Consider the following 72,089-nt stretch of genomic DNA (forward strand, 5'->3'; position numbering starts at 1 on the left):
GTGGCCTAGTGGTTAGAGTGGTGGACTTTGGTGCTGAGGAACTGAGTTCGATTCCCACTTCAGGTACAGGCAGCTCCTTGTGACTCTGGGCAAGTCACTTAACCCTCCATTGCCGCATTGAGCCTGCCATGAGTGGGAAAGCGCAGGGTACAAATGTAACAAAAAAAAAAAAGCTGTGTTAAGCAGCTACTGCTGTTTTTATTAATTTTTTTAGCACACACTAAAAGTTAGCGTGAGCCTGATTTTTCTTCTAAAATGTTGTTCCTCATATGAAAGAAAACAGAACAATTAAAAAAAAAAAATCATTTGTCAATCATTGGAGGTTTTTTAGACCAATGATTAGAACATAAAGCCTTTTTGCATATTTTGGGATTAGGAGGCTTTGGGGGTTGTTCTCCTCCAAAATTTACAAATCTGAAAATTGTTAAAATGTTTAAAAAAAAAAAAACCCCTAATAATTAAAGGTTATAGAAATGAAGGGATAGATATTCAAAAGGGTTTAAGGCTCCTGCCCCTTAAACTAGGATTAGCGGGCCGGGAGGGGATATTCAGTGGTACTTAACTGGGCTCAGACCGTCATAGTTACTACCTGGTTAGTCCCGAGATGGTTGGTGGATGGAGTCAAACTGGATGCAGAAGGTAAGCGGACTCCAGACTTATTCAGTCCTATCTTTGCTTGGTTAGGTATACAGGTACTCAGTGGCGTTCCTAGGCTGCCTGACACCCAGGGCGGATCGCCGATGCGCCCCCCCCCCCTTGGGTGCAGCATGGCCCCCTGGCGAAATTTTCCCTCACGGGCTAAATTACACCCTCCCCCTGGGTGCATTTTTACCTGCTGGGGGGGGGGGAGGGGGTGCCGCGCGCCTGTTGGCCGAGTCCACTCGTTCCCTCCCTGCTGCTCCCTCTGCGCGGAACAGGTTACTTCCTGGCGTGCACCCGGGGCGGACTGCCTCCCCCCTTGGTACGCCACTGCAGGTACCCACCTAATGTCTGGGTCCACTGATAAGCCAGAAATTCATTGTCAGTGCCCAGACATGGTCTACTATTGAAGATCCAGGACTGTTTCAGCCTGTGGTGTCAGCAGCTTTATAACCACCATGTGCTGAGCATCTCCTGGGAAAATTACGAATAAAATACACATAAGGGCCAATAGTCAGACCGCTGGAGGGAGCCCGGCAAACTCCCGCGGTGAGTGGTCAGCCCGGATATTCAATGCGGTGCAGTTTCCGGTGACCGGCATTGAATATCCGGTTTATTTTTGGCTGATTTAATGTTAACCAGCTAAGTTGATATTCGGAGATAGCCGGTTAAGTTTAAACTGGCCAGAGATATTCCAGCTATTACTTATTTTTAGTATATTCCTGAGTATGCCCAGCATCTTGACTTTGCCACCCGTATCAAATCTCTAACTGGGAAAATTTGCGGGATATAAGAAATGATGTAATGCAATGTTTATGGATTGTTTTGGTGTATCACCTGGGAGCTGGTCACCTCGGTTTGTGTTTTGATGTTCTGTTATTATTCCTTCAATTTACTGCATTTTATTTGGGCGATATTTTGGAGCTTCTACAGTTACATTTTAATGATGCGTAGAGCAGCATCGCCCAAATTCCTCTTCTTCCATGTTCTCGGTTTCTGTCTTTGTGTGACATGCCAGACAACCTGCATGGGTGTATTGTGTACTGCAAGTCCGACTGCATGTCAACAAATATAAACAAACCACTTTATTTCAAAGAGGCAACCCAGATTCTAGGGTAAAGCAGGTATTTAACTGCCACCCCTCACTTCTTCAGGGAGAATTATCATGAAGTGACATGCAACTGTTTTGAGAACAAGGCAATGCATTTAAATCTTACAAATTTCACTTTTCTTGATCTGTATCACTGCTTATAAATCATACAGATTAGATACATCCATTTCTTGTATGTTATTACATTTGACTGACTTTTTTTTTAACAAGGGGGCTCTTTTACTAAAAAGCACAAAAAAATGACCGTTAAGGTTGACAATTATAAAATCTTGGTTCTTACTCATAAGATTTGTAATTCTGACCAACCCCTGTATCTCTCACATCCCTACACGATCTCTCGGTCACCACAACAGAATCATGTAATGATCCAGTTGCATAGGAAGGGGGGGGGGGGGGCAGGAGGGGCGGTCCGCCCCGGGTGCACGCGCTCGGGGGGGTGCCGGCTAGGGTTACCATATGGCTCCAGAAAAAGGAGGACGGATTGAGCCAGCCGGGTTTTACTTCCATTGCTTTCCAAGCAATGGAAGTAAAACCCGGCTGGCTCAATTACTTCCATTGAAATCAATGTAAATAAAACCCGGCTTGCTCAATCCGTCCTCCTTTTTCTGGAGCCATATGGTAACCCTAGTGCCGGCCCCGCTGGTTCCCTGCTCCAGGTTACTTCCTGTTCCGGGGCAGAGAGAGCAGGGAACCAGCGGGGCCGACGCAGCTCCGAGTGACGTGCACTCGGGGCGGATCGGCCTTCCCGCAGGTAAAAATTGCGGTCTGGGGGTGTGCGCCGCAGAGCGGGGGGGGGGGGGGGGGGTGTCGCACCGTGCTGCACCCGGGGTTCGCAGCAGCGATCCGCCCCGAGTGCCATTAGCCCTCGCTACGGCACTGTAATGATCCCCTCTTTTCGGTTTATAAGACCTGATACTATTCGTTCTCGGGGTTTTTTTTTTTAGCGTAACAGCACCTACCTTATGGAATTATCTACCCCTGTCCCTAAGATTAGAGCCTTCTCACTCCTTATTTAAATCGGCCTTAAAACATTTCTATTCCAGGATGCTTTCTCTACTTGAGTTGAGAGATGCGGTAGCTGTGTTAGTCCACTTTTAAAGGTAATCAATAGAAATAGAATAAAATAAAACATGGAAAAGAAAATAAGATGATACCTTTTTTATTGGACTAACAATACATTTTTTGATTAGCTTTCAAAGGTAGCCCTTCTTTGTCAGATCGGAAATAAGCAAATGTTGATAGATGACAGTATATATATATAAGTGAAACATCAAAGCATTTCAGTGACAGTCTTAACAGGATGAGGGTGAGTTTGGTGAGAGACAGGGAAGCATCATCTTAATTTCTTTTCCATGTTTTATTTTATTCTATTTCTATTGATTACCTCTACTTGAGTTGGGAAGAGGATAACTGCTTTCTCTGTCTGCGATGGGCTCCCTCCTTCCCTCCTCCTCAGGATTGGGCAGTAACCACCAGTAGTCTGTTTTAACATATCTCTTTCCTCCCACACTTTCCTCTCTCCCTGATTCTTTTCTATCAACACTTGTAGTTCCTTTCATATTCTCTTCTTTTTAAAAATTTTATTACACTGAACCACCCAGATGGTACATCTCAGGGCGGTATATCAAGAATGAAATAAACTTGAAACTTGATAAGCACTCAAAAGTGGTGTTGTGCTAACAGTAAAATTAGCATGCCAGAGCGAAGATGCATTGCCAGCATGTTGGCTAAGAAAGCCAGCAGATCAATATAACATCAGAAAGATTTTATTGAAGATACCGTATATAAACAAATTGCCCGACACAGGCCGTGTTTCGCCCACCAAGGGCTGCGTCAGGGGCTAATTTGAAACCTTCTGAAAGGAACAATTGTAGTGCATAATAGACGAAAAAAACCCAGCTCATACAGCAGATCCTGTGATTCCTAACACCCACCAACGGATACACTGCTGTTGAAGCTGGAAAAACACCAGCGGTGTATCCATTGGTGGGTGTTAGGAATCACAGGATCTGCTGTATGAGCTGGTTTTTTCTCGTCTATTATGCACTACAATTGTTCCTTTCAGAAGGTTTCAAATTAGCTCCCGACGCAGCCCTTGGTGGGCGAAACTACTACTACTACTACTATTATTTAGCATTTCTATAGCGCTACAAGGCGTACGCAGCGCTGCACAAACATAGAAGAAAGACAGTCCCTGCTCAAAGAGCTTACAATCTAATAGACAAAAATAAAGCAAGCAAATCAAATCAATTAATGTGTACAGGAAGGAGGAGAGGAGGGTAGGTGGAGGCGAGTGGTTACAAGTGGTTATGAGTCAAAAGCAATGTTAAAGAGGTGGGCTTTCAGTCTAGATTTAAAGGTGGCCAAGGATGGGGCAAGACGTAGGGGCTCAGGAAGTTTATTCCAGGCGTAGGGTGCAGCGAGACAGAAGGCACGAAATCTAGAGTTGGCAGTAGTGGAGAAGGGAACAGATAAGAAGGATTTGTCCATGGAGCGGAGTGCACGGGAAGGGGTGTAGGCAGGGGTGTGCTGGTAAATTTTTAACAACAGGCTCTTTCTCCGGACGTAGTCAGCTCTGCAGTTGGAAGGGCCAGTGGTGGCCGGAGGGGTGGGGGAGAAGTCCCAGCCTGCTGCCCAGAGCTGGAAACAAGGAGTGGGGAGCAGCCGCAGTCTATTTACTTGGCTGGCAGGGCTCAGCATCCCCACCAGCAAAGTAAAAGAGAATTCAGCAGGGGGCCCAAGCCCACATTTTGGGAGCCAGTTGTTAAAGTAGCCATGGAGGGCCCTACTTTAACAACCGGCTCCCAAAATTCTTAAAAGCTTAACAACCGGCTCTTGCGAGCCTGTGAGAGCCTGCTCCAGCACACCACTGGGTGTAGGGAAGGACGAGTGTGGAGAGATACTGCAAACCTGCTCCTGCTTCTGTATTCAATGCCAGAATCAGATTTCTACCCAGTGGCAGCTGTGAAGAAAAGACCTTGGCTTTGCTCGCTCAGGAAGTGGGGCAAAATTCCCACTTTAGTTTAGAGCCAGATGTGTAGACGTGTTGTTGTTTGATATAGACCCCTGACACAGGCGCTGTGCGCCAAAACATGGACGGCGTCGGGTCCATTCAAGAAACACGGCCTGTGTCGGGCAATTTGTTTATATACGGTATCTTCAATAAAATCTTTCTGATGTTATATTGATCTGCTGGTTTTCTTTCCCATATTGGATTTTGCAGATCGCTTGCCTTGTTGTTTTTTGGGGCCCAGCATGTTGGTTAGTCATTTGCACATCGCAATTAGCAGTTAACCATTAGCGCCTGGTTCGTGCGAATGCGGGTTGCACCCTCCTATTTAGGATGCACTTAGGGCCGGATTCAGTAAACGTCCCCCAAATTTAGATGCCGGGGAAAATTTACCATAAGCACTATTTTATAAAGAGCGCTGTGGGCTGAGCGCCTTTTCTAGAATAGCTCTTCGAGCGGATTCCTTCACCCAGCTGAAACCTGGCGCAAATCCCGGTGTACAGATATGGCAGGTAACTCTGTTATTCTGTAACACTGCATCAAAATATTTGGAATGCCTCTGACCTGCTCACGCCCCTCCTATGACCAAGCCCCCTTTTGGGTTGCACGTGAGACACGTTGTGCATCCAACATTATAAGAATAGTGCATAGGCAGAAGCGGGCGTAAATCCAGGTTAGTACCAATTAAGTGCCTATTAACTCTAGTTAACCTTGATAATTGGTTGTTAGCACCCAATTGACTAATTATATTTATGCATGCAAAAAAAATAGGACATCCAGGATCTATACCATATTCTCAGGAGTGGGCTATAAAGAAAAAAATGTCAAAGAAAACTAAAATATACCTGGATTGCCTCACGATCATTCATGCCTATGCCCTTCCAGTTTATGCACTGGATTGCTCCATAATAAAAGTAATTGGCAGTGTTCAAAGAGAAGGAGGCAGGAACGCCAAGGCTCTGTATGGATGACAAGGATTATAGACTGATTCACTAATCCAAAATGTTGACTGTTTGCTGAACTGTTGGGTGTGCTTGAAAACCCTGCAAGTTGACGTTGCCTTAGGCCGATTGTACAACTGGTGCTTACATGGCAGATCATCCAAGCTGACACTTCTGTGGCAACATTACAAGGGCCAGTGCTTTTGCAAGGATGAACTGTGTCTGAGCAATGACTGCTATGCATTAAGCAGAAACATGCTTAAACATCAGACATGCATGCTTTCTTGTTCTGCCTGTTTTTCTCTTGAGCAAGCATATTTGTGGTGGCTAGTGAAAAAAAAAAAAGAAAAAAGAAACTCACCCTCCTTTATAACACAGAATTTTTCCGCATCTCCAGGGACTGATTCATTACAGGGTTTACTTTACAGCTTATGCACTTTTGCTGGACTTTTCCTCCCCCCCCCCCAACTAGAACACCTGGTGTATTTATCAGCCATCTGTACCAGCAATTCCAACCTTTGGGAACCAGAGGGTTTTAATCTTTGCATGTAGGGATCAAGAATTTTCCTCATAGCAAATCTTCCAGGAATGTGTGTGGTAGGGAGGGAGGAAGGGAGAGGGTTTGTTCTTCTGATGAGAAATGTCATGCAATTCAGAAAATCCTCATTAAAACTTGTAGATGTCTTTCATGTGCTCTGCAAATAAGGAATTCTCCCTGTTTATATTTGTCCATGCATGAATATTATGGGGTCACAACAAAAGAGGGAAAACACCAAGAATAAACATCAAGGCAAAAAAACAGAGCAAACAAAAAATAAACCAAAAAGAAACCACAAGGAATATGGCTTGGGACCAACTGGGTGAACCACAGGAAACACATTGAAGATTGAAGAAATTTATATTATAGCTGGCAAAGTTGCAGTTTTTCTATGTTTTCTCATACAATTTTATTATTCTGTTGTTTTTATATTTGTTTTTGTTCAATTGTCCACATTTTAAAACATTAGTTTTTGTAAATATGTTTTTTTTATTATTTCATTGTTCTAATTCTCATATAAATACTTTGTTTTAATGTTTGTATATTTTTTCATTTTATATGCTTAGCCAAAATACGGTTTGTGTCAGGTCAGCACAAATTTCTTCGATCTTCAGTGTGTTTCCTGTGGTTCATCCTGTGTTTTCTTGTCTTGAATATTATACGACCTGTTTACTAAACTGCAGTACAGGTTTTCTGCAACCATTGCTGCACGGTAATTGTGAAAATCAGTGCACGGTAACTGCAAAGTCTCGTATTAACTGTTGCGAGCATTCCCAGCATCTTCCCGTACAGTTAGCATAGAGATAGCTTTATTACCAAGCATTAAGTATTAGATTCAAGTAAATGGCGCTCAAATTTGGATGTCAAGAAAAACTCTGCACGGAACGCTATTCTATAAACAGCGATCTGAGTTGCATGCCGTTTATAGAATAGCACTTAGAACCAATTTCCATGCCAAACTTTGGGCACAAGGATTTACAACTGAAACTTGGTGTAAATCCTGGCACGTAAGTTAGGCACAGATTCACAGTATTCAGTAATATTGGGCACATCATTAGTGAACACAAGGGAATCCTGTTTAGAAGGAATGGTTCCGCAGAATCTTAGCGGAGATTGGGTGGCGACGCCGGTAATTGGGAAACAAAACGGGAGCTGGGCAGACTTCTACGGTCTATGACCTGATCGTGACTGAATAGATATGGATGGGCTGGAGTGTAAACTTTAAGGGGCTTCGACGTTAGCTCCAGATCTTAGTACAAGAACAGTGCTGGGTCGACTTCTACAGTCTGTGCCCTGAGAATGGCAAGGACAAATCGGGTATACATATAAAGTATCACATACCGGGCAAGATGGTGGAGGCTATTATTAAGAATAAAATTGCAGAGCATATACAAAAACATGGACTGATGAGACAAAGTCAGCACGGATTTAGTGAAGGGAAGTCTTGCCTCACCAATCTAATGCATTTTTTTGAGGGGGTAAGCAAACATGTGGACAATGGGGAGCCGGTTGATATTGTATATCTGGATTTTCAGAAGGCGTTTGACAAAGTGCCGCACGAAAGACTCCTGAAGAAATTGCAGAGTCATGGAATCGGAGGTAGAGTATTATTATGGATTAAGAACTGGTTGAAAGATAGGAAGCAGAGAGTAGGATTGCGTGGCCAGTATTCTCAGTGGAGGAGGGTAGTTAGTGGGGTCCCGCAGGGGTCTGTGCTGGGTCCGTTGCTTTTTAATGTATTTATAATGACCTAGAGATGGGAATAACTAGTGAGGTAATTAAATTCGCCGATGACACAAAATTATTCAGGGTCGTCAAGTCGCAGGAGGAATGTGAACGATTACAGGAGGACCTTGCGAGACTGGGAGAATGGGCGTGCAAGTGGCAGATGAAGTTCAATGTTGACAAGTGCAAAGTGATGCATGTGGGTAAGAGAAACCCGAATTATAGCTACGTCTTGCAAGGTTCCGCGTTAGGAGTTACGGATCAAGAAAGGGATCTGGGTGTCGTCGTCGATGATACGCTGAAACCTTCTGCTCAGTGTGCTGCTGCGGCTAGGAAAGCGAATAGAATGTTGGGTGTTATTAGGAAGGGTATGGAGTCCAGGTGTGCGGATGTTATAATGCCATTGTATCGCTCCATGGTGCGACCGCACCTGGAGTATTGTGTTCAGTACTGGTCTCCGTATCTCAAAAAAGATATAGTAGAATTGGAAAAGGTACAGCGAAGGGCGACGAAAATGATAGTGGGGATGGGACGACTTTCCTATGAAGAGAGGCTGAGAAGGCTAGGGCTTTTCAGCTTGGAGAAGAGACGGCTGAGGGGAGATATGATAGAAGTGTATAAAATAATGAGTGGAATGGATCGGGTGGATGTGAAGCGACTGTTCACGCTATCCAAAAATACTAGGACTAGAGGGCATGAGTTGAAGCTACAGTGTGGTAAATTTAAAACGAATCGGAGAAAACTTTTCTTCACCCAACGTGTAATTAGACTCTGGAATTCGTTGCCGGAGAACGTGGTACGGGCGGTTAGCTTGACGGAGTTTAAAAAGGGGTTAGATAGATTCCTAAAGGACAAGTCCATAGACCGCTATTAAATGGACTTGGAAAAATTCCGCATTTTTAGGTATAACTTGTCTGGAATGTTTTTACGTTTGGGGAGCGTGCCAGGTGCCCTTGACCTGGATTGGCCACTGTCGGTGACAGGATGCTGGGCTAGATGGACCTTTGGTCTTTCCCAGTATGGCACTACTTATGTACTTATATAAAATGAGTTTATCTTGTTGAGCAGACTGGATGGACCGTTCAGGTCTTTATCTGCCATCATTTACTATGTTACTGTATTACTCTTTGGGGTTCTACATGGAATGTTCCTACTAATTGGGATTCCGGAATCTTGTAACTCTTTAGGATTCCAGAATCTTCAGAACTTAGTACAAGAACGGTGCTGGGCAGACTTCTACCGTCTGTGCCCTGAGAATGGCAAGGACAAATCAAACTCGGATATACATATAAAATATCACATACCATGTAAAATGAGTTTATCTTGTTGGGCAGACTGGATGGACCGTAAAGGTCTTTATCTGCCGTTATTTACTATGTTACTATGAATGCATGTGTGGCTTTAGAGGCATTCATAGGGGGCACTTCCATAAAGAGCGCCAAACGTTAGGCACCAATTTATGATGCGTTAAGCAAAATCTGTAATAGCATCTGGGCACTCAGGTTCCGTTATAGAATCTAATATAATAATTTGCACCTCCAACGTTCTGAAGCTGACTCCCCATGGCAGTGAAGCTGTGTAGTGTTTGTAGGGTTCGTAATCGCCCCGCCCTCGAGGGAACTCTGTATAGTTGCCAGGGAAAGAACGTGACGTCAGAAGAAGGGACCAACCACAGGCCTCACACTCGCTTTCAGTGCCCCGCCCTCGGAGGGAAGGGAAGGCGGCATATAATATTCACCCACCAGAAGTTCGTTCCCTCCCTCTGAGTTCCAGGGTCATTGTCCCTCCCTCCCTTCCAGTTCCAGAGGGTCTGTTTTATTAAGGGTTTTGTCCCATGCTGCTTCTGTGAGGGGAAGGAGGATGGTTTAGTTAATTAATTCTTGTTCCTCAAAAATCAACATACTACTACTACTACTACTTATCTGCTCAGCTTTTCTTTTAATATAATCACTTTTTATGTATTTCAAGATCATGAACTTTTTTTAAAAGTCCTGTTTGTCTCCAGTTTTATTAAGGTCTTTGTGTGTGACTTCTGTTCTTCTGACTGCAGTTATCAGGATGGAAGGAGGTACACAGCCCCATTTTAGATAGCTTTGTAGAAGTCGCAATTGAGATGCACTGCGGATCAGTTCAGCTCAAGTGTCATCAGTATTTTAGAACAGAATCTTCTGACATAGACCCCCCAGGGCCACCGAGAGGACAAGAAGGACAAAATTCCCCAGACCCGGCCTCTAAGGAGGGTCCAGCGTCGGCCATAGAAATCCTAGATGTGCCCTCCACGTCTGATATCACTGCTATCCTTCAGCATCTTCCATCATTTCTGCAGGCTGCAGGCTACTGGGAGCATCAATAAGGAGAGCAAACTGCCTCTGGCTGGCCCTGGAAGTGTTCCTTCTGCCGTGTCCTGCCTCCTCTGACACAACTTCCTGTGTTTGCGTAGTTGAGCCACAGCAGATGAAACTCTTCCAGGGCCAGCCAGAGACAGCTTTCTCTCTTTATTTATGCTGCCGGCAGCTTGCAGAAACGATGGAGGACTGCTGAAGGGGAGGAGGGAAGGATGACAGTGATAATGGAGCGGGCGGAGGAGAAGGGTAAAACATGTCAGCCTGTATGCAGGGAAGGAAAGAGATGTCGTCCGTAAGCAGACAAGGGGGAGAGGGACAGAGATGGCAGACCATGGGGTGGGGGTGGGGGCAGTGGCAGGGCCTTTAAGATTCTTTGCTCTGGGCCCTCGGCAGCCCTGATAGACCCTGCTCTAAAATACAGTAGGAATGGACATCTAGGCGCTGGGTGCCTACAGTATAAACATCCGCTCTCAAGACAAATCCCTCCTTTCAGTACCCTTCTCCACCACCGCCAACTCTAGGCTCCGCCCTTTCTGCCTCGTCTCACCCCATGCTTGGAATAAACTCCCTGAGCCCATTCACCAGGCCCCCTCCCTGCCCATCTTCAAATCCTTGCTCAAAGCTCACCTCTTCAATGTCGCCTTCTGCACTTAACCACTAAACCTCTATTCAGGAAATCTAGACTGCCCCAACTTGACATTTCATCCTTTAGATTGTAAGCTCCTTTGAGCAGGGACTGTCCTTTGTTAAACTGTACAGCGCTGCGTAACCCTAGTAGCGCTCTAGAAATGTTAAGTAGTAGTAGTAGTAATTTGAGTAAAATAAATGTAGAAAATGGCAACAGGTTCAAAGGCAGCACATACACAGGTATGTTGCACAATGGCAACGTAGAAGGCATATATCCGTTTATCGTTACAACTTTGGAAACTTCATTGTGTATTATCCTGATGCTGTCACAGAGCTCGGTTTCCCCTGCTAGTCTGGCATTTGGGGGAGGAGGGGGGCAAAAACCACTGGGGGATTAAGGGGTCAACCTCCCTTAATCCTTCCAGTGGAGTCATGCTGTTTACCAAGTCCTAAAGTTGCTTGATAGCAGTTGTAACTCTCAAGGCTTCCAATCTTTTAGGACATGGAGATTTAGTCCCCTCCTGAAATGGGGAGTAAACATGTATTTACCCGCAAGGCCTTTGTCCCATCAAAATACTTGGAATTCAGATGTCCATATTTCAGCTTTGCAAACTGGGTACTTAGACATTTATGCAAGATAAACATTTAAGAGCCAATTTTATGCACGTCTCAAGTGCAAACTAGGGCTTGTAAAATGAGTCAGAGGGAGAAACACTGTGAGGGGCATCAGCCTCGCAGGCCAGTCTGTTCTTCTCTCCTTAGCTCCTCCAGCTCTGCTCTTTTTGACACCCGAAGGACAAGGAGGAGGAGAGCCCAGCCTGAGGCTGAGTGAAAGGGCAACTCAGAAGCCTGACCTGCTTCTGGGAGGACTGCCAGGAAGAAGTATGGGACGCTGTAGCCTCCAGGAAAGAAAGGCCTAGCGCTACAGCAGCCTCAGATAATGAAACAGGAGCTACAGCAGCCAGAAGTGGCACACAGAAGGACAGAAAGGTCCAGGAGCACTGCTGGGATCTCACTCTATCTTCATAGTAACATAGTAATGTAGTAGATGACGGCAGAAAAAGACCTGCACGGTCCATCCAGTCTGCCCAACAAGATAATCTCATATGTGCTACTTTTTGTGTATACCTTACCTTGATTTGTACCTGCCTTTTTCAGGGCACAGACCGTGTAAGTCTGCCCAGCATTATCCCCGCCTCCCAACCACCAGCCCCGCTTCCCACCACTGGCTCTGTCACAGACCGTATATGTCTGCCCAGCACTATCCCCGCCTCCCACCACCGGCTCTGTCACAGACCGTATAAGTCTGCCCAGCACTATCCCCGCCTCCCAACCACCAGCCCTGCCTCCCTCCACCGGCTCTGGCACAGACCATATAAGTCTGCCCAGCACTATCCCCACCTCCCAACCACCAGTCCCGCCTCCCACCACCGGCTTTGTCACAGACCGTATATGTCTGCCCAGCACTATCCCCGCCTCCCACCACCGGCTCTGTCACAGACCGTATAAGTCTGCCCAGCACTATCCCCGCCTCCCAACCACCAGCCCTGCCTCCCTCCACCGGCTCTGGCACAGACCATATAAGTCTGCCCAGCACTATCCCCACCTCCCAACCACCAGTCCCGCCTCCCACCACCGGCTCTGGCACAGACCGTATAAGTCTGCCCAGCATTATCCCTGCCTCCCAACCACCAGTCCCGCCTCCCAACCACCGGCTGTGGCACAGACCGTATAAGTCTGCCCAGCACTATCCCCGCCTCCCAACCACCAGCCCCGCCTCCCACCACCGGCTCTGGCACAGACCGTATAAGTCTGCCCAGCACTATCCCCGCCTCCCATTTTTCCATACTGATGGCTACAGTAGTACAGAACTTGATGTCTGGAACATGCTGGGACCATGGAAGAAAACCAAAAAGGAGCCAGACGATTTTAAAGTTCATGAGTTTAAGCATAAATAGCGTAAAATGAGCTGCACTCCGCAAGAAATGACGAACAGGTATTCTGAAAACTGGAACTCTATTGAGGAATAACAAAGGATGAGGGTACTTCTGTTTTACACCGTCTCAAGTTGAGATGTGGGCATTGCGCGGTCATACTAAATTTCAAACCTTTTTCTGTTTGCGTAGCATTCATACACTGCTACAGCCTAATGTATTTTTTATCAGCTACTTAGCTGCCTGACCTGCTCCTGCCAGGGAAGTGGGAAACAATTTACTCTGTCCAATAACTTTCAGCAGGGCCTGCTGCGGGGCTGCCAGCATGGAATCCCAAGAACAGTATGCGCTTCTTGACCTGTTCACCAGAGAAAATCAAACAGCGAGAGTTGGCTTGCAAGACTAAAATGGAGGGTTCCCCCCCCCCTTTGTAGTAGTTAACCATCGACATTTGTCATCGGCGGTAGTTTTACACTTTGATCAGACGTTCCAAAGTTCTCTCATTTCACTGGAATCTCCAGAAACTGGACGCTTTCTTCCAGTCCGCTCCAGGTTACTTCCAGCAAAAGATTAATTTTCCTCTCCTTCTATAATTCCAGTTTTTTTTTCTAATCGTTATGCTCTTAGTGCTGTTCTGTAAGCTGCATTGGTTCTGGATAAAACTGAAGTCTTCTAAGGCTGAAATACAATTTAAAGAACCAACCAATTGTTTAGAGTTAATGTAGGCATATTTATTTATTTAGATTTTGCTCACACCTTTTTCAGTATTAGCTCAAGATGAGTTACATTCAGGTACTCTGGATATTTCTCTGTCCCAGGAGGGCTCACAATCTAAGTTTGTACCTGAGGCAATGGAGGGTTAAGTGACTTGCCCAAGATCACAAGGGGCAGTAGTGGGATTGCAAAACCGGTGCTCTAACCACTATTAGGCCACTCCTCCACTAGCAACATTCCTGTAGAATCTCAAATAGTAGCAACAGAATCTCATATAGTACCAACATTCCATGTAGAATCTCAAATAGTAGCAACATTCCATGTAGAATCTCAAATATTTATTTATTTATTTAGATTTTGCTCACACCTTTTTCAGTAGTAGCTCAAGGTGAGTTACATTCAGGTACTCTGGATATTTCTCTGTCCCAGGAGGGCTCACAATCTAAGTTTGTACCTGAGGCAATGGAGGGTTAAGTGACTTGCCCAAGATCACAAGGGCAGCAGTGGGATTGCAAAACCGGTGCTCTAACCACTATTAGGCCACTCCTCCACTAGCAACATTCCTGTAGAATCTCAAATAGTAGCAACAGAATCTCATATAGTAGCAACATTCCATGTAGAATCTCAAATAGTAGCTACATTCTGTGTAGAATCTCAAATAGTAGCAAAAGAATCTCATATAGTACCAACATTCCATGTAGAATCTCAAATAATAGCAACATTCCATGTAGAATCTCAAATATTTATTTATTTATTTAGATTTTGCTCACACCTTTTTCAGTAGTAGCTCAAGGTGAGTTACATTCAGGTACTCTGGATATTTCTCTGTCCCAGGAGGGCTCACAATCTAAGTTTGTACCTGAGGCAATGGAGGGTTGAGTGACTTGCCCAGGATCACAATGAGCAGCAGTGGGATTTGAGCCAGCCACCTCTGGATTGCAAGATTGGTGCTCTAACCACTAGGCCACTTGGCCTTAGACAGAAAGTAGAGTGTGAAAAAAAGGTTAAGGAGGAGTATTTTTGTATTGTTTTGTTTCTACCAAGCAGCGGTAAAAAGATGCCTTGGTGCGCCCTTACATGGGTCTTTCTTGCATGCTAAGTCCCTTTTTACCGCTGGATAAAATGTCTGAATTTTCTATTGTTTGTATTAACGGCCATGCGCTAATTTTCCCATTAGCATGAGGTCGTTAGTGCTTGAACCCCGTACTGCCATCTATGTTGTAGGTGGTAGGGATTCAAGCACTAATGCCCTAAATCTGCGGTAATCCTGTGGTAAATCTGTGGTAATCGGTTAGTGTGCGGCAATGCCCACATGCTAACCAAATAGCGCACAACATGCCCTCAGACCCACACCCAGCGCTCTCTGTGAGGGGGGGGGGGGGGGGTTTGGCCGGCGGCCACTGGACCACCGGATCTCCAGCCCTCCCTAAACCTGGGGGGAGGGATCGTCAGGGGGACCGGAAGTCCGCCGGACCTCCAGCCTCCGTTGCTCGGGGCAGGGGTAGTCAGGGCCTGTTGGTCCCATGGACCTCCAGCCCCTGTGTTTGACAGGTTTGGGCTTTTGACAGCCCAGACCTGTCAAACAAGTGCGGGAGGATTGTGCTGAGTGCATGCTCAGGCACAATTTGCCCGCACTTCTACCCCATGATCAGAGATAATTGCGCTGCTTAAATTTGCATGCATTATCTCTGATCATAGGTCTACTAGCGCCCCATGCTGTTCCAGTGCTATTTTACAGCGCTGTTCAGAACAGCGCGTGGCTTTTGATCATCTGCCTGTCAATGCACAGCATCGAGACACCTAAATGGAGGTGCCCACCTATTAAATTGCCCCTTTAGTGTAACTGAATGAAAGCTGCAAGAAATTAGGAATCAATTCCACAACCAGTCTATAAGACTGGGCGAGTGCTATTCCCAAGAGCGGATCTCTGAAATTAGGTACATCTATTACGTTATGAGTATTCAACTAGTATTTCAAGTTGTACAGCGCTGCGTATGTCTAGTAGTGCTATAGAAATGATAAGTAGTAGTAGTAGTATTTCTATGCAGTTGAGTACATCAGTTCTGTGAGTATTTCTCTGCAGTTGGGTACATCAACTACACTGTGTGTATTCAGCTTGTGTTGCTCTTGTCTTGTCTAGAAAGAGGGTGAGCCCTTAGGTCCCGCAAGGCCCCGAAGGACCTCAGAGGACAGCCGTGCAACCCCAAGACTTCACCCGCGGCGACCGCCGTTCACCGGGGGTTGAGTCCCCAGCTGCAGGCGGCCAACGGGACTTCCGGAACCGCGGGGTTGACGAACTGACCCAGTACCGGAACCGGGAGCGGGAAGGGCAAGTGGAAATCGGAGAAGTCCAGAGACAGGCACCAGGTCAGGGCAGGCAGCTCACAGCATCGTCCAAAAACAGGCAACAGGTCAGGGCAGGCAGCTCACAGCGTCGTCCAAATACAGGCAACAGGTCAGGGCAGGCGGCTAGCAGAGTTATCCAAAAACAGTCCCAAGGTCAAACCAGGAGAACAAGGGAACGTACTGAAAACTAGAACACACAAAGACTGGCCTAGGGAAACAGAACCTGAAGCAACGTCCTGTTTCAGCCCCGCTCCTTAAATACTGTCAGCAATCAACCGCCCAGCCCCAACCGACATGGCCGGCCAATCGGAACCCGGCTACTAAAGAAATCCCTCTGGTTGGTTCTGTCCGGCTTCCCAGGCGGGGCTACAGCACCGGCATCCCAATCTGGTTCCCCTGAGGCGGAGCTTCGGGCTCCCGCGCCCGAATGTGGGGAAGACGCCGGCCATCGCGTCTCGGCGCCATCCTCCCCGCTGGCACAAGCACGGAGCCCATAGCCGGCGACCGAGAGCCCGGAAGCCGTGATCGCCGGCCCACGGGCTCGGCCCCGGACAGGGCGGCCATCGCCGCGGCGAGCCCCGGCTCTCAGCCGCGGCCTCAAGAAGGCCGGCCATCGCCGCAATGGACACCGGCTCGGCCCCGACTGCACCCGAAACAGGTGCCCATCCGGGAGACCGCCGGGTAAGCCCTCTCTGGCTGCGGGTCCTTCCTCCCGGCCCTTGCTACCCGCAGAGGAGCAGCCGGAGGGAGCGACGGATGTGACAGCTCTGCAGTTGGTTTTATAAGTTACACCGTCTGTATTTTGGCTTGGATTCCTTTTGCTGTCACCTATAAGCGTAGTTGCCAGGCTTAAATACCAAACTGAATATGCGTACCTGCATCCTGAATCCTGCACTCTCTTTGCAGATATACATATGCATATAATACTAAGGTCTAAAAATCAATAGGAAGGCAATTGGGGGAACGAACGTCAGGTCAGAAGATGAAATCACAGCGTGTCGCTATAATTCTTATTGATTGATTCAATATTGAAGTGTATGAGGTTAATAACATGGGCAGGGGTGACACAGAATAGAAACACAACTTACTAAGGCAAGCCCTCTCTTCCTTTACCTTGTTAACACACTTCGTCGGCTTAAGAGCTTTGTGTTTTGACTGTAGATGAACATGATGTAAAATTCAGCAACTTGGCAGAAGGACATCTCGAACAGAACTTTTTTTTTCTTTCTGTATGTACGTTTGCAAGGTTGCCAGTTGCTTTCATGTGGTTGTTTCTGGATTGTGCAAGAACCATCATACAGCCTCTTTGCAAACCCCACCAGCCTTGCTGCAACATAAATGAGACGGTAGTTATGGCTTCTGCAGAGTTCAGTTGGCATTTGAAGTTGGATGTCCACCTCCCTAAATCGCTAGCATTAGACAGTGGTACAGTCAGAGATTTTAAGTCAGTGCTGGATTTCTAACAACTCTATCCCGATGCCTTCTGGGACCTGCAGCACTGATTTCATTGGACGGAAATGGACACCGCAAATACCACATTACTTCTGGGTGTAAATTCAGGACTGGCCAAAACGTCTTCTGCCTGGAACTAGGTAGCTCAGTGTTGTGTTTCCGACAGTGGCCAATCTAAATCGCAAGTATCTGGTAACATTCTGTTTGCTTTAATAGCTTCTGCCGCACACTTAGCAGAGGGTTTCAAGGTATCATCAACGATAACACCTAGATGCCTTTCCTGGTCGGTGACTTCTAACGTGGAGCCTTGCATCACGCAAGTATAGTTCGGGTTCCTCTTTCCCACATGCATCACTTTGCACGTTCTCACGTTAAACATCACCTGCCATTTGGATGCCCAGTCTACCAGTCTTGTAAGATCCTCTTTGAGAACTGATGCAAGAACCGCAAATATGTGGGAACCCTTCTGTCTTAAGGACAGATGAACAGACGTCCTCTCTAAAGACGCTATCAATCCAACGGACAGTCACCCCAATGTAAAATTTTCCATGGGATGACCAGCAGTCTGTTCTGGTAGAGACATATGTCTGTTCCTCAAGAATTGCTAAAACCTTCAGCTTCATCTCCGCTTTAAAGTGACCCAATTCACCACTGTTCTATTTGGCTGGAGACCAGTAACCAGTTCAACAAACACCGGGAACTCCACTGTTTTCATAGGTTGTGTTCCCTGAACAGCAAATATTTAAGATGAGATGATTCACTGTTTTGAGTGACGAGGTTAGCAATAGCAAAATCTTGTTCCTGGTTTTGGTGTTTCATTTGGTTTATTGTGGAATCATCATTTACATCTCGCTTCTGCTTGTTCTTTTTGTTGCAAGCATCAGATGTAACTGAGTCTCTGATTCACTGGCACTGTGTGCTAAGAGGTCACCACATGCATGCTCCAGTAGGTCAGGTGACATCTGTTGCTTGTACCTGTGTCAGAGATGAGGTCTGCGCCTCAACCCGGGAGCAGAGAGGATTAATAGTAACATAGTAAGTGACAGCAGATAAAAACCCGAACGGTCCATCCAGTCTGCCCAATAGTCACACTCATTATCAATTCATGATCAAATCAACAATGAATGTGATATTATATACTTGATTATGGTCTTTCTTTGGCATTTCTGGATCATAGAAGTCCGCCCGGCCCTATCCTTATGTTCCAACTGCTGGAGTTGCTGTCGAAGCCCACTCCAGCTTATTCGTCATTTGCGGGACATAGACCATAAAAGTCTGTTCAACACTGTCCTCATGTTCCAGCCACTAAAGTTGCTGTCTAAGCCCTTTCCAGCCCATCCTAAACCAGATTGCCATATATGAGACACAAATCATACAAGTCTGCCTGGTATCGGCCCTAGTTCATCAATGCTGGAGTCACCATCTGTCACTCGACACATCCACACACATGTAGCCATTTAAGTTTAGGTTTTTCATAACTTCCATTTTTTAATTAGAGATCCTCTGTGTTCATCCCACGTCTTTTTGAATTCCGACACCATTTGTGTCTCCACCACCTCCTTAATGGAAATTTTCTGCAGCTATGCTGCTAAAGCGAGGAGGAGGAGACAGCACTCAAAGAACTTGGTACTCGGTAGGTGAGATGCTGGCACAAGTGCAGCATACACTTCCTTGGGAACCCCGCGGGAATTGTTTTCGTCCCCTCTGGAAACCTGCAGGAATTGTTGCTGTCCCCAAGGGATCCCCACAGGAACTGTTTCCGTCCCCATGGGATTCCCGCAAGAACTGCTTCCGTCCCCATGGGATCCCCGCAGGAACTGTTTCCATCCCCATGGGATCCCTGCAAGAACTGCTTCCGTCCCCATGGGATCCCCGCAAGAACTGTTTCCATCCCTAAAGGATCCCCTCAAGAACTGCTTCCGTCCCCATGGGATCCCCGCAGGAACTGCTTCCGTCCCCACGGGATCCTTGCAGAACTGCTTCCATCCCCATAGGAACCACGGGAACCCAGTGAACCCATTCCCATGCGGGTCTCTGTTATAAAACGCTGCTCCTCACCCTTAAGAATAATCCCTCAGATAGCCTGAGCCACCTTAAGATCACTATTTGTTTTAAAAGTATTTCCATGTAATTTCCTTTGAATTTCCATATCTATTTTTTCTTTATTTTACATAAAAAAAGAAAATAAAGTCTAGAATATGATGATTTTTGAGTATTTCCTTGTTAATGGGATCCAGGAGGCTGTAGCACGTATGATGTGAAAACAAGACGGAGTTGGCGTCTTCTCTAAACTGTAGGCAAAGAAGCTTGGTCAAAAAGCTGAACCTGAATTTTTCATTGGCGTTTCTCTTTTATTACACTTTGTTCTAATTTAATGCCACGAAAGAGTTTGTAGGTCTCAGAGGGAGGATTCCTTTTCACTTTCCCTGAAGCATTCATGTAACACATTTTATCACTGATGCAGACCTGCTTTCACTCGACTGTTCTATCAGTGATTGTAAAATGGCCTCCTGAATGTTAGAATAAAAAATTAGACTTCCATTCAGCTGAGACTGAACCAGCAGAGCATTTGATACTTTTTCTAAACCAATAGGGAGAATGTATTAATGATTTCATACAGTTTGGCTCTTTTTTTTAAAAATCCGTCTGGAAAAGTTTCCAAGGTTTGGAAGGATTTCTGTTCTACGATGCCATATGTTGCAACTCCCGCCAGTTAGGAGATGAGTTAACTTGTGCCGACTTGGAAACGGGGGCTGCAAGGGCCGAGCAGACTTGGCTGTTGCTGAAGTGATGAAACATGAGCATTATGTGTTGTAGAAATCCATGCTTAATGCGGTAACTAATGTAATAATTTGATCAGTCATTTGGAATGGGAGTTGAAACTATTCCTTGTTCGACAAACGCCGCTCTCTTAATGAATCGTTTGGATGACTAATATCACTAAATGAGCTTTGGTTTCTTTAGAACCAAAATTCTTTATTTGCTATTACGTTTCGACTTTCCTCCTTTCTGCTATGCTGTATGCACAGATTAATTCCATGTCACAGCAGCTTTAAAAACACATAGAAAAGGAGGACATGCAACCTTGAAGCCATTTCTTGCTGTACGCAGCCGTAGGTGAACTGCTTCAAAAAGGTAGTAAATAAATCCAACTAAATGCATAATACATACATTTCTCGCTTGTATTAATAACTAGTAAAAAAGGCCCGTTTCCAAAACCAATGAAACGGGCGCTAGCATGTGGTTTTTTTTGTGTGTGTGTGTATGTGTCACAGAGTTATTTTGTGTGTGTGTGTGTGAGTGTGTGAGGGTGCGGTGTGTGTGCAGGTTGTTGATGTGTTTCTTTTTTTGTTTTGTTTTTTGCTTGGGGGTTGGGGGATGTGCTGTGCTGTGCTGGCAAAGTGGGTTGGATTGGTGTGTGGCTTTGAGGGTGTGTTTCTGTTGTATTGTGTGTGTGTGGTTTTGTCTGTCAAGGAGGTTTGTGGAGGGGGGTCTTTCTGTTGGTGAAATGTAAATGTAAATTTTTGCACATACCCACAGCAGGAATATTCTTCTCTCGTTCCAGCGGTGGTTCTGTGCTCTCCGTGCTGCACAGATAATGAGCCATTCTGCTGGGGAATGCTCCTCCCTTATTGTCACGTACTTTCCTCTGATTGGTCCGTCTTACGTTGCCTAGTGTTGCCTGGGAACGGTGTTGTGATGGTCCTTTGTGTTTCAGAATGTTGAGGGTGTTTTTTCTGATTGGTCCGTCATGTGAGGGCGGGGTAGTGAGACATGGTCAGTGTTGAGGCTTCACCACCATGAATCCATGAACGCTTCAGTGACTGACTGAGTGACTTCAGAATGTTGTCTTCAGAACCTTGAGGGTGAGTTTTACTATAGTAGATGGTGCAACCCAGGGCATTGGACTGATGGCTGATTATGGTAGCCTTATATACATTTCTCGCTTATATTAATAATGGTGCGACTCAGGGCATTGGACTGAGGGCTGATTATGGTAGCCTTATATACATTTCTCGCTTATATTAATAATGGTGCGACTCAGAGCATTGGACTGATGGCTGATTACGGTAGCCTTTCAACACCTTCTGCTCCCAGAATTGATGAAGTGCTATGTTAACAGGCTGTTCACAGTATTTCTGACACCTTCAGTGACTAAGTTTCTACTAATGGATAATTCTCTAATCTCTGCTCGACACCTCCCAAACTACCTCTAGTGTGGGAATTTCTGCTGGACAGCAGTCTATGGCTATAAATGCCTCTATCCTTCCACCTTGTAGAAGGAATTTGAGCAGTCTCCAAAGCATCATGCACTTCAAAGTGTAATTTTAATGTACTAGGCTTGGTTTTGTAAAGGTCTAAGGGGCCCTTTTACTAAGCCACGTAAGCGTCTACTCGCGCCCAACGTGCGCCAAAATGGAGTTACCCACCCGGCCACCGCGTGGCTCTTGCGGTAATTTTCATTTTCGGTGCTCATCCGAAAAATCATTTTTAATTTCGGATGCGCGTATCAGACACACGTAGGTCATTACCGCCCCGGTTACTGCATGAGACTTTACCGCTAGGTCAATGGTTAGGGATAAGGTCTCAGACCCAAAATGGACGCAGGGCAATTTTCGTTTTGTTGCACGTCCATTTTTGGCAACATTTTTAAAAAGGCCTTTTTTACAGCTGCGCTGAAAAATGATTCTGCGTGTGCCCAAAACACATGTCTACATTACTGCAGGCCATTTTTCGACGCACCTTTCTGAAAGGGCCCCTTTGTAATGATGCACCACTATGTACTGTGTCCTGTTTAAAAAGGTATAGACCAATACGTACGTTTGAGATCTCAGGGTATGTCACATATATTTACTGGCTGCTTACCATTGCGACTGTTATCCAGGCAGGGTACACGGCACGTCGTTCCCTAAGCGTAACGGAAGTGTTGGCGATTGTGTTCCTCCTTGGATGAATTTAAATCTCAGGCTGTAAACATGATGCACCGATTTAGGCAACAAGGGTACCCTATGAGGATTCTTAGGAAGGCATACAAGAGAGCCTTATATACACACAGACCTTGGTTATTTACTCCTAGACCAGAGTCTACTGATAGAGCATTGGCATGTGTGCTTCCCTTCTCCCATTACGCCTGTAAGATTGGGCAACTAGTACACAAATATTGGCATGTGCTGTCTGTGCATCCGGAATTTAACGAGCACCCTAAGATTGCGTACCGCCGGAAGGCGAATTTGGGGGAGTTATTAAAGAGACCAACTGTTGATAAACTGGAAGGACAGCACTCCCCCTGTGGTAGGCGTGTTTATTGTAAGCACTCGGTTATGGCCAAATGGGTCGTAATCCCAGGGTCCACGAGGAGATTTTATTTGCAAGCGAATACACCATGTAACAGTGAGAGAGTGGTTTACTGTATCATGTGCCCGTGTTCTCTTTATTATATTGGACACACTAAGAGACAACTTAAGAACAGGTTGGCAGAACATAGAAGCAATTTGCGAATCCAGAAAAAAGACACACTGTTAGTTAGTCATTGGACTGAACAAAATCACACTATTGAGGATTTAAAATGTTTGGTGCTGGTACAAGTACCCCCTCCCACCAGGGGTGGTGATATCAGCACACAACTACTTGCGATTGAACAGCGATACATTTTTACTTGGGACACGGTGGCCCCTAAGGGTCTTAACCTGGAGGTTGAATGGATTTAATAGGGCAGTTTCACTTTAAGGGGCGGTCCCAAAAAGGGCTATTTAAAGCCCGACTAAGCACGTTACTTCCGCTACGCTTAGGGAACGACGTGCCGTATACCCTGCATGGATAACAGTCGCAATGGTAAGCAGCCAGTAAATAAATGTAGCAGGGCAATATTTATATATATATATAAACATATAAGTTTGAGATTGTGAAATAGCCAGTTTCGATTTGGTTCATCTGTTTATTATAGGCTGTGTTATGGTTCCTCCTGATGAAGTAAACCACGAAATGCGGTCTCGCATTGAAGGCCAAGAAGATTTAAAGATATGCTAATGAACTGATTTGTTTGGTGTTTTCGGTAGCCTTCCCCTGCCGGCAGTGCTGCCACGCAGACCAACAGGAACCCAGTTCGTGAAGCTATTTATGTATTTAGCTGAAATACTCAGCACTCATGAATAGTCTTTTCCATACCCGGAACATTGGACATTGAAACAGCTAATGGAGAGCTTTGGACATTGCCCAATAGGGTACACCTGTGTACAAGTGGTCAATGATAAAAAAAATTCTAGGCATGTTAGTTGAACTGCCTGCATTGCACACATAATGTATACATTCATTTAAATGAATAGATAATATCTAATGGTACCGGTGGCATGTATATGATAAGATCCTGTACAGGGACGCATTAAGTGAGTGGGCGAGTATGTGTCTGTTGTGTCTTTGAGCGTCTCAGTGAGTGCAGTGGGTGGAAGTGAGTTCCGAAGACACTGTTGTAGGTTGTTTATAATACATGTACATGCATTTGTAACAATTAAAAGATGTTATTGAAGTTCGGGGTACAGTACATAGAATATTTAGGCCAGGATTGTGACTTCAGCATGGGCAGTTTCCATAGCAGGTTCCTTTGCTGATGATGAAGGGTTCTGGACCTTTGATTGTGTGTAATGCTTCAAGTACTCGTTCTGTTTTACCTGACGTAACCATTATCCACCATGGTTGCCTCACAGATTATTTGGAAGAGCCAACAATTATGCCTGCAGGGGTTTTTTTTATTGATTTTTGGCTTGTTACTCTGAAAGTAGATCTCTAACACAACCATTCAACAACAAACTTCTGTTACACCACCAATACTGGTGTACATGTAAAATAGTTTCTTTGGAGGGGCAATTTCAAAACCCTTCAAACAATTTTGAGGGGAAATGTATGTGTTCAGATGATGTCTTCAACTCTATGCATATGCTTTTCCTACCATAAAACCATGGCCATGTTGGCAGGGGTTTGACTCAGTTGAAGGTCGCTGCCAAAGCTAAGTATTTTGAACTATACGATACTATGCTATATTAAAATGCATCTCAGATGTTATGGCTATATGCCATTTTAAGGATTGGATGAACACTGGTGAAAAAAGAAAAAAAATATATATATATAAAGTTTTTAAAAAATAATAATAATAATCGGGTTGATCTGTGAAGATTTATAAAGCGCCATAATATATGGGACGCTGTTCCCAGATGGGATTTGCTGCTATTTATTCTGATGATCCCCGTAAACAAAAAAGTGAAAAATGTTAAGGATGTCAGCTTGGACTATATGATATGTATAATTTGTGAGTGTTTGGGATTACAAGTGCTTTATTTCCTACAAAAAAAGCAGGGTCATGTGAATATATGCTCTTTTTTATTTCTTTATTTCTTTGTTGCATTTGTATCCCACATTTTCCCACCTATTTGCAGGCTCAATGTGGCTTATATTGTACCGTAATGGCGATCGCCAGTTCTGGATCAAGAAATACATAGTGGTATTGTAGTAAAGTTCGTACATGACACAATAAATTAAGTAGTGGAGTGTTAAGTTTTTTCCAGGGTAAGAACTCAAGTGGTATTGCGTTAAAGTTCAGTAATTGGCAGTGTAGCTGAAGTAGTCAGGTATTGAAAGTTCATTTTGTCTATTCCTAGTATCGGTTTCCTTGTCTGGTATTTAGGATGGATCAATTGTGGTATGGTATGCCTTTTTGAACAGGTTGGTTTTTAGTAATTTTCGGAAGTTCGTTAGGTCGTGCACTGTTTTTATGGCGTTTGGTAGTGCATTCCATAATTGCGTGCTTATGTATGAGAAGCTGGATGAATACGTTGAATTATATTTTAGTCCTTTGCAGCTAGGGTAGTGGAGGTTCAAGAATGTTCGTACTGACCTTTTTTGTGTTCCTGGTTGGTAAGTCTATGAGGTCTGTCATGTAGATTGGAGCTTTTTCATATTCTAGTTTTCAAATGAAAATACATGAGCACAGTGCCTTCGAAAACCAGACTTTCTCTGAACCCTTTGAATATTTTTTTGTCATTTTGCTTCTGTAAAAGGAAGGCAAGAGTACATCTTAACCTGCTACCTCCCTCCCCACACCCAGGTCCACAACAGTTTCAGCCAAGTATTATAATGTTCCAGGTCTTGGTGTCTTCTGTTGCCAGGGTTGAGATAGGAACACCTGCCTGGCTAGAATCAGATACATTGTTCAGTCTCAAGACAGTACTATAGCTGCAGCAACTCAAGCGAAGAGTAGTGATTCACTCATTTATTTGTTTACCAATTCTGGCACAGTATCACACTGTCTTGATTGGTGTTGAAGAGAGGTTGGCACCTGGACCTTCTGAGGGTGAAGTTTTCAAAGATTGGCACCTCACACAGGAAATTGCTGAAGGATTTGGGAGACTGTATGTTTGGGCCCTTTGGGGGTCATAAATATTGAATCTCAATTGTCAGAGCCTCTTAGGGTCTGTTGATGCTTTGGGCTTTCTGCAGCCAGGAGAATCAGCTACAACACCTGTTCTAGTGAGGTTGGACATAATCCCTTTGATTCTGTAAAGGTCGCCCAAATTTGGGTATGATCCTGAGCTGCATGTATAACTAAGGCCCCAATGCTCAGAGGTAAACACGGGTGCTAGAGGCCATTAGCATCAGACTAGCGCCTGCGTTTACCAGCGTACAATGCACAAAAGACTCTAACACAGGAAACAATGAGTGCAGGCAGGAACAGCGCAAATGGGATGCAAATTGTGATAAGGAAGAGGCTATCCTACTCTGGTTAGGCCCCTAGAGGGCGCTGTTCCCCTAAAATGTCCAGGGAGAAGGGCTGGGTGAGTCACTAAAGGGAGCCAGTAAGGGGATGTATAGCTGGAGGTCGCTAGGACCGGGGAGAGTCCTGGGGGTGGAAACAGGTGCAGCAGGTTATGGGCTGGGTCCTGTTTGGCCATTAACCACTTAATACCCCACCTGAGTTGTGAGGGAGAGAGGAGAGCTAGCCGCTGCAGAAGAGAGCTGGTAGCTGAAGCAGGAAGATCCCCATGGAAAGTACTGGCTGAGCCCTATGGCCTGGTGGTGAACTGTGTGTTACAAAGAAGGACTGAGTTAATATGGTTGGGGTAAGAAGGCCCTAGAGTATCAAGTATAAGAACTGTGTGCTACAAGGAAGGACTGTGTGTCCAGGACTGAGTTAGTACTGAGCCCGGATGCCTGTGTGGGAGGGCTCAGGGGGAAGAAATCTGTTGGGTATTGAACTGTGCAAGAAGAAATGTTTAAGCTGGAAGATTGCACTGAGTAGGAAGAAATGGTTAAGCTGGAAGAACTGTTTAAGCTTGTGAAAGTGTTTTAAGCTAAAAGAAGTGTGCCCCAGAGGCTGGAATAAAGATTTGTATGAGAAAATCCTGTTGATGAGACCTGACTATGTTTGCCTTTTTGAGAACCAGGTCACCCCGAGTAGAAAGGGGTAGTAGACTAATTTGCATAAAATCTGCATACTGAGAACCCGCTCACCCTGAGTGAAAGAGGGACCTGGGATCCTGAGGTGGGAGCGTCATCTTCACAAAATTTAAGCAGAAATTACGTATACAAGGCCATCTCCTATTCCCTTCGGATGATCAGAAAACAGCACACCTCACAAGAGTGCTCTTACGTCAGCTTGGAGTTAGCGTTAGGGTTTCTGAAGAAGGGCGAAGTGGAGAAGCGGTGGTGTTGAGCAGTCAAGAAGCGGAGACTCAGCGGAAAGCACAGAGGAGAAACCGTGGTGGCCACTCACCAGTTCTCTGTCCACTTCTGAGGACTCATACTGTGTAGCATGATATGAGTTTAATTGTCAGAATTATTGAAATATGTAGCAGGATATCAGTTTATTTTGCTGGATCAGATACCAATATAAAAATACAGCTTTAAAGATTTATAGAGACAGAAGCAGATCAACTGGTCTGGTTTTTCACCTCCCCCTTTTCCCCCTTAACAAAAGACCATTCAGACACAAATAAGAAACCTGCTTCAAAGAGTTCCTCTCCCCCTCCCACCTGAAAGACTGATCAAAAGCCTGCCTGAGTGTGGATATAAACACAATAAAAGTTCAAAGACAACAGCAGACAGAAAGACTGGAGATGTGTGAAACCCCACCTATTAAAGACAAAAGACTCAGAATGAAACATAAACAGGAAGCCTTTTGCTACAATAAACCATTTGTCAGCAGACCATGATTCTTTGCAAATTACCCAGGATTCAGTGCACCCTAGGACCATGATTCTTTGCAAATTACTCAGGACTCGGTGCTCCTAGAGACAATATAAAAACAAGGGGCACGCTCCTATTCAGACTGCACTTTGCTCTGCTCTTCCCTTCTCTTCCCCTCCTCCACCAATGGCTGCTGTAAGAATTCCTGCACTCCTGCGATCTTCTGCAACAAAGATTTGTAAGTTAATTTACGATTCAACCTGTTATCTTGTTTAAGCAAATTTCTCCTGTACCAAGATCCTTCTAAAAGATACCTCTCGCTTGTAACATGATTATATTACCTGTATTGTAAATAAACCCTTTTTGAAGCTAAAATATATGGTCTTTTCTGTTCTGAGCACATGCTTTTAAATCTTGCAGTGCAGGTTAATGTAATTCAACAGAGATAATATTTAATTCCCCTTTATTCTTGCAATTGTAAATCTTATTACCTTATAGGTAATTGGTGGAGAATAAATTATATATATATATATATATATATATATATATATATATATATATATATATATATATATATATATATATATCTTAAAACTTATAAATACAGCACATGCTGCGACCACATGCTCTGGGTAATTTCCCCTATTCTTAAATATCATATTAGAACTGTAACATTAATTGTAACAACTGCAGCTGGGGGGAGGGGGGTAGAGGGGCAGACACTTTCTGTCCCGGTCTTGGAAAACAGAGGGAAAGTGGTGGTGGTGTTGGTGCTGCTCTTCTTCCACTCCTCCTGTCCCGAGAGTCACATCCTTTTGCTGCTGTGCTGGGAGGTGGGGTTTGCCCCACTCTAAGTAGCAGTCCAGAGGTGCAGGTTGACGTGGCTGGCCACAGCTCCTGCAAGCAAATAGGGCAGCGCACAAGCTCGGGGGCTCCAGGATTCAGGGCCACTGAGAGACTAGGCCGGGCCTGGAGCAAGGCCGCTCCCCCCACCGCTGCAGCCCCCCGTCTCACCTGCCTGCCTCCTCGGCTCCGGGCCCCCTGCATTCAAAGCGGCAGTCGCAGATCGCCTCTCTTCAGTTCTGGCCTCGCCTTCCCTCCCTGTGTCCCGTCCTCGTCTGATGTAACTTCCGGTTTCCGTGAGGGCGGGACACAGGAAGGGAAGGCGAGGCCAGAACTGAAGAGAGGCGATCTGCGACTGCCGCTTTGAATGCAGGGGGCCCGGAGCCGAGGAGGCAGGCAGGTGAGACCGGGGACTGCAGCACCCGTGGCCTGTCCCCAGCGCCAGGCCCCCCCTTCCCCTGCACCACTATCCGGGCCCAGAACACAGTTCAACTAGGCATATGCATGAGAGCTGTGCTTACCGCACAGCTCGTGTGCATGTGCTGGGCACGTTCCCCCCCCCCCCCCCCTCCTTATTTCCCAAAGCTCAGCACTAACAGTGTGCATAAATTTGCATTCCATAAGCGTTAAGCATTGGGGAGTTCCTTTTCAGCACTGTTGTGGAGTTATTTTAGTTTTGGGCATCCGGTCCTAAAATAGTTAATGAGCCATTAACACTCAATTATTGACATTACATGGCACAGATTTGGAGTTGTGTGTGCACCTGCCTATGCATGATTTATAAAGAAGCACGTCTATATCTTGCTTGCAACCCGAAAGGAGGCGTGGCCATGGGTGGGTCAGGGGTGTTCCCAAATGTTATGCGCAGTATTACTCAATTTTAGGGAGGTGCCAGGATTTACAAGAGGTTTCAGTTGATGTAAGTCCCTCACGCCCAAAGTTGGATGTAGGAACCTGTGTTAAGCGCTATTCTATAAAGCGCGCTCAGCCGGAGTGCTCTGTGTAAAATAGCGCTGAGCACGAATTTTGCCAGTGCTTTTTTTTTTGTGCTATTTACTGAGTCTGGTGGCTACATCAGTTCATGAAGTAGTGGGCAAAACTTACACGGACCCTGGGGGATGTGGAACAAAAAAACAAGATTTGTCCATGTAATTCCCAAAGTTGTCTGGATAAATCTTGTGAAGATTTGACTCTTTGGCACAGGGAAGGAAGGGACTTCCTTTTTAACCTAGCTGTAAGACTTTGTTTTTCCATAGTCTTATGTGTATAAGGGCACTTTTTTCTTTTTGTAATGATGTTTGGCAGCTAATGGTTTCCAAAACATTAAAATTTCACAATCAAGTATTCCCTGGTGATCAAATTTAAATCATATAGCTGCAGTGGTCTGCTAAGAATCATGAAAAATGGCAACGAAAATACTGGAACACTCTCATTTTTTGCTCGTCTATTCCCTAAAGGATAAGGGATTTTAAGAAAAGTTGGAGAGAATTGGAAAAATAAAATGGGAATCTTGTCATTGGAATTTAACTGCATGAGGAGGAACATATGTTCTACTGTAAATACATTTGTGGCCAAGTATCTACGAAAAAAATATCAGTACGACCGCCCTGTATAGTTTGCATGCAAACTAATCCTAAAAATGATCTTAAGTGGAGACTTGGAAATACTTTTAAAACAAATAGGAGGAAATATTTTTTCACTCAACAAATAGTTAAGCTCTGGAACACTTTGCCAGAGGATGCAGTAACAGACAAGTTCCGGGAGGAAAAGTCCATAGTCTGCTATTGAGACAGACATCGAGAAGCAACTGCTTGCCTTGGGATTGGTAGCATGGGATCTTGTTACTCTTTGAGATTCTGAATGGAATCTTGCTACTGTTTAGGGTTCCGGAATCTTGCTATTCTTTGGGGTTCTACATGGAATGTTGCCACTCTTTGAGATTCTGCATGGAATCTTGTCACTCTTTAAGATTCCAGAACCTTGCTATTCTTTGGGGATCTACATGGAATGTTGCTACGATTTGGGTTTCTGCCAGGTACTTGTGACCTGGATTAGCCACTGTTGGAAACACGATACTGGGCTAAATGGACCATTGGTCTGACCCAGCCAAAGTCCTCTTCTCGACCATGTAGAGTTGCTGACCCCCCCCCTTCCCACCGCGTACCTTTGCTGGAGGGGGACCCCAACCCCCACCAGACGAAGTCCTCTTCTTGACCATGCGGCGTTGCCGAATGATCTGATCAAGTTTGAATCTGTTTCTGTGCTTGCGTCTGACATCCTGCACGTACAACGTGCAGGACGTCAGATGCACGCACAGAAACTTGATCAGATCATTCAGCAAGCAACGCCGTGCAGCCGAGAAGAGGACTTCGGCTGGCAGGGGTTGGGGTCCCCCATCAGCAAAGGTACGCGGCGGGGGAGGGTTGGCGGCGGGAAGGGGGGGGTCGAGAGGGTCGCGGCAGGGGGATCCAGGGCCAAATCTATGGGGGCCCATGCCCCCGTGGCCCCATGATAGCTACGCCCCTGGTCCTATTATTAGGTTTTAATTTGCTGTCCAAGTACAAGGGGGTACTTGAGAGAGAGACTGGGTGAAGGCATGGGGGGCACCAGAGAGAGAGAGAGAGAGCGGGTGAAGTATCTTGTGTTGCAACAGGGAGCTGCAACACAACATACTTCTATTCGCTGATGAGGTTGTTTTCAAGTTTACCTCATTTATCGTATTCATGTTTATATTTGGTCAATTTTACTATCGTTAGGCTGTTAACAAAACTGTAAGTTTTATGTTAAACTCTACCTGCTGTACACCGCCTTGGGTGAATCTCTTCATAAAGGTGCTTAATAAATCCCAATAAATAAATACATACGTCATCAAGGTTAGGTGCTTTGGGGAAGGAAGGAAAAGCTGAGGGGATAGGCATGGCAGGGGGTGAGATCCTCAAAGTCAGCAAGATAGAGAAAGAAAATGTGACTGCTAGTGACAGGGAAGGGAGAAGACAGAATATGCCTGCGGGGGACAAGGCAGGGAGAAAGAAATTAAGATAAATGTATGTAGTACCCCATGGAATGGTTATTACTACAGTGATAGAGTTCTCCAGAGCCCTGGGGTGGGGGGGGGGGGGTGGTCCCTGCTAGAGGGCTGGAGTGGTAGGATGTCCCTGGGTGGGAGGAGGCCCAGTTCATGGGGAGTGGTATTGAAACAGAGTGCAGGGGGAAAGAGTTGGCCTTGTAGAGAATGACAAGGGGAGAGGAGTTGCAAAGGGGGTAAAGCTTGGAAATATGCCCATAGAGGGGTCGTCTTTGGTTGCCTGATGGTCTCCTGCCAAGAGACCAGGAGGAGAAAAGGGGAATCCTAAGCGAGGAGTGTGATCACTGGCTGTGAAGGAGGGTTGCGACTCCGGAAAGTGGAAACCGGGAGATTGTGTGTGCTACGCATGGGCAGAGGAGAGACCCAGCCTGGGAGTAGGGGATTGTGGAGGCAGGGAGAGCTCAGTCCCAGGACCAGGGTAGAACCGGGGGAGGAGGGGAGAGGTCACCGTTAGAAGAGGGTCTGAGCCCACGGAGATTAGATTTGTGCTGAGAGCAAGAGAAACAGCCACTGAGAATAGCACTGCCCTACAGGATAGGCATAGGTGGGTGAACTGTAGATATGTACATATTTGGTGGCCATGAGGTATTCATATGAACTTTAATGCATTACCACTTTATCTATTATTCCGAATGTGATCTCTTTATACCTGTTTGCTTAATTTTATTTTGTCATTCATGTTCTCTGTGTAATACCACTTACATCTCTCACTCTGGAATGGCGATTGCCATGATGGAACAATGTAAGACACATTGAGCCTGCAAATGGGTGGGAAAATGTGGGATACAAATGCAACAAATAAATAAATAAAAATCCCTGTAAATATACTTAGAGGAAGAGTGGTATAGGAGTTCCCCCGAGGAACACCAGAAGGTTTGGATCCAAGTTGGAGTTTATGTGCTGTTTGACCTGCTTAGTGAAGGGTTGAAGTACTGTCTGTTGCAGAGTTGGAAGAAGTAAATGGTTTGAGTTAGCATAAGCTGTGACTACAGTATATCGTTGAACACGAGGGTGCAAGTGTCTCCCAAACCCCCAGAATCGCTATTCAAGGACCATAGACCCACTCCCAAGCTCGACTGGAGGCGAACTGGAATGGATGAGCGAGGTGAGAGTGGCCCGAAAATAAGCTGAACTGAACTAATCTGCTTTGTGGGCCTGTGGCCGGAGCTAGCACACGAGTGAGACCCAAGTTACATGTATTTTACTGGGATATGGAGAGAGAGAGAAAAAAAAGACAAGAGTTACAAATGAATAGTAACAACAGTGACATGGAATTACAGTTTACAGAGTCAAAGAGGTCAATAAGAAGGATAATTCCCAGGTCCTGGTCCATATTATTCCGGAATCCCAATTAGTAGCAACATTCCATGTAGAACTCCAAATACTACTACTACTATTTAACATTTCTAGAGCGCTACAAAGTGTACGCAGCGCTGTACAAACACAGAAGAAAGACAGTCCCTGCTCAAAGAGCTTACAATCTAATAGACAAAAAGTAAAGCATTTAAATTGAAAATATTTAAGCAGTCAAGCACAAGAGAACAGTCACAGAAGGACAGAAGATGTTGAAGGGTGGTCAGTGTGATTAGGTGTAACTCTGGTTGGAGTAGTGGGAGAAGGTGATAGAAGAATAGAAATGGGTGAGGTAAAGTAATGAGTGGGTTGATAGGGAGGTTATATAAGACATGTCACTCTAGGGGTGGGTGGGTAGAGGGGTAGGGTGGGTGGAAGCAGGAGAAGGTATTCTCTGCAGCCTATCTGTGAGATGGAAAATGCTCTCTGAAGCTGCTGCTATAAGTTGTTAGTTTTCTCTCCCTGAAAGAGATCCAAGCCACACCCACCTGATCAGACCACACTTCTTGCCTTATTGTATACTGCACAGCATATTTTACTGCTGTAGCTGCTATTTCTCCCCTTTCTTCCAAGACTTTCCAAAAAGAAAGAGCAGGAAAAACTCCTCATTCTTTTTGGAAAGTCTTTGATTTTCTCTGTTAGTTTTGGGAAATGTGCCACTCTGATGTCTTTCTATTTTCCGCTCTCAGGACAAATCACTCCTATCTGTACCCTTCTCCACCACCGCTAACTCCAGACTCCGCCCCTTCTGCCTCGCATCACCTTATGCCTGGAACAGACTTCCCGAGCCCATACGCCATGCGCCCCCTCCCTGCCCATTTTCAAGTCCTTACTCAAAGCCCATCTCTTCTCCCTTGCTTTTGGCGCCTAACCACCTTCCCCATTCATGATACCTACACTGACTACTTAGTTTGTTACCTTTAGATTGTAAGCTCTCTTGAGCAGGGACTGTCCTTCCCCATTTTTAAACTTGTACAGCGCTGCGTAACCCTGGTAGCGCTATAGAAATACTAAGTAGTAGTAGTAGTAGCACAGTGCAGTAAGAAATGCCTTTCCGATTCTATTTCTCCAGTATTGCAATGCAAGCAGAGTCTGAGTTCTTGGGGTTTCCAGTTCAGCTCAGAGAAAGACACAGAATGTGACTGCTGGCAACAGTGAGAGAGAAAGAAAGAGATGGGACTACTAGGGTGGGGGAGGGACAGAATTTGAATGCTTGGGACAGGAGAGGGAAAGACAGGGAGGGAGAGAGATAGACTGTGACTGCTAAGGATGGTTGATGTAGGGAGGAAGAGAGAGAATGTGGTTGCATGAGTCCACTAGTATTAGGGGGGGGGGGGGGGGAGAGGAGAGTATAATAGCTGGGGTGAAAGCAGAGGAGAAAACTATTTATATGAGTGTCCCAATTCACAAATTATTTTGCACAATATTAAAAAGTAGCATGTCACTGTTTTGCTAAATTAAGAAACAGTCCAGCCCTGATTGTGGGAATCCAGGTGGAAAAGGTCTTTAACCGAGTCTCCTGGCCGTTTCTTCTGTGGACACTTGGAAAGGTTGGGATAACTGGGAGAGTTATGTCCTGGGTTAAAACTATTTATACCAACCCCTTGGCCAGCTTGCAAATCAACGGTTCCTATACAGAATGTTTTGATTGGCAAAGGGGACTTGGCAGGGTGTGCGTTATCCCTTCTGTTTTCCCTTGGCGATGGAGCCCCTTTGCACAAATGCTTCACCAACAAGAGGGTCTTCAGGCTATAAACGACAGGGATAAGGTTCTTTTCACATTAACTAACTCCCAAACATCCCTGTCATTGGTGAAGGAGATATTGAGGGAATATAGAGCTCTTTTCAGGTTTAAAACTAATATGGCCAAGTTGGAAATACTGATGTTCCTACTGCAGATAGGATATATATTCATAACATAGTAACATAGTAGATGACGGCAGAAAAAGACCTGCACAGTCCATCCAGTCTGCCCAACAAGATAACTCATATTTGCTGCTTTTTGTGTATACCCTACTTTGATTTATACCTGTGCTCTTCAGGGCACAGACCGTATAAGTCTGCCCAGCATTATCCCCGCCTCCCAACCACCAGCCCCTCCTCCCAACCACCAGCTCTGGCACAGACTGTATAAGTCTGCTCAGCACTATCCCTGCCTCCCAACCACCAGTCCGCCTCCCGATCTTGACTAAGCTCTTAAGCTGCAAAGAACCTGAGGTACTAAGGAGTTAGTATAATGACATTCAGAGAAATTTTATGGGACTATCTCACTTTCATAGAAACAGTTTGTAAAGAACTTGAAGGATGGTGTTCTGTCTCTGTTTGCATGGAGGCAGGGAATTGGGTTGTGCCCTTGAGCTACAAATCCTTGTAATCCTGTAGTTCCCTGTGATAGGCTCTTTCAGAGCACATGTTCAGTTTCCTGTGTGTGATGGGGCTCTTTCTATTGGTTAGTCTTGTTCTCTAAGCTTGCTGGGCATGTAGCCCCCCCCCCCCCCCCCGGTCTCTCTCCACCAACTCTGTAAAGTCAATCTGCAGCATGTTTCCTCTGTGAACTGAAACTGCTTATTCTGTTATATGCAGTGGCGTACCAAGGGGGGGAGGTGGGGGCGGTCCGCCCCGGGTGCACGCCGCTGGGGGGGGGGTGCCACGCACCTGTCGGCTCTTCGTTTTCATGCTCCCTCTGCCCCGGAACAGGTTACTTCCTGTTCCGGGGCAGAGGGAGCATGGAAACAAAGAGCCGACAGGCGCGCGGCACCCCCCCCAGCGGCGGGCACCCGGGGGGGTCCTTTCGCCAGGGGGTCACGCTGCACCCGGAGGGTTATTTCGCCGGGGGGGGGGGGGTGGTCACGCTGTTCCGGGGGGGGGGGGGGCGCTGCACCCGTGGGGGCGGGGCACATCGGCGATCTGCCCCGGGTGTCAGCGCCCCTAGGAACGCCACTGGTTGTATGATCCCTTCAAGCTACTATGACTCTATCAAGATTTCACCAATCTAAAGTACAAACAGCATTACTACTCAATGTGTTCTATAATCAGGTTTAAACTAACTGTCAAGCCTAGTATAAGCAATACCTTGCAAGCACAGAACAGATGTGAAACTTTGAATATTTCATGGCTAGGGAGGCTCCATGCCTAAGTTACCTAAGTTGCTTTTTTAAATTTATGGCTCTCCCTATCCTCCTATCAGAAGCCTTTTTCCACACTCTACAAAGAAAAAGGTTTTTTTTGCTATATCTGGAAGCGTAAGCCCCCTAAAATGGCTAGACAAGTACTTTATCAACCTAGAGTGAAAGGCAGAATGGCAGTGTCTAATTTTAGACTCTACTACAAGGTGGGCCCAGCTCAACATTCTTTTGGGCTGGCAAAAAAAAAAAAAAATTAAAGTTGGGTTTGGCAAGCTCAACATTTATTAGGGATGCCGCTTCTTTTGGGTAGTCCCTTGGCCTTTCTGTGCCTGAACTTAAGACATTGTGGTGGGTAGCCCATCCGTTCTTAAACCATGCAATTTGGATTTGGTTGCAAATATGACAGAAACTTTTTAAACGAAGCCAACACCCACAGAAGGTGATCTCTCCACAGGAGAACGGAAAGTCAAATGTACAACCAGTGGATCCAAAAAAGTCCTCTCACAAATGGTGTTTCCCAAACAAGGGGCCAGATGCACTAAACCTAAAGAGCCCACAACTTGCGTTTTAAACTGGTTCCAGCCAGTTTAAAACGCAAGTAGTTTACCGGGGGGGCATGCACTAAGGGCATTTTCCCTGCCACAGTAGCAGGCAACGAAAACAGAATGCAAATTATTCAAAAGCTATTATAATGAGATGCACTACCGTTTTTCCGATTCCCTTACCGTAGGAACCCTAACGGGAGGTCTGCACCTCTCGTTAGGGCTCCTGTGAGGGAATCGGAAAGGAAAAGGGCCCCCCAAAAAAAGGTAAAAAAGAAAAAAAAAAGCGGGGAGTGCATGTGAGGGGCGTCCTTTATGGAAGTACTCTCCCTGCGCTTGTGAGAGACGTCTTTTTTTTTTCGCCGGTTTTCTCTCTGCCGTTTTTCCCCCTTCTATTTTGTCTTCGCCGCGCCACTTACCCCTCCACAGCAAACTTTTTCTATTTTCCTGGTTGCCGGAGAATCAGGACATCCCTTTCGATTATGCACCTCTTCCTGGTCTCTTAGCCAATCAGAGCGCGTTTCGCTGACAACAGCCAGCTAAATCTGCTTTGATTGGCTGAAGAGACCAGGAAGAGGTGCATAATCGAAAGGGACGTCCTGATTCTCCGACTGGCAACCGAGGAAAATAGTGAATGCAACTGAGCTACAACGAGTAGCTCATTTGCATTCCCTATCGTTGATGCATTCGCGTTCCCTACCGATTCGCTATGGAATCGGTAGGGAACGGGAATTACCGATGACTTTAGTGCATCTGGCTCAAGGTCTTTATTAAAACAAATAAAATGACCCGACACGAGTCGTGTTTCGGCCACAAGGGCCTGCCTCAGGGGTCTATAGACCTTTTGTGCAAAACGAATAATAAAACAAATGACTCACGGTCAATTTGTATAAAATGGTATCTCACAAATCCACACTAATGCTCCTCTCTTCCTGATTTGACGTTATGTCAATACTCTTTTGGCATCTCTGATAGAGCTGTTTTTCTAAATTAATCAAGGTGATCTCCTATGTATGAAATTTTAGTTCATCTCAGCACATATCCAATATTATCAATTAAACATGTGAGTAAAGGATTGTTGTATAGCCCCTGAAGCAGCCCTGTCGGGCGAAACACGGCCTGTGTCGGGCTATTTATGTATATATAACTTCAGGTTTTAATAATAAATTAGTTTTATTTTTGCGATCTGCTTCGTTTGTTTAATTGTGATTTACACCTTTAGAGCAAATAAATATGGCTTCCCTTTTCCTTGAGAAAGAGAAGGAAAGGGGTACTATCCATGCTGTTTTGTCCCCTAGCACTTGACTGATCAACCTCCTTACCACTAATGAATAAGCATAACCACTGCAATCTCTATGTCGAATATGGTCTCTCCATAGTTGATGACCTAAAGAATGATACAACCCAATTTCGTACTCAGGAACGTTCATGTATTACTATAATTTATTCTTCCAATTTCTTAGTCAGGAACTTTCATGTATTACCATAATTTATTCTTCCTTGACATATATATGCACATGATATATACCATGATCTGTTCACGTATGTTATGTTACATGTATGTTACCATGTATGTATGCAACTTAACACATTACCATTTGTAATTCTGTTACCCGGAAATGGCAACCGCCATTACAGCAAATGTAAGCCACATTGAGCCTGCAAATTGGTGGGAAAATGTGGGATATAAATGCTACAAATAAAATAAAAGAAAAAAGAAAGCATTTTTTCATGAAGTACTTTCCTGAGAACTTTCAGGTTGTGGTGAGTGAATAATTATTATGTTGCCATGTTTAGAAATGTTCAAGCTATAGAGTTATTGGCAAGTGGTTTTTTTTTTTTTTTTTAAATCACCTTGGAGGGAATCTGTCATATCCTTAATGGAAAATGTGGTAGCCTGCTGGGGGGGGGGGGACATTGTGAGTTCTGATCTCTTTTAGTGCTTTTATATAAAGTGCCAGGGTTGTTTGACAAAGTCAGATTGTTGAGTTAGTTGACACCCCCTACCCTGTATCTCATTTTCTTCTATACTTGAGCAAATACAAACCAGCTACAAGCTTTTGAATTAGGTTAAAATGTGTGGGTGGGGAGGTTGGGGGGAGGGGCAGCCACTTGCCCAGTTATCAGCATTTCCGTAGGTTTATTGATGGTTTTTTTTTTTCCGTTTGACAGTTGTAGGATGTTTGATAAGTTGGGAGCAGTTTTTGCCTTGCAGTCAGGTTAGATCTAAAATTTGATAAACCTGACCCCACTATGAACTGTTTCCCCATGCCTGCTAAAACTTTTGCTGGTTTTCGCACTTCACATCCACATCCATACTTTTCTCTGGCTCTTGGTCCTACATACTGCAGTCTCCTCTCCTTGGGCCCTATGTACATGGGAGAGTCGCATATACCTAGATTTTTCCTCACAGATGCACCAGAGAAAACCCTCTTGCTGCGCCTGACGCAATGAAAAATAGTCATACACATGAACCAATCTTAATATCCAGCTGGATAAACTTGCACTTTGCTGTGTAGGCATCTTTTGTTGCTGAGGACACGCTTGGTGGTCCCTCCTGCAATATACAGAGGCCTCTGTGTTCAGATGCCTTTTACTCCTTCTATGTCCATAGCTAACCTCTTTTGAAAATCAGGCCTTGAGTGAGCAAGTTCACAAAGACCCTTTTGTATTTTTGTCATACTTGCTGTTAGTCTTTAAACTCATTTGAACTGGATCTAACAAATTTTGCTCTAGTGTTTCGGCTTGAGCAACTTTGTTAAGGAAAGAGAACGAGAAATTAAAAAAAACCAAAAAAAAACCCCTCAACGTTACTTGCTTCTGTTTTTCCAATTTCCTGCTGCAATTCTGAGGTGATCTATAGGCATCTTGAGCCAAAGTGTTTGGCTAAGCTTAAAGATCTCAGATGACATGGACAGTCGTGAGCTTCGAATGAGGAACATGTGAGCTAACATTCACCGGGTTTGTGCGCAGGAGATAATTCTATAAAGTAAGCGTTAACGTTGATGTGTCGATTACACATGGAAATGCCTCTGTGTACATAACTCTCCCCGTATGCTCCAAATGGCAGATGACGTTTAATGTGGAGAAATGCAGAGTGATGCACATTGAGAAGAACAATCCGTCGTAGTTACCTGATGCTAGGGTCCACCTTGGGGGTCGGCAACCAAGAATAAGATCTAGGTGTCGTCGTAGATAATACACTGAAATCTTCTGCCCAGTGTGCGGCAGCGGCCAAAAAAGCAAACAGGATGCTACGAATTATTAGAAAAGGGATGTTAAATAAAACTGAGAATATAATAATGCCTCTATCCAGTGGCGTACCAAGGGGGGGGGGGCGGTTCACCCCGGGTGCACGCCGCTGGGGGGGTGCCGCGCGCCTGTCAGCTCTTCGTTTTCATGCTCCCTCTGCCCCGGAACAGGTTACTTCCTGTTCCGGGGCAGAGGGAGCAAGGAAACGAAGAGCCGACAGGCGCGTGGCACCCCCCCCCAAAGCGGCGTGCACCCAGGGGGGGTCTTTTGCCGGGGGGTTGCGTTGCACCCGGAGGTTATTTCGCTGGGGGGGGGGGTCACGCTGTTTGGGGGGGGGCGCTGCACCCGGGGGGCGGGCCGCATCGGCAATCCGCCCCGGGTGTCAGCGCCCCTAGGAACGCCACTGCCTCTATCACTCCATGGAGCGACCTCACTAGCCTATTGCATTCAGTTCTGGTCGCCGTATCTCAAAAAAGATATAGCGGAATTAGAAAAGGTTCAAAGAAGAGCGACTAAAATGATAAAAGGGGATGTAACTCCTCCCGTATGAGGAAAGGCTAAAGGGGTTAGGGCTCTTCAGCTTGGAAAAGACACAGCTCAGGCAACAGTAATACTAGACTAAAGCAGGGGGACTGAGGCTGCCACTATGAGGCAGAAATGCCTAGGGATTGCTCCCCTCCCCCCCCCCCCCCCCCCCACCTATCAAGGAGATATCTGGTAGGTGCCAGGGTGGGGTGTGATCAGTGTCGTGTGGGGGTGGGAGGTTTCAAAAGGAATTGCCAGGCCAAAGAGGGATTGAGAGGTGGGAGTATTTTTTAGAAAGCAGGGTCCCATTTAAGTCATTCACCAGGAGCATCGGACTGTGTATTAATTGAGGTGTAATCTTTCCATGAATAACGTAGCTTGTGAGGTTGAATGCAAGCATTGCTCATATTACATAATAATGAGCTGTTTTGCATGCGTTTGTTTTCTTTGTAGGTTGTGGTAAAATAATAATAATAGTAATTCTATGTGAAGTTGAATCACATACAATGAATGGGTGTTATTGCCATAGCACAGCCTAATGAATAAAGCCCAAAACATGACCATAACTTTTAGGGGCCCTTTTACTAAAGCTTAGCACATGCCAAATGCTAAGAAGCTTCTTAGCATGTAACACACGCTAAACTTTAGTAAAAGGGTTTCCCACATTTGTAATTTTATACTTTGTTAAAGTAAGAGGCATACATACAAAGGACAAATGTCCTGAATGGAAAACACAATCATTTGCAAAAAAAGTGCTAAAATTTAGGGGGAAAAAAAGTCAGAAGATCCACAGAGCTTTCTTTCAGAGGGTTTCTTGCAGTTTTTCATGAATTTGTTTCCTCTTCCCGAAGATCTAGGGTATTTATTTTCAGATCAAAAAGACCAGGGCTTTTTTTGAGGGGGTACTGAGTACCGGCACCTTTTCCATTGTCTGCTAAAATTGACCCATGGTCCCCAAGTTTTAATGAAAGAGCTCAGACTTTACACACCAATTCTGCCTTGTCATAGATTCTGTGACTGGTTGCTGGGGGGCCTGGCTATTGTAGGGTGTGTCCTTTAGTGATCACCCCACCCCAAAGGGTGGCCCTGGCATTTGAGTACAGTCACCTTTTTCACTAGAAAAAACACACTGACTATAGTAGACTTATATGGGTCCATCTTCAAGCAAGTTTTTTTTGTTGTTATTAAGTCCACTTTTAGTTAAGTGTTGTGCCTGAGACTTTGTTCTTCTAATTAAAGGATTTTTTTTTCCTGGTTAGAACATAAGCATCGCCATACTGGGACAGACTGAAGGTCCATCAAGCCCGGTATCTTGTTTCCAACAGTGGCCAATCCAGGACAAAAGTACCTGGCAAGATCCCGGGACAGTAAAACAGATTTTATGCTGCTAATACTAGAAATAAGCAGTGAATTTTCCCAAGTCCGTCTTAATAATGGTTTATGGACTTTTCTTTTAGGAAATTATCCAAACATTTTTTAAACCCTGCTAGGCTAACTGCTTTTACCACATTCTCTGGCAGTGAATGCCAGAGTTTAATTATATATTGAGTGACAAAATATTTTCTCCAGTTTGTTTTAAATGTACTACTTTGTAGCTTAATTGCGTGCCCCCTAGTCCTAGTAGTTTTGGAAAGAGTAAACAAGCAATTCATGTCTATCCGTTCCACTCCACTCAATATTTTATATACCTCTATCATATCTCCCCATAGCCATCTCTTCTCTAAGCTGCCCTAGCCGCTTTAGCCTTTCCTCGTAGGGAAGTTGTCCCCTTTATCATTTTCATCGCCCTTCTCTGTACCGTTTCACATTCCACAATATCTTGTTTGGTTCATCTGTTCTGGTCATTTCCACTGTTTTTTTTTTCTTTGACAGTGATTAGTGCCCATATTCCAATTCATTTACATCTTTTGGCTAATTTTCTAGGAGGGAAGGATCAGTTGGTAGACGTACCTGAATAGTTATATGTAAACCACCTTGATTTGCGCTTCAAAAGAGGCAGTATATCTAGTGGTTAGAGTGGTGGACTTTGGTCCTGGGGAACTGGGTTCGATTCCCACTTCAGGCACAGGCAGCTCCTTGTGACTCTGGGCAAGTCACTTAACCCTTCATTGCCCCATGTAAGCTGCATTGAGCCTGCCATGAGTGGGAAAGCGCAGGGTACAAATGTAACAAAAATAAAATAGATACTATTGGAGATTCTACATGGAATGTTGCTACTATTGGAGAATCTACATGGAATGTTGCTATTCCACTAGCAACATTCCATGTAGAAGGCTGCGCAGGCTTCTGTTTCTGTGAGTCTGACGTCCGTGCAGGACGTCAGACTCACAGAAGCAGAAGCCTGCGCGGCCACATTGGTGATCTGCAAGGGCCGACTTCTACATGGAATGTTGCTAGTGGAATAGCAACATTCCATGTAGAATCTCAAATAGTAGCAACAATGGAGGAGTGGCCTAGTGGTTAGAGTGGTGGACTCTGGTCCTGGGGAACTTCAGGCACAGGCAGCTCCTTGTGACTCTGGGCAAGTCACTTAACCCTCCATTGCCCCATGTAAGCCGCATTGAGCCTGCCATGAGTGGGAAAGCGTGGGGTACAAATGTAACAAAAATAAAATAGATACTATTGGAGATTCTACATGGAATGTTGCTAGTGGAATAGCAACATTCCATGTAGAATCTCAAATAGTAGCAACAGTGGAGGAGTGGCCTAGTGGTTAGAGTGGTGGACTCTGGTCCTGAGGAACTGAGTTTGATTCCCACTTCAGGCACAGGCAGCTCCTTGTGACTCTGGGCAAGTCACTTAACCCTCCATTGCCCCAGATACAAATAAGTACCTGTATATAATATGTGAGCCACATTGAACCTGCCATGAGTGGGAAAGTGCGGGGTAGAAATGTAATAAAAAATAAATTGAGAAACTTAAATTTTATAAATGGACCCCGTTGTATGCCTGTATGTTCTATTGCAGTGTGAGGCCTGCAGTTTGTCAGGTTGGATATCTTTCTCGCTTTTTTACATATGATGCCTGGCAGGGGACCAGCTGTCCTGAACCCTAAGACAAAAATACTCCTGCAAATCCTCCTCGTAAAAATACCGATCATATTCCCAAAACATATCTCAGATAGCTTCCAGTGAGGACACAGTAGCTAAAATAAGTTCTGTGAGCTCAGAGACCTCTGATTGCATGTGGTTGTTTTTTGCAATCTCCGTGTTTCTATAACGGACACCATGCAAGATCGAAATGAATGCATTTCAAAAATGAAACACAGTAGTTATTTTTTAATGTAGTACTGCACAAAACCTCTCTAGCTATTTAAGGTACCTAGCCACTAAAGTGTAGTAAGGCAAATATGCTTAGAGATAAGCAAAACACTTGTGTTATCTGTTGATTCTTTTACCAAGAGAAAAATCTGGAAAGCGCGGGGTACAAATGTAAGAAAAACAAAATAAATAAATATAAGATAAAAATGAGCTGCATCACCTGCAAAGACCCACAAAGCAACTCAAAAAGAATAACACAAATTGTGCTAAAGTTCGTAAGCTGAGCTATTTAAGAGGTATTGCTTTCCCTAGGAGCATCAGTACCCTAGTGGACGGGTGGATCCCATTCTCTATTTCTGTGGATAACACTCTCATCCTTCCTGTCTCATCAGCTCCTAACCTTGGGGACATCTTCGACTCTTCCCTCTCCTTCTCCCCACATATTCAACAGACTGCTAAAACCTGTCATTTCTTCCTCTATAATATCAGCAAAATTCGCCCTTTCCATTCTGAGCACACTACCAGAACCCTCATCCACACTCTTATCACCTCTCGCTTAGACTATTGCAACTTGCTTCTTACAGGTCTCCCACTTAGCCATCTCTCTTCTCTTCAATCTGTTCAAAATTCTGCTGCACGACTAATACTCCGCCAGGGTCGTTATGCTCATATTAGCCCTCTCCTCCAGTCACTTCACTGGCTTCCTATCCGTTTCCGCATATTTATTTGTTACATTTGTATCCCACATTTTCCCACCTTTTGCAAGCTCAATGTGGCTTACATATAAACGTTAACAGTGTTAGCCGATTACGGTTTGAACAAATACATAGTATGAATGAATACAAAGTGATATTGTGGTATAATGAGGTATATGTATGGTAGGAGACAGTTGGGGGGAACTTAGAGAGGAAAAGGGGGAAGAAAAGTCAGGTAATGTCCGTTGCAGTCTTTGGTTCAAACTCCTCTTATTGACCTATAAGTGCCTTCACTCTGCAGCTCCTCAGTACCTCTCCACTCTCATCTCTCCCTACATTCCTCCCCGGGAACTCCGTTCACTGGGTAAATCTCTCTTATCTGCACCCTTCTCATCCACCACTAACTCCAGACTCCGTTCCTTTTATCTTGCTGCACCATATGCCTGGAATAGACTTCCTTAACCAGTATGTTCACTTGTCATTTAGATTGTAAGCTCTTTGAGCAGGGACTGTCCTTTATGTTAAATTGTACAGCACTGCGTAACCCTAGTAGCGCTTTAGAAATGTTAAGTAGTAGTAGTAGTAGTAGTAGTATGTCAAGCTCCATCTCTGGCCGTCTTCAAATCTAAGCTAAAAGCCCACCTTTTTGATGCTGCTTTTAACTCCTAACCCTTATTCACTTGTTCAGAACCCTTATTTTATCATCCTCACTTTAATATTCCCTTATCTCTTGTTTGTCCTGTTTGTTTGTCCTAATTAGATTGTAAGCTCTGTTGAGCAGGGATTGTCTCTTTATGGTCAGGTGTACAGCGCTGCATACGTCTAGTAGCGCTATAGAAATGATACGCAGTAGTAGTAGTCTTTGGGATTCTGGAATCTTGCTACTCTTTGGGGTTCCGGAATCTTGTTACTCTTTGTCCTTATCTCTTATTTGTTCTGTTTGTCTGTCCTAATTAGATTGTAAGCTCTGTCGAGCAGGGACTGTCTCTTCATGTTGAAGTGTACAGCGCTGCGTACATCTAGTAGCGCTATAGAAATGATAAGTAGTAGTACTAGTCTTGGGATTCCGGAATCTTGCCACTCTTTAGGATTCTGCACGGAATCTTGCTACTCTTTGTCCTTATCCCTTATTTGTCTGTCTGTCCTAATTAGATTGTAAGCTCTGTCGAGCAGGGACTGTCTCTTCATGTTCAAGTGTACAGCGCTGCATACGTCTAGTAGCGCTATAGAAATGATAAGTAGTAGTAATAGTATTTTTAGTTTATGACATTTGAAATTAACACAATCTACTATAAGAGTGTACAAACATTTCCATTATAATATCTTTATTTATTTATTTATTTATTGTTTGCATTTGTATCCCACATTTTCCCACCTCTTTGCGGGCTCAGTGTGGCTTACAATAAGATATGAATAATGAGAATACAATGAGAATATAATGAGAATCTCAACAATAAGACTCAAAAACAAATAAGAAAGAATTGTCATCAAGCTTTTAACAAATTTAATTGCCCTTAACTCGACCCTCAACCCTATTTGCCCAAAGCTCGTCAACCACAATACCCCCCCCCCATGATATATCCCCCTCACCCATCCCTCCCTATTAGCTCCTCCCTCGGTGGCCCTCTGGGCGTAGGCTCTGATAGCCTCCTGGGCCCCTTTCCTTTAACAAACTCACTACACTACCTCCCCGCTCCTGGGACATTTTTAAAGGGACCGGAGTGTTAAAAAAAAAAAGTCTTCTTTCCTTATCCCCCTATTTACTAAGCTGCGCGGCAATGCCGACACAGCTCATTCAAAGTTGGCATTAGCGCATGGCAGCAGCTAGCGCGGCTTAGTAAACAGGGGGGATAATTTTAAAAGACCATGGGGAGATAACTAACTGGATAAATCTAGACTATCAGCAAAGCTGTCAGGACTTTATCCTGTTGGCGATCTGGTTAGCAGTTTGACTAACCTGCTTATAATCGAAAGAGAAAAACGCCTATATTTCGACCCAAATCAGGAGATAGACGTTTATCTCACAAAAACGAAGAAATCGGTATAATCGAACGCCGATTTTAGACGTTTTCAACTGCACTCCGTGGCGGATGCAGACAAAGTTGACAGGGGTGTGTCGGAGGCGTGGTGAAGGCGGGACTGGGGCATGGTTATCGGCCGAGGAGAGATGGGCGTCCTCGGCCGATAATCGAAAAAAGAAAGGCATTTTTAACGAGAATTTAGTGCATTTTTGCTGGACCCTTTTTTTTCACGAGTAAGTCCCAAAAAAGTGCCCTAAATGACCAGATGACCACTACAGGGAATCGGGAATCACCTCCCCTGACTCCCCCAGTGGGCACTAACCCCCTCCCACCAAAAAAAAGAAGTTTAAAAACTTTTTTTTCCAGCCTGTATGCGAGCCTCAAATGTGATACCCAGCTCCATCACAGCAGTTTGCCGGTCACTGGAGCAGTTGTTAGTGGATGCAGTGGACTTCAGGCAGGTGGACCCAGGCCCATCCCCCCCCTACCTGTTACACTTGTGGTGCGTAATACTGAGCCCTCCAAACCCCCCAAAACCCACTATACCCACATGTAGGTGCCCCCCCTTCACCCCATCGGGCTATGGTAATGGGGTAGACTTGTGGGTTTTGGGGGGGATTTGGGGGGCTCAGTACACAAGGGAAAGCTGCTATGCCCTTGGGAGCTCGTTTATGGTTTTTCTTTGATTTGTAAAAGTGCCCCCTAAGGTGCCCGGTTGGTGTCCTGGCATGTGAGGGGGACCAGTGCACTACGACTCCTGGCCCCTCCCACGAACAAATGCCTTGGATGTATTCGTTTTTGAGCTGGGCGTTTTCGGTTTCCATTATCGCTGAAAAACAAAAGCGCCCAGCTCAAAAACGAACACATCCAAGGCATTTGCCCCGCACAACCCGTATTTTCGGGAAAAAATATGAACGTCCATTTTTATCGAAAATACGGTTTGTCCCGCCCCTTCACGTACCCGTTATCAGAGATAAACGTCCATTGAGATAGGCGTTTTCGTTCGATTATGCCCCTCCATGGCAGCTAACTGGATTATACTTTTGGTGTACACTGAAACCGAGTAGTCAACGCCAGCCACTATCTCAATACTACCCAAAGCCGTGAAAACAACATATGACCACCTAAAATTCCGGAAATCACTAAAAACCAACCTGTTCAAAAAAGCATATCACACCGACCCAACTTAAATGCCGACACTTTGCAACACAACGAAACCAAAGCTCGTATGGGCACATATGCTTAGACGAGATTGGGTGGCAAAGCCGGTGGCGGGAGACGGAGATGGTGCTGGGCAGACTTATACGGTCTGTGCCAGAGCCGGTGGTGGGAGGCGGGACTGGTGGTTTGGAGGCGGGGATAGTGCTGGGCAGACTTATACGGTCTGTGCCAGAACCAGTGGTGGGAGGCGGGGCTGGTGGTTGGGAGGCGGGGCTAGTGCTGGGCAGACTTGTACGGTCTGTGCCCTGAAAAGACAGGTACAAATCAAGGTAAGGTATACACAAAAAGTAGCACATGTGAGTTTATCTTGTAGGGCAGACTGGATGGACCGTGCAGGTCTTTTTCTGCCGTCATCTACTATGTTACTATATGAACTATCCCTCTCTACGATCCTCTTCCTCTCTACAGTTCCCTGTATGTCTGTTACACTTGAATCTTATTCTACCAAAACATTAATGTATTTGTTCATACTGGAATTGGCGATCACCTTTCCGGTACCATGTAAGCCACATTGAGCCTGCAAATAGGTGGGAAAATGTGGGATACAAACGTAACAAATAAATAAACTGTGGAGTAAAAAACACATGAAAAGAGATGTGCAACTCCCAACAGCCTTTATTAATGAGACCTGACACGGCCACCGTGTTTTGGAATCCTGGAGGCTGGGTCAGGAGTCAAAGTTTTAGGCTGATGTAAATGAACCTTCAGATATGTACTAAAACAAAACAACCACTGGAACCAGAAATAGGGTAAAGTATAGAAAGCTATGATGAAATGTGTCATATGGCACTCCAAACCGCGGGAGACTGGTTCATACCAGTGGCGTTCCTTGGTCGGCTGGCACCCGGGGCGGATCACTGCTACGCACCTCCCCCCCCCGGATGCAGCGTCGTCCCCCCTCCCCCGGGTACAGCGTCAGGAGTCAGGTGACAGGAAGTATTATGTATAAGTAGGGTAAAAAAAAAAACAACCTACGGCCATCTTGTAGTGATCGAGGGATCCAGTCAGGAGGGAGCAGTTGGCATTTTAAGGTATGTTGGATTAAGATCTTTTTATTAATGCATTAGTGAAATAGTGAGTTTTCTAGCATTTTAATATAATGCATCTTTTTAGGGGATTTCCTTGATACAGACTGGTGGGTGAAAAATATCCTATATAATAAAACGCACCTCCAACGTTCTGAAGCCGAGAAAGTGAAGCCTTCAAGCCTTGAAGCATTCCTGCAACGTTCCGGAACTACGGCTTCAGAACGTTGGAGGTGTGTTTTACTGTATAGGATGTGCTCGGTGCTTTTCTGTAGCACACGGGGAGAATTTAATATATGCTGATTAAAGCGGAGGAGTGGCTGGAGGGGGGGCAGGGGAGATAGGACAATCGCTGGGTGGCTGGAGGGGGGGCAGGGGAGAGAGGAGAATCGCTGGGTGGCTGGAGGGGGGGCAGGAAACAGAGGAGACTCGCTGGGTGGCTGGAGGGGGGACAGAGGAGACACACTCACACTCACACTCACATTCACTCTCTCTCTCTCACACACAGTCAATCTCACACATACTCTCTCAAACATACACACTCCGAGGAAAACCTTGCTAGCGCCCGTTTCATTTGTCTCAGAAACGGGCCTGTTTTACTAGTTGGATATATTTCCCTGACCAACTAAGATGTTAAAAATCTTCATTATAAGATGAGTGCTGTTTGTTTGTTGTTTTACATAAAAGTGAAAGTAAAAGTTATATTTGTTATGAAAAAATGTAGTAGAGATAAGAAATATGTAAATAATTAAGGAATGTAGGGGACCTGTGACAAGGCGGGTGTGTAAAGCTTAAGGGCAATGAAGTATTGAGCCTTTGAGTGACATTCCTGAGGTCTTATGGTAAAATAGAGAGAGAAGAGCTGGTTTAAGTACAGAGACATTTTATAATATGGACATTCCTATTCTTCCACAGTGAGGTCCCTGTCCCTTGTTTTTCCCAGAAGGCAAAAGTTTTTCCCATTCATAATTTGGACATTTCAGTTTGTAAAATGGATGATTATGCTGGATATCACCAGCATATGGGCTTCCATTTCTCATGTACTTTAGAACAGGCTGTAGATTTTGCAGATCCCTGTTCTAAAATATTAGTAGCACCAGTGATGTACCGAGCTGGACTTCCTTATTCTGAGTTGGACGTCTTTCTAAAATAGCGTTCTACATCACTTTGTTCAGCGAAAAGGAAAGGCTTAAACTCCAAAACATGAATCAGATATAGATAAAAAAAAGAACTGGGGACAAAGGAGCCTCTGAGGGACCCTACGTTCTTGAGATGTAGTGTATCACATTACAGGAACCTTCCCACTTCTGGAAAATTTCCTTTTTTTTACAACATAGAGACCAAAATATTTTGTTGGAGTTGTAGTGATTGCCTCATACCATAAAGAAAATATACTGGTTCTTTGTGAAACCAAATTATCTTCCTTTTTTCATTCCTTTCCTTAGGGCCAACATTCCTACTGGTGATCTCAATACTGAACTGTATTGAAAGTAATCTAAAGGAAGATAAATATCATACAGAAATAAATAAGCTTTTCCGGGGCTTCTATTGGTCCATTTTGGTCCAATAGAAGCTTTTCTGGGGCGGAGTTGACATCGGGGGCAGGGTTAATGACATCAGAGGTGACGCCAGGGGCGGGGTTGATGACGGAGGTGGGTTTGATGACGGAGACGGGGTTGATGATGTTGGAGGCGGGGTTTGACTTTGGGTGGGTTTTGGGCGGGTTTAGGGCTGATTTTGGGTGGGGAAATTTTTTCCCATCTGGCAACCCAGGCCAATCAGAAGGAGGCCTAAGGGGGAGTTGGAGGCAAGTAGCCAAGACAACCTGTCCCATGGATTGGTGCAAATTTCAAGCCAATCCAGGGGACAGGAGGGATGGAGCAAAGAACAGCAAGCCCAGAGGCAAGCTGGGAAGAAGAAGGGCAAGTTCGGGCAGAGAGAGGAAGCTGCAGGCATCCTCCGAGAAGAGAAGAAAGAAGGTTCATGCAGGAGCATGCTGCAAGCAGGGGCAGAGAAGGGCAAGCTCAGGCAAGAAGAGGCATCTGTAGGCTGGAGGAGAAGAGGATCAAGCCTAAGCAGGAGTGTGCTGCAGGCTAGAAGAGAAGGACCCGCTGACGAGCTCCAGAAGGAGAGAGAGAGAGCTGATGAGTCCTGTAAGTGGCCAAGCACCAGACAGACAGAAAAAGAGGAGGAAAAGAAAGGGGTCTAGTGTGATCATGGGGCTGCAGAGGAACAGGGGAGCTGGGGCCGAGAAGAGGAGCTGAGCAATGAGCAGCATGGCAAGGGTCCTGAATCCTCGAGAAGTCCACCCAGCGCATCCCTTCGTGTGTGTGTGCCTGTCCAGAGAAGGGAAGGCCGGTCGTGTGGCTGCCTAGTAAAGAAGAGATCTATCCGGAAAGAACAGAAGCCCACAAAGAAGAGAGGGAGGGAGAGAGAGACCCCCCCCCCCCCCAGACTCCAGAGGAACTGGTTTTGGAGTGGCTGCCAGCCTGAATGTCTGCCTGCCAGAGGATCCAGTGCAACAGCCTGCCAGTTTGAGTGTCCACTCCTAGGAGAGCCTGCCCTGGGGAACACGTTGCCCAGCCTAAGCCCCCAGCCCTGTAAGTGCCTACAGTTAGGGGCCTGCCTCTAGGGGGTTTAGTTTAACTGTCCATCATTTTGATTAGTGGGTGTAGAATGGGTAAAAATGGAAACAATAAATGAAAAAGGGTTGTGTTTTGGGAGGGCTAGATAGGAATTTCCCTCGCTTATCTTTTTGTTTAAATTTAGTTGAGGAACAAGGGACAGGAGGAGGTTTCACTGATAGGAAGACAGAGAGAGGACATTCAGAGGAAAAACCCTAGAAGATTGATTCAGGAACGCCAGGGTTCTTGAGGAAGAAATGTCTATTGTGTGATCTTGCACCAGTCTCCATCAACTTGAAGGTATCTGAGTGATACCTACTTTTTCACAAATATTCCCAAAGAGTGGGGGGTGAGGAATATTCACAAACTAAGGGTGGAGAACCAGGGAAATAAAACTGTACTTTATACTTTCTTGATACTCTGCATCTTCTATCAGTTTCCACTTGTCTTAAATGTTTAAAGACTTTAAGCAAACTGTAAGGCTGTAGAGATGGAAATAGCCAAAGAGTATGATTTTACTACTTCTACTACTACTACTACTACTACTCATCATTTTTATAGCGCTACTAGACGTACGCAGCGCTGTACACTTGAACATGAAGAGACAGTCCCTGCTCGACAGAGCTTACAATCCAATCAAGACAGACAAACAGGACAAATGAGGAATAAGGACAAAGAGTAGCAAGATTCCAGAATCCCAGAGTAGCAAGATTCTGTGCAGAATCCCGAAGAGTAGCAAGATTCCGGAATCCCAAAGAGTAGCAAGATTCCGTGCAGAATCCCAAAGAGTAGCAAGATTCCGGAATCCCAAAGAGTACTACTACTACTACTTATCATTTCTATAGTGCTACTAGACGTACGCAGCGCTGTACACTTGAACATGAAGAGACAGTCCCTGCTCGACAGAGCTTACAATCTAATCAAGACAGACAAACAGGACAAATGAGGAATAAGGACAAAGAGTAGCAAGATTCCGGAATCCCAAAGAGTAGCAAGATTCTGTGCAGAATCCCAAAGAGTAGCAAGATTCCGGAATCCCAAAGAGTACTACTACTACTACTTATCATTTCTAAAGCGCTACTAGACATACGCAGCGCTGTACACCTGAATATGAAGAGACAGTCCCTGCTCGACAGAGCTTACAATCTAATTAGGGGTCAACGGCCTCCCAGCTTAGCTAGTCCTGTCTCAAAACCCTGCATGCCATGAAGTAGGTCTCCCCAATGAGAATCCACACCCAGTGAGGACCCACAAATCATTGGAAGCTATAGTTGCCTTCTGCTCAGTGTGCTACGGCGACTAAGAAAGCAAACAGAATGTTAGGTATTATTAGGAAAGGAATGGAAAACAAAAATGAGGAGGTTATAATGCCTTTGTATCGCTCCATGGTGAGACCGCACCTTGAATATTGTGTTCAATTCTGGTCGCCGTATCTCAAAAAAGATATAGTGGAATTAGAAAAGGTGGAGAGAAGGGCGACGAAAATGATAAATGGGATGGGACGACTTCCCTATGAGGAAAGGCTAAAGCGGCTAGGGCTCTTCAGCTTGAAGAAAAGACGGCTGAGGGGAGATATGATAGAGGTCTATAAAATAATGAGTGGAGTGGAATGGGTAGACGTGAAGTGCCTGTTTACTCTTTCCAAAAATACTAGGACTAGGGGGCATGCGAAGAAGCTACAAAGTAGTAAATTTAATATGAATCGGAGAAAATGTTTCTTTACTCAATGTGTAATTAAACTGTGTTCATTGCCAGAGAATGTGGTAAAGGCGGTTAGCTTAGTGGGGTTTAAAAAAGGTCTGGCCGACTTCCTAAAGGAAAAGTCTATAGACCATTATTAAAATGGACTTGGGAAAATCCACTGCTTATTTCTGGGATATGCAGCATAAAATGTATTGAGCTTTTTTGGGATCTTGCCAGGTATTTGTGACCTGGATTGGCCACTGTTGAAAACAGGATGCTGGGCTTGATGGACCTTTGGTCTGTCACAATATGGCAACACTTATATACTTATGTACTTATGAAGCCCCAGTCAAAGCCGAAAGAGGAAGAGCTGACTTAGGGATCAAAGATAGTCTTTCTGCATGGCTGTCCACAGCACTGCCACTGAGCCCTTGGGTTTGGTTTCTACAGTTGTATTACTAGTTTCATGCTGCAGTTTCTTAATACCAAAGCACAAGGGTTAAATGAGCTTGATTTATTACAAAGCGTGCATCTTTAATAAACAAATAATCTGTCTCCTCCTTGCATCTACAGTAAAATGTACTACCAAGGGATACCGTGGTGACATCCGTATAATTAATAACTATAAAGAGAAATAAGCTTATGTTGGATCAACATGCACAGTTGGGTGGGGAGGGGGGGGGGGGGGGCAGGAAAAAAATAATCCCAGCCACTGCAGCTTGGTTATCTGCTTGTGAGCAGGTGTAGAAACACGAGTCAGGGCTGCCTGGCTTTTATTTTTAACACCCTGCTCTCAGGCGGTGACAAGCCATCGCTAAGTGAGGTAATAGCCAATTGATTTTGTTCCGTTTTTTGCAGTGGGCAGCCATAAATCATGCTACTTGTCAGAGGGGGGTGTTCCATGTTTGCTGTGAGAGCGTGCCAACAATTAATCGGCAGAAAGCTGTTTGTGGCTTCCTTGGAAAATGTGGCTGCAGCCTGACATGGAGGATTGAGGACTTTTTTTTTTTTCTCTCTCTTGACCATAACTGAGCCCGTTGTGACAAGAGCTTTAAAGTGTCTGCTCCCCTCCCCCAGGCCCTTCCATGGTCAGACAAGTAAATTGATTGATGGAGTGGAGGATCAAACCATGCCACTCAGACAGGGCTGTTAAAGGAAAAAAAAAAAACCATTTAGGAAGATGTAATTATGCATGCAGACATTGGGACCCCTCCCAAATTTCTGCCTCAGGCCCTGAAGTGTCTGACACTGGCCCTGCAAATGGTACAACATAATAGGCAGCACAGTACAACGTCCAATGAAACATTTTTAAAAAGCAGCAGAGGGCACATTGCCTGATTTTCGGTAACCTAAGGGATTCCCCCCCTCATTTTGTATCTATGGGAAATAAAAGTGCATAAGGACATTTGGCTCAGTTGCTGCTTATATAGATAAATTTACAGTTAATGTCAACCTCGAATAAGCTCATGTGAAAAGGCTGTTTCACACTTTGTGTCTGTTTTCTAAACAGAGAACCATTAGGAATTGATTTTAGACCGTCTTCAATCGTAGGAAGTAGAAGACAAAAATGCAAGGAGGGAGGGTCTTCCGCATTTAACATCGAGGCCTTGAACCGATCTAATGATAGACCGGTTAGGGAGGGCGCTTGCCAGCATTTAGCACATGACAAGGAAGGGAGGTTATTTCTAGACACAGCTTTTTTTTTCTTGGCTTTGCAAAGGCAAAAGGAGTGAAAGAAAATCTCTATGCGACGTTCGTAGCCTTGCTTGGCACGTGCTATGCAGCCAGAGCTGGTGGTGCTGGAGAAAAGACGGTCTCCCTGCAATAAATTAACCTGTCTCAGCTGCACAGCTGTTTAGCCCATCCTTTCCTGGAGAGCAGGGATGTGTATTTTCCTTTCCAGAATTTTTGTTTCTTTCTAATGCACATGGTTTCACTTAGCATGCACCAGATAGCCTATGCTGTTCTGTGTGATGATGTGCAGTATTTCATATTTAATGCTAAGACAAAATAACATGGACGAAAACAAAAAAAAAATTACAAGTGAAAAGAAACAAAAATGAAATGCAAATTTTTCCTCTGCTTCCAGGGCTGTGGGGGTGGGGGAGAGAGAGATTTCCCAGGCCTGGCCTCCAAGATAGGGCCTGGTGACGGGTCTCCTACTCCTGTGTGTCGGGACCCGGGTGTTTGCATTCATGTGATAACCCGGGTCCTGGCACACAGGAGCAGGAGAGTGACAGACGGAAGGAAGGAGGAGCAGATGCAGGAAGGTAAGGGGGCAGAGGGCGGTGGCAGTAGCCTAAGAGAGGGGGGGAGGGAGCTGAAGGAGTTGGCAGCCCAAGTGGGGGGAGGGGCAGGGGAAGGTGTCGGTGACCCGAGTGGGGGGGAGGGGGCGGAGGAAGGTGTTGGTGGCCCGAGTGGGTGATGGCGGTGGCTGTGGTGGTTCTGCCCCGGGCCTGGCACTTTCTCGGTAGCCTTGCCTGCTTACCCCCTACTAGAGAGATCAATATAGTTCCACTACCAACCGGATGGCAGCCCCACTATTGTCAATGGGTTTAGGTGTGCTTGGCAGACAGCAAAGTGTAGGTATGTAAGTGATGATCATTTTTTTAACGCTTTACTTTTTAATATATTTTGCCCTTGGATGTGCATATTGCACATTCTGGCAAAAACCATACTGAGAGGGTACTATTCAGCCCATGGCAGTCAGTGACCTGTAAGCTGCTTCCAGCCACGGGTTGATCTAACCTCGGATATTCAGTGCTGGAGCGTGTGCGGCTTGATTCTATAAAAGATGCATAGTCTATGGAATCGCGCTAAGCACTTTACATTTTCAGCGCCAATTTTTAGGTGTTGCTTATAGAATATACCCCTAAGTATATCTCGCTGATAAACTGACAACAGCAGAGCAACTGTTCGGCAGCAGACTTAGGCCCAGACGCAGACAGGTTCCCGTAAAGAATCCGTCTGTATTTCCATCTCGGTAAAAATTTCCGATTTGGAAATATGGGAGGGATTGCCAAAGTGAATCGCATGCAAATGAACTGCTTGCTCCTTTAGCAAACAGGCCCATTTGCATGCGATGGGGGAGGGGGGGAGAAGCCAGTCGGTCAGCTAAGCATGCACAGAGCAGTAGAGGTAGACTCTTTGGCCCAGATGCATTAAAGACATTGGTAATTCCCGTTCCCTACCGATTCCATAGCGAATCGGTAGGGAACGGGAATGCATCAACGATAGGGAATGCAAATGAGCTACTCGTTGTAGCTCACTTGCATTCTCTAGTCCTTCGGTACCTGAGTCGGAGAATCGGGACGTCCCTTTAGATTAGGCTCCTCTTCCTGGTCTCTTCAGCCAATCAAAGCGGGCTTAGCTGGCTGTTGTCAGCGAAACGCGCTCTGATTGGCTGAAGAGACCAGGAAGCGGAGCCTAATGTAAAGGGATGTCCCGATTCTCCGGCAACCAGGAAAACATAAAAGTTTTGCTGTGGAAGGGCGGCGAAGACAAAATAGAAGGGGGGAAAAAACACCAGCGCTGGCAGAGCTAAAAAAAAAATGCGAAAAAAAGACGTCTCTCAGAAGCGCAGGGAGAGTATGTCCTTAAAGGACGCCCCTCACATGCGCTCATTGCTTTTTTTTTTTTTCTTTTTTACCTTTTTTGGGGGCCCTTTTCCTTTCCGATTCCCTCACAGGAGCCCTAACAAGAGGTCAGACATCTCGTTAAGGTTCCTATGGTAAGGGAATCGGAAAAATGGTAGTGCATCTGATTATAATGGGCTGCAACGGTACTGTAGCTCATTATAATAGCTTTTCAATCATTTGCATTCCGTTTTCGTTGCCTGCTACCGTGGCAGGGAAAATGCCCTTAGTGCATACCCGGGTTGAACTACTTGCGTTTTAAACTGGCTGGAACCAGTTTAAAACGCAAGTTGTGGGCTCGTTAGGTTTTGTGCATCTGGGCCTTTGTTTTTTGCAAGTACAAGCGCTGGGGTCTTTGGATTTTTATTTATTTATTTATTTATTGCATTTGTATCCCACATTTTCCCACCTCTTTGCAGGCTCAATGTGGCTTCCAAAATACATCATGGATAGTGGAAATAAGAAGAGAATAGACATTTGGTATTACAGAAGGATTTTGGGTTGCATGGTAATGGAATACATGATAGTGTGATATAATAGAAGGCATTCTTAACATTTCTGGATATATGTGGGGAGTTTCACATGTGTTGATCTTTGTGGTATATCTTGTCAAAGAGATGGGTCTTCAGTAGTTTGCGTGTACGTAGCAACAGCGGTGGGTGGGGCAGCGAGGGCACTGGGGAGGAGGTTCTGGCCACCCGCTCCCTGCCGATGTATCTTTCTGCGCTGGGTTGTAGAGGAGCCGATTGGTGCTGTGGGTCTGTTTCTTTCAGGTTAGGTGCCTATTGGTAAATCATCCTCATTACTATTTGTTGAAGCTTATGGGTGGTTCGAGTTTGTTCGTATGAGAAACTACTATCTGCAGTGATGTTTGTGTAGTAAGTGAAAGATACATCACAAGGTAGATTGTGTTTGTTTATATTCTATGTATGATGTATAATTTGTAATATGATTATTCATACAAACTTGTAATCAGCCTTTGCTTTTTCAATAAATAATAACAATAATAATAATAATAAATCCTCACAGATAAGGACCACTTGGCTCACCAGTGTGGTCAGTTTCCTGTTGGTTGATCTTGCTTCCTGTTGGAAGGTTGATGGAGCCCTGTCACCGCTCTGAAGGCAAAGCGAGTTTTTGCTTTTTTTTGTTTGTTGTTTGTTTTTGGAACCCGTAATGTTCCTGTTGAGCCTGCAGAATTGATTTCACGCTACAGTGGTAGAAAATTACATTATACCCGACTCCTGAAGTACAGGTAGTCTTGAGCTAGACTTAGGGATATGTTTACTAAGACGCGTTAGAGTTTTTAACGCGCTTTTAAAGTTTAGGCGTGTTAAACGCTAATGCGCCAATACTCTGGTGGTTGACTAATATCAAGGCAGAGACATATCAAGTTTTGGAATATCAACTAAGTATTGGATGAACATATTGGAGTGACGATAAGTTGTTTGGTTTATGAACTTTTGAAAGACAATTTAAAATCCCTACATGAGAACTACAGGGATAATAAAGCATATCCTATATAATAAAACGCACCTCCAACATTCTGAAGCTGACTGCATGGCTGAGGCATTCCTTCTCTCTGTATCCATCTCCTGAATTGACATCAGGTACTTCCGGGTTCGTCACAAGCAGAAGTGACCAACCACACGAGGTTTCTCGGCTTCAGAATGTTGGAGGTGCATTCTATTAAATAGGATTGGTCAGTTCCTTGAAGCACAGCCAGAGCTCAGCTTCCTTCACAGTAACGCTCAGACACCAGAGAGAGGGAGGGAGGGGGGGGGGGGGGGGCTGACACCAGAGAAGGGGAGGAGGTATCTCTGTCATACACACACACTCTCTCTCTCTCACAGTCAATGTCTTTCTCTCTCACTCTCACACACTGTCTCTCACACACTCTATGTCTCACACTGTATCACATTTACTCTCTATGTGTCACACAGTCACTCACACACTCTCTTGGTCTCATACACTGTCTCACAGAAAGTCTGTGTCTCACACACACTCTCTCTCGCACACACTGTATCTGTGTGAAACACACTTTCTCTCTCACACTGTCTCACATACGCACTTGCACACACTCTCATTCTCACACACACTCTCTCTCACAGACACACTCGCACACAGACTCTCTCTCTCTCTCACACACACACACTCGCACATTCACTCTCTCTCTCACATACAGTCACTCACTTACACTCTCTCAAACATACTCACTCCGAGGAAAACCTTGCTAGCGCCCGTTTCATTTGTGTCAGAAACGGGCCTGTTTTACTAGTTATAACATATGATGTATGGTCACAGTTACTGTTTAGTTGATTTATGTAATAGGAAATTTCAATGTTTAACCCCTCTGTGAGTATGTATGATGGAGAGTATTGAACAATAAATATGCTAATAATTATTATTGATAAAAGGTGTATAAAATATTACTGAGCTAAATGGTTTAATGGTATTAAGAGTCCCACAAAATAATAGTTTGATATATATAGGCGACTGCTTTAAGCAATATTTATCCCTTATTAAGATAGCAAAATACATTCCTATAGGCGCATTAGCATTTGATGGGCGTTAGCATTTAATGCGCGTTAAAAACGCTAACGCGCCTATAGCATGTCTTTGTAAACACAAGTGTTAGTCTTTCTGGGAATAAATTCCAGCATGCAGGGGCTACTTCTGAGAAGGCTCGCTGGCCGGTATCATATCTTAGAATTTCTTTTGATGAAGGTACAGATAGTGATTCCCTTTGAGAGGACCTTACAGGTCTCGAAGGTGTGTAAAAGGCTAACTTATTCTTTAAGTTCTCTGGCCCATTTTGTCTGAGGACCTTGAAAATCAAAATGTTTTAAATTTAGTCCTGTAAGATACTGATAGTCAGTGTAGGTTTGCAGGAAGGATGTGATGTGGTTATGCTGCTTGCAGCCTTCTATCAGTCGTGCTACAGCAATCTAAATTAGTTGGAGCTGAGTTTTGGTTTGGCCAGTGTACAGGGCATTACAGTAGTCTAGTTGTGATGTTATTATGGCATGGACCACAGTGGTCAGGCTCGTCGTATCAATATATAGAGAGAGATTTCATAGCTGCCGCAGATGATAGAAACAGTTGTTAAAGGTCGTTTGAATTTATGGGATCAGGGTGATGAGTCTAGCAGTATCCCAAGATGCCTGACCTGTGATTTTAGGGGGAGTTCATACCTCTCAAAGGTATTTTGAAGTCAGGTATTTGTCCTCTTGTGTTTGGTATACAAAGATTCTCTGTTTTGCTTGTGTTTCAGGCAAAGTTTGTTGTTGTTTGCCCATTCCTGAGTAGTTGTTAGACAGGCAGTCAGTTTACTCAAGGCTGTGGTTCAGTGGGTGTGAATAGTTGCACATCATTAGCACAGATATAGAATTTTGTGTCCATCAACTGAAGGCGCTCAGCTTGACATTGTAGTAACCACATAACAATAAAATAATGACCAAATGTTACTATACAGGTAATACACAATTAAAATAACAAACTTGGAGATAGGAAACTCTGGAATTCGTGGTAAAGGCGGTTAGCTTAGCGGAGTTTTAAAAAGGTTTGGACGGCTTCCTAAAGGAAAAGTCCATAGACCGTTATTAAATGGACTTGGGGAAAATCCACTATTTCTGGGATAAGCAGTATAAAATGTTTTCTACATTTTTGGGATCTTGCCAAGTATTTGTGACCTTGATAGGCCACTGTTGGAAACAGGATGCTGGGCTTGATGGACCTTTGGTCTTTCCCAGTATGGCAATACTTATGTACTTATGAAAATTAAACCATAGTAAAAACAATTATATGAATCAGTGCCAGCAATGTACACATTAAAACAGCACAGAATACAAAACATACATCACAACGGCTGAACCTGGCCCCGCAATACCTAGACGTTACAGATTTCTACGGGTAGGCCTGGAGGAGGGGAGCTACAGGAAGGTGGTAGTTTTGAGGGGAAGAGAGGGCTCTTTAAAGTGCAGAGTTTATGATGGAGGGCTTTGGGAGGGAGGGTTTGCGATGGGGGTATTCAGGAGGAGGGGCTTGTGATTTGAGGTCTTTAGGAGGGGGTGTATTTAAGAGTGCTTCAGGATGGGGTTGTGATGGAAGGGGGGTATAGTGGCTTTGGGAGAGGGCTTGTGTTCTGAGGAAGGGGGCTTTAGGGGAAAGGGGGAGATGAAGCTTTCTCTAATGGCCGGCCCTTTTAAAATTTGGCCTGGGAGCATCAGGTCCTAATGGTTCCAGGCAGTATGAATAATGCAGCTTGTGAGGTTTTTTTTTTTTTTTTTGTTACATTTGTACCCCGCACTCTCCCACTCATGACAGGCTCAATGCGGCTTACATGGGGCAATGGAGGGTTAAGTGACTTGCCCAGAGTCCCACTAGCAACATTCCATGTAGAATCTCCACGAGTAGCAACATTCCATGTAGAATCTCCAATAATAGCAACATTCCATGTAGAATCTCCAATAGTATCTATTTTATTTTTGTTACATTTGTACCCTGCGCTTTCCCACTCATGGCAGGCTCAATGCGGCTTACATGGGGCAATGGAGGGTTAAGTGACTTGCCCAGAGTCCCACTAGCAACATTCCATGTAGAAGTCGGCCCTTGTAGATTAGCAATGTGGCCGCGCAGGCTTCTGCTTCTGTGAGTCTGACGTCCTGCACGTACGTGCAGGACGTCAGACTCACAGAAACAGAAGCCTGCGCAGCCTTCTACATGGAATAGCAACATTCCATGTAGAATCTCCACGAGTAGCAACATTCCATGTAGAATCTCCAATAATAGCAACATTCCATGTAGAATCTCCAATAGTATCTATTTTATTTTTGTTACATTTGTACCCTGCGCTTTCCCACTCATGGCAGGCTCAATGCGGCTTACATGGGGCAATGGAGGGTTAAGTGACTTGCCCAGAGTCCCACTAGCAACATTCCATGTAGAAGTCGGCCCTTGTAGATCAGCAATGTGGCCGCGCAGGCTTCTGCTTCTGTGAGTCTGACGTCCTGCACGTACGTGCAGGACGTCAGACTCACAGAAACAGAAGCCTGCGCAGCCTTCTACATGGAATAGCAACATTCCATGTAGAATCTCCACGAGTAGCAACATTCCATGTAGAATCTCCAATAATAGCAACATTCCATGTAGAATCTCCAATAGTATCTATTTTATTTTTGTTACATTTGTACCCTGCGCTTTCCCACTCATGGCAGGCTCAATGCGGCTTACATGGGGCAATGGAGGGTTAAGTGACTTGCCCAGAGTCACAAGGAGCTGCCTGTGCCTGAAGTGGGAATCAAACCCAGTTCCCCAGGACCAAAGTCCACCACCCTAACCACTAGGCCACTCCTCCACTGTTGCCTTATTCACGTTCCCTGGGAGTCGCTAACCTGTGGTACCGAGATACCGCAGCTTAGTAAATCCCACAGTAAGCCTGAGTTTTACCTCTCCAATTGGTGATAGAGTAGCTCATTTTCATCACACTTAGCAGGTCTGTCTGATTTTGTTATTGTGTATGTATTTGCATCACAGTGGTGAGAAAAGAAATCCTGTTGTTTTGCAAAAACTACAGGGAACCCTTTTGAATCTCTGAGCACAAGGACTTTTCCAGGAACAAAGTAAGCAAAAAAAAAGAAAGAGCTGGTTGAAGAGACATCTGTTACAGATGCAGTGTCAGTACAATTGCAGTGAAGTGCTGTTTTCTATGTATCTGCATTGCCTGTTTATTTTTCTTTTGGCTGTCTGCCTCTCTTATACAGTGGAGTGCTGTTTTCAACCTATCTGATCAGAAGTTGACTTTTTATCAGCTCAGCTCAGCCATGACATGATTGTTTTACTATTCTTGAACAATACTGAATAGATAATGTAGAGCAGTTGACCTGATAAAATAAATGCGCCGTGAAAAATACGATCCGTGGGTTGGAGGTGCTTCGTTTTATTACTCGTTTCCGGATCTTTTACGAGGCTAGCGTGGCTGCTGTACTTGGGTACTGAGTCACGCTTGCGACTTCTGGCTTCACTGAGAACTTTAGGGATGCGTATCACTCCTATAATTTTATAGCTGCCTGCATTAGCAAAAAAAAAAAAATACACGTGCGCTTTTCGTCACGCAAACTTCGCTGGATTTTCTTGTCTCGTCCAAATAGGGGCCCTTTAATAGGCTGAGCTAAAAAGTGGCCTGCGGTATGACTAGCGCTTGGGTTTCCCACGTGCTAAGGCCACTTTCAGCGCAGTACTAAAGTAGCTGCATTTTCTAGTTCCACCATTCATGGCCACGCCCTAATTTTCCCGGTCGTGGATTTTAACCTGCGGTGAGCACACATTAGAACTTACCATAGCTTAATAAAAGGGCCTCTGAGACTTGCTCATTTGTATGGTTAACGCGTGTTACAGGGGCGTAGCTACGTGGGGCCATGGGGCATGGGCCCCCACCGATTACACCCTGGCCCCCTCTGCATTTGACCTGCCGCTGCTGCCGCCCACCCTAAGCTGTGGTGGCGGGGGGGGGGGGGGGTTGCAGTTGTGGCAGCGGGGGTCCAAAGTGGCGGCGGGGGGGAGGCAGCTAAACAATGCCCCCCCACCTCGGGCTCTGGCCCCCCCTCCCGCCGAGGTCTGGCTACGCCCCTGGCGTGTTATAAACATTAACACGCCTATAACGCTGCTTAGTAAACAGGACCCATATGGAACATAATGGGCATCTCAGTGTTTACCGCCAGCTGATTTTTACTGCAAACCAGTGCCGTAACGAGGGCGACTGACACCCGGGGTGGGTCGCCACTGTGCACCCCCCTCCCCGGGAGCAGCACGGCGCCCCCCCTCAGCGCACACCCTCCCCCCCCCCCCCGGAGCGCATTCTTACTTCATTTAGGAAGCGAGGAGCAGGCAGGAGGTCCGATCCGCCACCAAGTGCACGTCGCTGGGAGCTGCGTCGGCTCTGCTGGTTCCTTGCTCTCTCTCTGCCCCGGAACAGGAAGTAACCTGTTCCAGGGCAGAGGGAGCAGGGAACCAGCAGAGCCGACACCCCCCCAGCGGCGTGCACCCGGAGCGGACCGCCCCCCCGCCCCCCCTTCCTACGCCACTGTTGCAAACTAAAAACACGAGCATGACTTTGTAAAAGAGCTCCATAATTTATAGAATACTGGCACATAGATGCATGATTGTGACAGTTATGTGCATGTAATACCCCATGGAATGGGTATTACTAAAGCGATAGAGCCCTGGGGGGAGGGAGGTCCCTGCTAGAGGCAGGGCTGCGGAGGGGGGGGGGGGCAGGGAGGACAAAATTCTCTGGGCCTCCAAGGGGGACCCGGCGCTGCAGTCCCACATAGTAACATAGTAACATAGTACATGACGGCAGAAAAAGACCTGCACGGTCCATCCAGTCTGCCCAACAAGATAGCTCATATTTGCTGCTTTTTGTGTATACCCTACTTTGATTTGTACCTGTGCTCTTCAAGGCACAGACCGTATAAGTCTGCCCAGCACTATCCTCACCTCCCAACCACCAGCCCTGCCTCCCAACCACCGGCTCTGGCACAGACCGTACAAGTCTGTCCAGCACTATCCCTGCCTCCCAACCACCAGCCCCTCCTCCCAACCACCGGCTCTGGCACAGACCGTATAAGTCTGCCCAGCACTATCCTCACCTCCCAACCACCAGCCCTGCCTCCCAACCACCGGCTCTGGCACAGACCGTACAAGTCTGTCCAGCACTATCCCTGCCTCCCAACCACCAGTCCCGCTGCCCACCACCGGCTCTGCCACAGACCGTATAAGTCTGCCCAGCACTATCCCCACCTCCCAACCACCAGCCCCACCTCCTGATCTTGACTAAGCTCCTGAGGATCCATTCCTTCGGCACAGGATTCCTTTATGCTTATCCCACGCATGTTTGAATTCCGTTACCGTTTTCATTTCCACCACCTCCCGTGGGAGGGCATTCCAAGCATCCACTACTCTCTCTGTGAAAAAATACTTCCTGACATTTTTCTTGAGTCTGCCCCCCTTCAATCTCATTTCATGTCCTCTCATTCTACCACCTTCCCATCTCCGGAAAAGGTTCGTTTGCTGATTAATACCTTTCAAATATTTGAACGTCTGTATTATATCACCCCTGTTCCTCTTTTCCTCCAGAGTATACATGTTTAGTTCAGCAAGTCTCTCCTCATACGTCTTGTAACGCAAATCCCATACCATTCTCGTAGCTTTTCTTTGCACCACTTCAATTCTTTTTACATCCTTAACAAGATATGGCCTCCAAAACTGAACACAATACTCCAGGTGGGGCCTCACCAACGGCTTATACAGGGGCATCAACACCCCCTTTCTTCTGCTGGTCACACCTCTCTCTATACAGCCTAACAACATTGACCCACTCCCAAGTTTGATTGCATTTGTGCTGAATGAGTGAGGGAAGAGTTGCCCTGATTGTGAGTAATTTGCTTTGTGGCCCGGGGCTGGAGCTAGTGCATGGGTGAAACCCGGGTTATGTGCGTAATTGCTAGCCATGAACTCAGCAGTATTGACATTCGAGAACCAAGTTAATAAGGTTGTGAAGGAAGGTTTTGTGGTGTTACGGAAACTACACTCGCTAAGTGTCACGACTATGGCCGTGACTCCTCTTTTGACTCACCTTTTCTGCTGGTCAGCTCAAGAGCTGGCTTCTTTCTGCAGCCTTGTGTTTGTCCTGTGTGTTCCAAGCCTCACTTTGGTGTTCAGTGTGTATTTCCTGTCTCTGTCCTGTAGGGTTTCCACTTCCTCTGTGTTTCAAGCCTTACTTTGGGTTCTGTGTATTTCCTGTCTCTGTTCTGTTATAAGGACGTGGTTCACTTGCATTCTGGACCTTTGCAACGCCAAAGGTCCCCAGGTCTGTCTGTGTGCTTGTGAGCACTTCTCCCTAGATCCTTGTTGCCTTGTTCTTGTCTCTGTGTCTGTGGGCACTTCTGTGTCTTGTCTTAATTGTGGTGCCTGTGTGCACCTCTGCCTTTAGCCTTAGTTCTGTTGTTTGTGTGCTTTGTGTCCAGCCTAGTCTGCCTTGTTTGTTCTAGTCCCTTCTACCTTAGCTTCAGCCTTAGTTCTGTTGTTTGTCTGTGTGGGTTAGCTTTGTTTCTGTCCCTGCTTGGGGACCCTGGTAGGGTTTAGCTTCAGTCCCTTTCCTGCTTAACTTTGCCTTGCAAACCTTCAGCTTTGGTTTTGTCCCTGCTTGTCTGTCTTTACCCTGGTATTCTTTAGCTTCAGTTCCCTTCCTGCTTGCCTTAGTCTTGCAAGCCTTCAGCTTTGGTTCTGTCCTTGCTTGTCTGTCCTTACCCTGTTTGTCCCCAGCTTCAGCCCTACCCTGCTTGTGTCTGCCTTGTCTGAGTATCCTAAATCCTCTATCTGTCAAGCTTATCCTGCCTGAGTATCCAGTATCCGGTTCCAGTGAAGCCAAGCCAAGTCCTTTCCAGTATTTGGTTCCCCTCTAGTCAAGCCAAGCTTGTTCCAGTATCCGGTTCCAGTGAAGCCAAGCCAAATCGGTTCCAGTATTTGGTTGCACTCCACTCCACTCCACTCCAGTCAAGCCAAGCTTGTTCCAGTATCCGGGCAGCGGGCAGGAAAGAACATGCTCCCCCAACCGCAGAGACTACTAGATCACCAGGGCCCTTCAGGTGGGACAAGGGCAGCAGCACAGCGGTAGGGGGGTGTCAGGCAGCAGACGGGCGGGAGGACCAGACCACTCTCAGTCCGCCCCTGCCTTATACACCAGGAAGGGTTTTTAGGCCAGTGCAGAATTTTAGAATGGTGATTCCGCAGATGAATAGAGTGAGAAGGAAAAGAACGCGACAGCCTTTTTTTTCAGTTGGCCCCTCATTTCTGGAGTAAACTACAGAAAAGGTTTGAGAGCTGAAGTGAACTTGAAGAAATTTAAAATTCTGCTTAAAAACCTCTCTCTTCCATCAAGCGTATTGAAGGTTCTGCAATTATAGAACTATAATTCTTTTATGCGTGGATGCTTTTGAGAGTTTGAGTTAGGTCTTTCCTATTTAGACCAGGACCCTTTAACTAAGGCACCGAAAAGTGGCCTGCGCTGGTGTAGGCGCATGTTTTGGACACGAGCAGCTCCATTTTTTCAGCGCACCTCGAAAAAGGCCTTTTTTGTGGCCAAAATGGACGTGCGGCAAAATTAAAACCAGTGCATGTCCATATTTGGCCTGAGACCTTACTGCCACCCATTGACTTAGCGGTAAGGTCTCATGTGCTAACCAGGTGGTAAGCATCAGTGCGTGTAAACTGCCGATTACCGCCGGGTAAGCACCATACGGTAGAAAATAGAAAACACCCAACGTTAGGCACCAGAAAGATCCATGCTAAACTAGTATTCTGCAAAGAGCGCTCTGCGTGGAACGCCTTTCTAAAATACCAGTGTAGCGCAGATCTTGCGCCTAATGTTTGGTGCGTCATTTGCCAAAACCTGGTGTAAATGCTAGCGCACAACTAATGGCAATTGGGCACATAAATGACCCTATTCTATGACATCACACCTAATTTGTGGGAACACCCCTGACCAACCCATGCTCCTCCCATGGCTACTCCCTCTTTTGAGTTGCACACTATAAAATTTAGGTGCACATTTTATAGAATAGGGCAGATCTGCACGAAAACCCTAATGACTGGCAACACCAATTATTGATTGTTAATGGCTCATTAGCTAATTAGTTTACTTGTTGATCTGAGATCCATGCCAAAATTTGCGCTCACAACTTTGAGGATTAGTTTTTCCTGCCTAATTCTTGGTGCAGTTTCTTGAATCTATCCCTATATGGATACATCCTAGATGGATATATTTATGCACATATCTGGAGGGTAATTTTTTAAAATCCTATGTGTGCATGAAATACTATTTTTATTTGTGGAAATTCCTTTATAAACTGGCACAATTTTGCAGACTCCAAAATAGGGAAATGGAGGGACTTAGACTTTGGTTTGGAATTTGTGGAGACTTCCCCCTTTTACTAAGGCACAGTAGGCCTAACGTGGGCCTACTGCGCAGTAAAAGGGTGTCCCGCGATAGCTTGGGCAGCAGGGAGTACTACTCCCATAGTAAAAAAATATTTTTTTATTTTTTTGCCACGGGAGGCATTTGTCTGCGCTAATCAGGTAGTGCAGATGCATTACCACCCGCTACCCGATTAGCACAGGAGTAGAGCGGGACCCTTCACTGCCTCCTAAATAGGTGGCGGTAAGGGCTCCCAGCGGTAATGGCCACACACTAATGGGGAAATTAACCTCTGACCATTTTTTTTAAACCTTGACTGCGGCCATTTTTCAGCCATGCTAGAAAGTGGCCGGAGTGCGTGGCAAACCCATGCGCTAATTGCAGAGCTGGCCACTTTCTAGCATGGCTTGATAAAAGGGACCCCTAAGCATTGGAGGTTTAAGAGCAATCTTGATATTTGGGGCACCTTGAGTTTTGTCGACCTTTGAGTTTCCGAGTTTGTGTTTTTATTCATTATTACGTATGCATTACCAATTGTAATTCTGTTAGCCGGAAATGGCAACTGCCATTACGGCAAATGTAAGCCACATTGAGCCTGCAAATTGGTGGGAAAATGTGGGATACAAATGCTACAAATAATAATTATTATTATTATTTTTATGATTAGTTTTTGATGTCGTTTTACCATGGAGGACTCATGTATTCTGATGATCGTCTTTTTCTGTGAATGTTTCATTTCACTGTATACGTTCCTACTGGTTGTTTAATTATCTGGTTTTTTTTTTTTTTTTAGGTTTTATGACTCCTGACGCAGGCATCACCCCTGAAACACAGCCAAGTCGAGTCTGATCCCCTGCGTCACTAGATCTGTAGCTGAGTGAGATCGCTTTGGATTTATCATTGTTGGATCTCTTCAATGCATATTTTTTTTTCAACACAAGGTTCTTTGAGTTTTTCCTTGTTTTGGTGTTTTCTGCACTGCTCTGTTCTCCAAGAGTTTTCATGAGGATTTTTTCCTTGAGTGCCTGCTCACCGGGTTAAGTTTAAAATAGTGTCTACACGTCCATATTTGCACAAAATATACATTATTTTATTGTAAGAGTTTTCATGTTGCAGAAATAACGTACAGCCATAAAAATGTTTAGGGAAACAATTATAATTTAACTATCATTGGCAGTAACAAATGCCCGAAGCCTTGATGACTGACATTATTGCTCAAAGACATAAGGTTTATATTCATTCAGCCTTTGTGTGTATGTAGTTCTTGGGGGCTGGGGGAACATTCAGCATTCAATGGAATTTAGAAAAATGTAAGTAACCATGTCCAGAACCAATGCTTCCCTACTGCATTCGGGTAGCAGAAAGTGGAGGTTGTTAATATTGCTTTCCAATTGCAATTTAATTGCGCAAGTGTGCATGGAACTGCTCTCCTCATGAGTTATCAGACGGTCTGGAAAAGAAAGCAGTGGCCTTTATTTCAAGGGGTGAAACTGGGAGTCAGTTCTGAAGACAGTTAAACAATCTAGTTGGATTAAAAATTAGGTTGAGGAATGCGTTCATGATGGGCAGGTGGTGCTGGGGGGGAAAGAAGGGGCTGCTGCCTTCTTTCTTCCTCCCAACTCTAGTTTGATGATTCCCAGATGGTAATCTGACTGCTTTTATTTTTCCAAACTTTTGTGAAGGCCAGAGAGCAGAGTCGGAGACAAGGGGGTGGGGTGAGAGAGAGAATACAGCTGGGGTCAAACCCTTTGGGAATCATATGTATTTCAAAGAGAGGCTTTCTCAGAGAAGCCATTTACATTGTAAAATAGGAGGTTCCTGTGTTTTGCATTAAAGGCTTTGGGAAGCCTTTCTCCAGTGGGAGTTGCAAAGCAGCAAATGGTCAATTGATCATTAGTCAGGAAAAGGAAATTATGTTCTTACGATTTGATTATGTTTATACTGAACTAGGTTCTGCTTAAAAGATTATTTCTGGTCCAAGTGTAGGTGAGTTTAGGAGTGATTTTTTTTTTAATAAGTTCAATAAATGTTATTTATGAATTCTTTTAAAAAATTTTATCCATTATATTGCTGCTGTGCACGTTTTATTTATATATCTCCCATTCTGATTAAGGGAAATCCAAAGAAGTAACGATAAAAGATCAGATTTCTGCAGTGAAAAACGCTCTGGAAGGGGCAGGGACAGGTGGCACTTTGGTATTTCGGGACCCCGGCTTTCTGACCATGCTTGGCCTAATCTCTGTTACTGTGTCAGTGAAAGAGCTTTTAAATGGAAAAAATTGGTGTGAACACCTTAAAGCAAGGGTTGGGGACGACAGCTTGAAATGGAGTCGGGGAAAGTAATTATCATCAGAAAGGGGGAAAAAAACTGAGAAAAGGCAAAGGCATGAACAAAATACTGCAGGCAGGGCTGGGCGTTTTACTGATAACGTAATTTGAGGTTATCGGTCGGGAGACGAGGGATTATTGTGGACGTGGCAAACGTGTGAAGATTTTTAGTAGGTTGTGCTTGGGATTTTTTTTAAAAATTTAATTTTAATTTTAGTTACATTTGTACCCCGCGCTTTCCCACTCATGGCAGGCTCAATGCAGCTTACATGGGACAAAATATCTCTGGAGGGGTGGGGGGAGAATGGCGTGGCATGGAAGGGCCATCTAAGTTAACTCTGGATCCATCCAAAATACTGGATCTGACTAAGCCACTGACTTAGCACACAAGAAACGCCCACATTAGCATGCACTAAACCCAGATTTTGCTGTGGCATAATAAAAGGACTCCTTAATTTGTAAGCCCTCCAGGAATAGGGAAATACCTTGAATACTGCAATGTAATTCACCTTGAGCTAGGTAGGAGCAAAACAGAGACCGCCAGAAATATTTAGGCTATGAGTAGCATTTTACTTCAGCTGATAATCGCATTGCCCCACTGATCTTACCTATCTCCATTTACCTGTTGTACTAACCATAAAACATTTTTGGTTACTGGCCTGTATCTGCTACTCTGTGCATCCCCTGCTTTCATGAATTCCAATATCATTTTGTCTCAGACTGAGCGCTTGGTGGAATGTGAAGCGGTGCAGACGAGGCGCACGCGCGCTGCCCCGGCCGGAGGAAGAGGAGGATGCCCCGCTCTTTCCTGGTGAAGAAGCCGGCGAGGAGCCACCGGGTCCCCAGCTATGGTCGCTTGGAAACCGAGAAAGGAGCCAACTCTGCAGAGGGGCTGCTGCACCCATCACAGATGTCCAGACTTGGGCAAAGGAAAGGCATTTGATTAAAAGCACCCGCAGAGCTGGATCCCATCGCCCCCCCCCCCCTCCAACCCCCGAAACCAGCAGAAGTAGCAAACTTGCAGGACAAGTGGCAGGATCTGAAAAAATGACAGAGAGGTTTGGATCCTCAGGACGGGTGTGATTGAATTAGGGGATAAAGGAATAAAACATTGAAGGTTTTTAGCTCTATTGAGTAAACTATGGGAGACCAGGTGGCAGAAGGTGCTGATCAGACCTCAGGGAAGACAGGGTTAGCTCGTCATGCCTAAGGCAAAAGAGGAACAGTGGGAGCAGCCAGGACAGTCCTGGGTGAGGATCTGAAGGGAAAAGAAATTGGGCACACTTTAGGAGTCTTATCAGATGCAGCTACTGGACCAGAATTCAGCTGAGAAGGGCCTCAGCCAAATCCAAATAAAGAGATTAAAAGTAGATAAGCTATCTGTTTTCGAGCAAATGCCCACTGAAATCTGCACCAGAATTTTGTGACGGGTCATTTTCAGACAAAAGCTACATACCTAATTGCCTCCTGTAACTTAGGGGAAGCCTCCCAAACTCAGTTGTAGGTGTAGGTGGGGTGTCTTAGGCAGGTTGTGTGTGTCGGGGACCAAGGAGAGGATTGTCAAGTGCACAGTAAAGGGGGGGGGGGGAGGGGGGAGATAGTGTGATCTGAAGTGAGTTTCTGAGTCAGTGGTGCTGAGATGGACAGGAGTGTCTTGCCCTGTCCTTTGCTTCGCCTATTTATTCCCCTACCCTTAATTGTTCTGTCTGTCTGCCTGTCTTATCTACATTGTAAGCTCTTTGAGCAGGGACTGTCTTTTTGTGTATGGTGTACAGCGCTGCGTATGCCTTGTAGCACTATAGAAGTGATAAGTAGTAGTGGTAATGTAGAAGCCTGCCCTTGCAGATCAGCAACGCGGCTGCACAGGCTTCTGTTTCTGTGAGTCTGACGTCCTGCACATACGTGCAGAATGTCAGACTCACAGAAACAGAAGCCTGCGCGGCCGCGTTGCTGATCGGCAAGGGCAGGCTTCTAGATGGAATGTTGCTAGTGGAGGAGTAGCCTAGTGGTTAGTGCAGTGGAACATGGGATGTTGTTACTATTTGAGATTCTGGAATGTTGCTATTACTTGAGATTCTACATGGAATGTTGCTACTATTGGAGATTCTACATGGAATGTTGCTATTCCACTAGCAAAGTTCCATATTTTGATTGTGAACTCTTTGAGCAGGGACTGTCTTTTCGTGTATGGTGTACAGCGCTGCGTATGCCTTGTAGCGCTATAGAAATGATAAATAGTAGTAGTAGTGGTTATAGAAACATAGAAAAATGGCGGCCGATAAGGGCCAAATGGCCCATCCAGTCTGCCCTTCCACAGTACTACGAGACTAAGGTGAAAAGTT

The 72,089-nt window shown here is 45.3% G+C and overlaps 1 long non-coding RNA gene across 2 annotated transcripts; it reads left to right on the forward strand.

Annotated features, from left to right (window-relative positions):
• Nucleotides 1-26,393: 26,393 nt before the first annotated feature.
• Nucleotides 26,394-49,879, forward strand: LOC115479745. Of its 2 annotated transcripts, XR_003943748.1 has the most exons (4): nt 26,394-26,489; nt 38,465-38,468; nt 44,487-44,492; nt 49,868-49,879. It is a non-coding gene; the product is annotated as an uncharacterized LOC115479745 (long non-coding RNA). The 2 variants fall into 2 exon arrangements; XR_003943749.1 differs by lacking the exons at nt 44,487-44,492; nt 49,868-49,879 and adding an exon at nt 45,095-45,106.
• Nucleotides 49,880-72,089: the final 22,210 nt, after the last annotated feature.

Source organism: Microcaecilia unicolor, chromosome 11, assembly GCF_901765095.1.
Source record: "Microcaecilia unicolor chromosome 11, aMicUni1.1, whole genome shotgun sequence".
In the NCBI taxonomy this organism is placed as follows: domain Eukaryota; kingdom Metazoa; phylum Chordata; class Amphibia; order Gymnophiona; family Siphonopidae; genus Microcaecilia; species Microcaecilia unicolor.